At 30.5% G+C, this 72,089-nt stretch overlaps 3 long non-coding RNA genes across 4 annotated transcripts in view; 2 read left to right on the top strand and 1 right to left on the bottom strand.

Moving 5' to 3' along the window:
- Positions 1–9,635: 9,635 nt before the first annotated feature.
- LOC118193026 (uncharacterized) lies at positions 9,636–32,898 on the top strand. Of its 2 annotated transcripts, XR_015041791.1 has the most exons (4): positions 9,636–9,837; positions 29,549–29,888; positions 30,706–30,850; positions 32,454–32,898. It is a non-coding gene; the product is annotated as an uncharacterized LOC118193026 (long non-coding RNA). The 2 variants fall into 2 exon arrangements; XR_004758869.2 differs by lacking the exon at positions 9,636–9,837 and having other exon boundaries at positions 26,804–29,888.
- Positions 32,899–35,099: 2,201 nt separating this feature from the next.
- LOC146996922 (uncharacterized) lies at positions 35,100–41,764 on the bottom strand. Its single transcript, XR_015041792.1, has 2 exons — positions 41,243–41,764; positions 35,100–36,643 (listed from the first exon to the last, which is right to left on the bottom strand). It is a non-coding gene; the product is annotated as an uncharacterized LOC146996922 (long non-coding RNA).
- Positions 41,765–69,922: 28,158 nt separating this feature from the next.
- Positions 69,923–72,089, top strand: part of LOC118193025 (uncharacterized) — a 6,067-nt gene continuing 3,900 nt past the window's right edge. Inside the window, exons 1-2 of the long non-coding RNA XR_004758868.2 lie at positions 69,923–70,041; positions 71,423–71,532. This is a non-coding gene — a long non-coding RNA (uncharacterized LOC118193025). The remainder of the gene's footprint in view (positions 70,042–71,422; positions 71,533–72,089) is intronic.

Below are 72,089 nucleotides of genomic sequence, written 5' to 3' on the forward strand. Positions count from 1 at the left end.
ACAAGGTCGACCAAGATTGACACCGATGAATGAGCTATTATTTGGTGTTTTCAATTCGGCATCACATGATTGCTACAGCTTCACAGTTCTCATGTAAGCTATATGCTGCCACCGGAAGTTTCATGGTCTACAGTTGCCCGAAGGCTTTATGAGATAGGGTTGTATACCAGAAGACCCGCTATTTGCGTTTTTATCGCTGCAGCACGCAAGACAGCGTGTTTAGATCGGAGCAGACAACATGTGCCTTGGACCAAACTTCAGTGGAGAACCATGCCTTTTACAGATAATTCGAGATTCATCCTGGCCACTGATTCTCAAGATACCTATATATGAGGAGAGCCTGGAACACGATATCATCCGTCCATAATTAGGCAAAAGGATCATTACGGTGATGTGGGTGTAATGGTTTGAGCACACATTATGTGGGACTGCAGTACACCTTTGTATATGTTTGAAAGGTCTCCCTGACTGCTATAAGGTACAAAGAGGGGATCTTAGAGCCTTATTTTCGACTTCTCAGCGGCGCAGTTGGTACTGGAATCCTGTGTTAATAGACAACAATGCTCGTCTAAATAGGGCTGAGCTGGTTGATTATTGCCTGGATAGTGAGGATATTCACTGCATGCATTGGTCAATCAGATCGCCTGACCTTAACTTTATACAGCATGCCTGGGATGCTCTATGGAAGGAAATTCCACCTCGATATCCCTCTCCGAGAACCATCTAGAAGCTGAAAACTGCCTTGCTGCAGAAATGGGATAGACTGCCACAGAAACTTTTCGACTACCTCCTATGCTGTCACGCTGCGCCACCTATCTGACTATGAGAGGGGGATGACACCTCAGTTTAGACTCATTTTCAGTTCGATAGCTCAAGGTGGATTTTGGACATCCTTGCACTGTCAGCCTTTTTTTAATAATCTTGCGTATATAAACTCATTTTTGAATGGTACATCTCTTCCATTGCTATAAAATTATATTCATACAAAATTTCATTAAAATCTGTCCGTTAATTTTTCGTAAATTCGACATAATATGTAAATTCTCTTAATTTTTGCACACGAGTATATTTACATATACTATCATTATCATCATACACCCATACACGTATATATATATATATATATAGCCCGAATTGAGTGAAGATTTTAATCTTCTTCATCTAATTTTCCATACTTTAGCCAGTATTTAGTTAAGTTTTGATATACCAATTAAATCAAGTTCATTAAGCTTTTAATATTTTCTTTCATCAAATTTAAGTTTTATTTAACTTCCTAAAGGAATTTTTGAGAAATTTCTGGGAATTTTTAGAGGTATTTTAAGGACTTCATTTCAAAAAAATTTTGGGAAATTTTACTTTAAAACTTTAATATTAAAACATTTCAGTTTTTCTTTATTACTTTAATTTTTTTCTTTTTCTTTTTTTCTTTATTACTTTAATTTTTTGCAATTTTCACACAAAATATCTTTCACTTAATTTTTTTAACAATTTTCACAATTTTTCAACAGAACACACATTTCGAATTACAAACAGTTTACATTTTTTCACATACCACTTCACTTTAATTTCCTTCAAGCTAACATACATCTCTTGATTGGCTCAGTTACTTAACTCCCTAAATAATTGATATTACTACCTTTAGGATTTTTAATTTAATTTAATTTAATTAATATTAATATTTACAAAAAAATTTTTACTATAACAAAGATAGCAGCTTGACACTCAACTTTACCTACATAAGCGCCATCTATATATTTGAAGAACACACTTACTTCTCTTTCACAACACTTTTGCAGACCCCAACACTCATATAGTAGGTAAGTTAGAATTAAAACTTACTATTTACTTGTTTAAGTATTTTTTTAAAAAAATTTTTTTATGTAGTATCTAAGTATTTTCTAAATATGAAATTATATTTTTAAATATATATTTATTTTAAAAATTGTGAATTAGTTTTGTTTCTTTCTTTCTTTTTTTTTTTTTTTTTTTTTTTATTTCTTATTGGTTTATATGGATTATGTATAGTTCTTTTATAGTTTCTTTTTATTGATATGCATATTCGTGTAGGGGAAGTTTCTGTAGACAAGGATTTTTTAAATACATTGGTTTCTAGATTTTTTTATTATTTTATAAAAAATTAATTTTTAAAAAATTTAATTTTTTAAGAAAAAATTTATTTCTTGACTTTACTTGCTTGTTTCTCAAAAGACTTAATTAGTATTTTCCTTTTTGAACTTTAATTCTTAAATGTTAATACTTAAATGTTAATTTCTAAGGGTACCACTTTATTGGAATTACTTTTGGTTTTGACTTTTACCCTTGCCTGCATGAATGACGAAACACGAATTGAATGATTGGAGAGTTAGGTTTGGAGGCAACTTCCCCTTGATAAGTCTGTCTCCTGCCTACTCTACGATCATTCACATATGCATTTTTTAAAAAAATTGTTTAATTTAATTTTAATTTATTAAATTAGTAGATTTATTTTCATGGATAGATTTTGCACTTTATTTGCTTATGCTTCTGAATTTAAATGATATTGTAGATTAGTTCGAGAATTAAATCTTTTACATGTTTGCATATTTTAAAATTATTTTAAATTAGTTTGGCTTTTTTCCTTTCTTTAGAATTTAAATTTGCTTTTTTACTTTTTTACTTTTATAAGTATTTGTTAAGAATTTAAATTTGTTTAAATTTAAAATATATATATATATATATATGGACAAAATGGGTCATATTGTGCTGAATACGTAAATATGAAAAAAATTCAATTACTGTCCGCAGGCATTGTGGCGTAAGATGTCAATTTGGGATATGGTCACCATGGAGTTAAAATTTCATACGTTGTATCATAGAAGTATTTTTAACCTTATAATGACACAATATAACACATAATATATATCAAAATCAGAAGTCCTCCTTTTTCAAAGATTGTATTCTGCACTTAGGCACAGGCTGATAAATCAGAATGATGCTCTTTCCTGAACATTCATATATTTTACAATTCCAAAGTAAAAACACATTTTGTTAATTTAACCTACTTCGATTTAATTTAAAGTTAGAAACCTTCCTGTTAATTAAAAACTACCTGCTAATTTACCAAATTTTTTAAGATATGCCATTTTATTTGCTTAATTTTAGGAAATTTCTTATACTAAAAAAAGATAGAAAATTTTTTTTTAAATGCTCCTGTTTTGATTCAAGCATTACTTCTTTATTTTTAAAGTAACCAACTAAAATATAGTTACCTTCTATTACCCTGATATCTGCTAATGTTATTCTTAATTTTCATTACATATCATGTGAATGTATGAGGGAAGTTACGTTTCACTTTTATTACAGTATTTTACATCAATTTCATTCGCGTGAGCAAGATAAACGCTTATTCTCCCAAATATTCCAGAAACCTATCACAGTAACTAACAAGAACAATGGATGAAGTATTGAACGATCATGAACAATATGATACATGAGCGATCGAAAAGTGTAGAGTCATTAGAATTTTTCGATGTTCAGCAATGCCCTCGCTGAGATTCGAATTTCCAGAATACGTATCGAGCGTTACTCCAGTTACACCACGGAAAAATGCGGAAAAGAGAGAGAAAAAAACCTCATATGCTCCTCCTTTTAAAGGGTGTCTAAGAGTTAGGGAACCCAATCGCCAAATCCTAGTGGTGACGAATTATCGTACACCATAATTTAGTAGTTCGAGTGCCAGTGCTGAGTCATTAGAGTTTTTGGGTGTCATAAAACTGGAGAAATCCACAATGTATTTTTCCCGCCTTCTTAGCGTGCCTTTGTGGTGTAGCGGTCTGCACGCTGGGCGCGTATTCTAGAGGTCCTTGATTCGATTTTCGGCGAAGGCGAGTAGAGGAAAAGGACAGTTCTGGCTCGGGAGCACAGGGAGCGGGAGTTGAGGGAGCTCTCGAGAAGAAAAGGTCAGCCGTGGAAGGGACGCTTATCTGAAAATGGGGACAGGGAGCCTTATCAGGAAGTGGATGCGAGTAGAGTTGTTGCTACGTCACAGGAAAAGGACGTGTGCTTAGATTATTTTCTTTTTTAATTTGGTGATTTAGGCATTTAGTAGTTATATGATAATTTGTAAACTTGCTTATTTATATTGAGTTCTTAAAAACGTATATCAAGTAGGATAGTAATTTTAGATGTAATTTTTATACTTTTCTGGCACTGGGTTTCTTTCTAGTTTCCAACATACTCTAAATTTTAACTCTGTTTTATAATTTTTGATTGTAATTACACTTTTGATTTTACTATTTCAGCTAAGTTAACATGCTTAAATTTCTTAAACATAGAGATAGATTTCAATTAAGCATTTAATTTTACAACCTTTAACTGTTCTTCATATCCCCTTCGTTGAATAGCCCCTACTTAGTCCATAATTTATAGTACTATTTTAATTTATCAATTCTACAATTTATCATTCTGTAGTACGTTTACCATTACTTATCCTACTATTTTATTTCATTATTAACTTCATTCGCATTTTCAAACTTTAACATTTCCTACGTATTCTGGCATTTCCTTTTAATTCTTAATACACTTTATATCTGAATATATGTTTTTGAACTCTTCAATGTTACCAGTGTTCAGTTTTCAATCTTGATTCTCATTAAGCTAGTTTGATAGATTCCGAATTTTTAGAATAAAATCTCAACTTTCATCCATAATTTTAGAACCATATTCGTTCTTTCATGTACTCATACAAAATTCTTATTATTTTGAACGCTCAGTACCTTTTAATTCAGTAATTTGTACTAATTGAATGCATTCTACGTCCCTTTAAATGTCTTGACTATGCAATTTTTCACTTTATTACCTTTTCCTACACTAAGTACGGATATTTCTGCCTTCAGGAATGGCTTTCATGTGAAATTGACGAAATTTGACGTTACATGTATAAAAGAAATTTCTAAGATAAACATTTCCACTATCGAATAAGAGATGAATGACCATCGATTTTATCCATATGTTACAATTTCATCTCTTGGAAGTTTGTTTTATTGATAGGCATTTATTTCTAACACATAATATTAACACGTTTTTTTAACTTAGTCCAGTTTCAACTTAATTCACTAGACAATTTCATACATACTCTATTTTTTAATTTCTTAGACTAAAATATTCTTTTCGCAAATGTCAGTTTGCATTAATTTGTTTACCAATTTATTTTCTTATGAACGAAATCTTGTGAAGTATTTTACACAACATATATCATTACCAATATACCTATACTTACAGAAGGAACCAAAGAGTAAGAGACATTTTACCCAAATCTCCACTATAATTTCGAATATTTTAACCTTCTTCATCACAAATACAGAAATTTCTTCGCACAATACTCAGCATTTAAATATCCCTTACTAATTACACATTTAATAAGGAATAACTCATTTTCAATAAAAAATTACACCCAAATAAGTATTACGTTTTCTTATAATTGTACATATATTTTTGCATTACAGGAACTTTCTTTGCATTTTCGAGAACTGTAATTTGCTAAATATTACCTTTTTCCGAGAGAAAAACTAGAAAGACCATCTAAATCATTCATCTTTTCCTGCAGTATTTCCACAGTACAGAATAACTATCTTAGAACTATTTTCTTAATATTATTAGTATAATATTACACTATTAATATTAAGAACTAAGCATTTTCACTATAGAATAGTTAAGGTTTTACCCATATCAGGATATAATCTTTAGTGAATTTAAGTTATTTACCCAGAATTCCCTACAAATGTTTAGAAAATGTGCGATAGAAAGCAATATATTTACCTAAAAAGGAGTCTTAATACATTTTTATTGGTTCCAGATTTACTATCAGTGGGAAAAACCTGAAGTTCACTTTATCTACCCTTGTCAGTATACACAGAAAATTCATGAATCATTCTGTAGTACAATTAACACTTTACATGCATTTAACATTAATCCAAATAATTTTAATTAACTTTCAACTAGGATTTTTAAAAGAAAAGAATATTTATGCGATACATTATTAAATTACTCCCACGCGTTGTTAAGGAAAATGCAATTAAATATTCACGTACACACTAAGAAAATTCCACTCGTTAGGAACAGTAAAATCTTACCAATACTTAAACGAAATGTAAAATCGTGTAATGCATTAATATAAAACCTGAGTAACAAATCATTTCTTATAAGCAGTATACGGTTAAAAAGAATTTTCTTATAACTTATCAACTTTTAAGAAGTAACAGTAAGGTAATGAACCAACTTTTTAGAAATGCTCTTTTATTTTCTAAATCTACCCTTTTGTAGTAACAAGAAAATTCAGTGATACCCCTATTTTATTTTTATCTAGCATGCGCATTTCTCCTAACAGATGAAAATCCAGATATCTCACTTTTACAAAAATTTAGCTTTAGACTTACTTTCATAGGAAAAGGAAAAAAATTTTACTTAAAAAACAGGATATCTTCTACTAAAAGACCTTGAAAAAATCGCGATCACATCTGTATGTAGCACTCAGTGATTTAGTTTCAAACCAAATTTTGATATTGTTTAATCCTGCAAGCAACAATTTTCACCTTCGAGTTAAATTTTATACGACTGCAACAGATTTTTCAATGACTTTCATACTCACATTGTGTAAAAAGACTTCTAGTTTTGACTATTTTAATTTATAATATTGAGAAATACACTGATTATTTTCAGAAAACGCCATTTCAGAATCATATTTTACCACTCTGAAACTTTTGAATAACACTTTCCACCATAATGACAACCAGATACTTCATTATTTTTTACAAAAACAGGAAATTTTTTTCCTAATTCCTCTTCTAGAGATACTAATAAATTCTGCTATTGAAAGAAGATTCAATTCCTATTGTAACTCTATACACTATTTGCAAAGAGAAAATACACTCTAGATGATAACATAGCATCATATCACCCATATATTTTTAAACATTTAGAACAATTTCAGTAAGGCAAATTATCTACAGAGTTTTCAAAACGGATATATTTCTGAAAGAAACTACCTAACATATCGCTCATTTACTTCTAAACCATTGAAATAAAACCAAACAATTAATATAATATTTGAATTTTCGATAAAGTTTAGTACATCTATACAGTTATTTAATTCATGAAGTACCAAATTTTGAAAATAATAAGAGTAAAAACATCACTATTTTAGAATTTAGAAAGAGATCTTCAATAATGAGAGTGAACATATACCAAACTTCATGCAAGATTTTTATCGTTTCATACCAAACATTTCACTATTTCGTAGATTCTAAGAACATAGCCCAATCTTTTTCAAAGAATATATATCATTTCACATTAATTAGAGAATGCCATACGAGTTTAATTGCAGGTGCTTACTGAATGACGCTAAACCTTTCAAGGAAAAAATCAAATATTTTTCATCTTTCATGAAAATTTATGAATAACAATGACATTTCATAAGAGCTAGAAGACTTAGTGCAATGAAACTGTATCAAAAATAGAAAACTATTTTCCAAAATATGAATTCCCATTGGAAATTTTAGATATTCTTATGTAAAGTTACATCCGAAGTTATATCACTTCAGTCGAACTTGAAGGCCAACCAGATTTCTTACATGATTTGATACATTTCTCGTATTTTTTCCTAAAATAGAAGTTTATATTTTTCATACGCAAACTATTACAACGAATTACTGACATTTTATTCCCATATTACTTACCATTTTTTACTGCACAAAACTATTGTAAGTTCCATGTTCGAAGCTCATAATACTAAAGTTACACAGTGCAAATTATAAGAAAAGCTGGATAATCTATATTACATACAGAACATAGACTACAATACTCAAGGACCTAATTAAAGAATGCATTAAACCGTTAAAAAATGAATCACATTTTATATAATTCTACGCATATTTCATATATTAAGCACATTTCACGTTTTTAGACATGTAGCATTACGTTTTCCAAGCCAATGGCCAATACATCCAACCTTATGAAAATGAATCATCTAAAATAAGAAGGGGTAGTTTTATTATCTTAAATCGGTAAACAAGTGATTAGGAAAGTGACAGCCTGTTAAACTTACCACTACTAGGATATGTACATATCCTTGTTTGACAAGGCCTTACTTCCCTAATCGCTTGTTTACTAGTGGAAAGCTCAGCCCAGTGAGCCGGCAGCGAAAGCACCATCAAGTGCAACAATGATACAATACAAATTGATGACTATAGAAATACTGCCCTCTTAATGCAACCTACTTGAAATTTCATCCTCCCTGATAGGATGACTGCTATCAAAAGCTGCAAGATCTATTGGCAAATGTGTGACTTTCATAAATAAGCGAAATCGAAACTGATCAACCAGAGCATTTCATAATTTAAATAAATGCTTATTTTGGTTTTAAATAAACAGCATATTTATCTTTATTTCCATTCTTGTTTGCAACATATTACTTATTTCTTGATATAAAAATTCCCACCAGCGGCCGAGCGGTAACGTCGCTGAACACTGGTAGTTCGGTCCGAGGTTCGAATCCCGCGAACAGGCTGGCTGCATGGGTGTTTTCGTGGTTTTCCCCATGTGTAACGTGTATACGAGCCAGTTTCCCTTAGAAAGTCCTCCACGAAGGCATCCCTCCCCTTAGGCAGATAGCCCTAGTGAGCTTTGCCATAATTAAATACGCCAACACCAACACTTGATATAAAAATATAACGAACTTTTAAGAAATAAAGCTTACGCAACGCTTATCATGGAACACACTAAATAACAACTTTTTTGAACTCAACATGTTATTGCCGCACGGCGAATCTTAATAACTATGCAAAAACATTACATCATGTTGCCAATTAGGAAATCTTAATAATTATATAAAACATTAAATTATATTCCACTACAAATGTTTACGGAGATCCTTAAAACAATGGTTGTAATTGAATTCACAGCTAAGAAAAAAATCAAAAGACAACATGAAATTTTCTCGAAAGACTCTTGACTCTTTGATCCCAGCCAAAAGACCAAGAAGCGATCCTCTGACGCATATTACCGACATTACTGCTGAAATAAAACTAATAGCATCTGCAATCTAAGATCAGTAACAGCAATTAATTAATCTGAATTAAAGTTTTTTTTAAATGAAGTAAACGTTTAGTGAGAGAAAATTTCTTTTTCGGCCTCGTCTTCTATATGGCCATTAATTTCGTTTGTAGAAATAAGGATATAGGATAACTAGAATTTTCGCAGTTTCCAGTATCCAATTATCTTTTATTATCCATTCTTCGACATGTTGAACTGCGGTGCTTAACCACCAGGGTGCCTGGGCGCCATAGCCCTACCCCTCATTGAATAACATGATAAAAGTTTCGAATTATGAGAAATATAACTGAATGTGCTAAATAATTAAATGAGCAAGAGTTTAAATTCATAATTGCTAATAGTTAAATACATATTTTTTCCTTAAGTACCTAATTACTAATCCATACATAATTAACTATTTTTTTAACTATTTCACAGAAGAATACATGTACACACAAGAGAAACAAAATACGAAGTGCAGCAATACTGATGTTTCTGTCCTTCGGGCAGAATGTCTCTCTAGATTGAAGTGCACCTCATTACTTTTCCAAGGTGTTTTTTGTCAAAGTTGTTTGAAGAGTTATATATACATCTTTGGTTTTGTCAAAGAATATGTGTTCACATAGACGTTCTTTCGTTTTTCTGTCTTGTTTGTGTGTTGGACATGGAAATCTGGAAGGGGAGAATGCATGAGTGGAATAGATCGTCTATTATAGCTTTAGTATCACTGTTTTGAATGCATTGTTTTACTACATTAGAGTGCCCTTTGGTGTAATTCTCTATTTTATATTTTTCTGTGATGGTATATGCTCTTCAGTTATAATTTAGAAATGTGAGCATGGATGGAAACAAAGGGGTGTCAGTATGGAAAAGCTGTATTTTTGGGCAAAGGTGTTTCATCATAGTGTCGGCACAGCTTTAGTATTAGTCCTTTTTGGCGAGAAATTTGTTGGCGACATTTTGGAGCGATAAATGTAAAATTATGATAACCTTGGTAACCCTAAATACTGAGCTGAAAAAACATGCCGCCATTTTTGTCCACAAGCGTCTAGCCCCTCAGATGCTAGTTTCCTCCTGATTCCTCCTTGATCGTTTGCGCAGATTCACGCGCAGCGTGTTTACCCCAAGGAACTGGGCGTGGTCAAAGCCGATTTTTTTAAAACGCCACGCGTTTAAAACGTTACGAATTTGGTGCGCATTACTGAATGTAAATTAATTAATTTTATTAGTTTTTCTGAAATAGTTTTCATTAGAGATACAGATATCAAAACTTAGGAGCTTATTACTTTTGTATCGAAGATGTTATTTAAGAAGCGATTTTTTAAGATTTGGCCTGCAAAACATGTTTTTATGTTTTTTCATATAAGGAAGAAACAGATGTACATAAGATTCTTGCTTTAAAATGTATGCAATATGAATACATAAAAACCAATTTCAAACGTTTTCAAAATTCGGCAACGAAGGGGGGGGGAGAACGTGTTCTTCACATATTCCTTCATACCTCAGATATCCATAAGACACACTTATGAATTATTGCTGTAAAATGTAAGGAATACAAATAAATGCTGACATCAACATGTGTGAGGAGGGGGACTGATTGGCATAAAATACAAGTTTACATAATGTACAAGTAAGCCTTATTAAAGGTGCAAACCAGATATGTAAAGCTAGTTAGTATTAAAAAAAACTTAAGGTTTCTATTATTTAATGTTATTAATAATTAAAACCCCAAAATAAAAATGTAGCAGCATGTGGCAATTCACAAAACTGTTATGAGTTTGTTACCATGTTCAATTAGTTTTAAACAATATTACACATAATAAAATGGCCAGTGCACAACATGTGAATGTACATGGGATTGAATAATTAGAAAATAAAAAACTTGACAAATATTAAATAGCAAGTATTGAATAGTAGAAAATATTGCTTACCGTTCAAATTTGTGATTGAATCATTTTCACCAAAATATATTTATCTACATTAAAAATGTTTGGTAATAATCTATTGACTGAACACTTTAAAAGTCAATGAATGATTGATTGTATGGACAATATTTGGTATTGTTGCACTTGGCGGGGGGAAGAAAGACAGTAATACAAGGAGGATGAACAAAAATAGACTTACTCATTAATCACAGAATATATCAGCCTATCACGAGGACCTGAGATAAAGGTTCAAAACCCTGTTCTGACCTTCTACATCTGTTCCTGATCATTTTAAGGATTAGAGTTGGAATTATCTTATTATTAAAGAGCAGTTCTAAAGATAGTATTATATAAATAAGAAAAAAATATCATCTGACACGTATAAAACACTTACAGGCAGTTGAAAGATGTTTTAGATGATAAAAATGAACAAAAGGAATTGTGAATAGGTACTAATGACTATTGTTAAAATATATATTTTTCAATAGATGTATTAAGTTTCTTCAGTGGAATTATGTGCAAAATTTTTGTGATCCAAAATAATTTTTAGAATTGTATTATTGTCTTCATTCTGTGAAGTTATTGTAGAAGTTTTTGTCAGTTTCCTTTTCGTTTTGTATTTGAGAATCTTTTGGGTATTATATTTTTATTAGATGGAATATCTTTATTAGCAGTTGGGAAATGTATTTCGGGTAGAGTAGACTTTAAGGTACCCCTTGTATTTTGGCGAAGTTGTTGTTTGATTTATCGCCAAGTTGTTGTTTCATTTATGGTAGCCTGAATAGTTGAATGTTATGGAAACCCTATTGTGACGTAATCGGGTGCATGCATGATTCTGGGAAATTTTTAATCATGGGATGTTTTGTAAGCGTTTTTGTGGTGTGTGTTTAGACGGTAGAATGGCCAAATGTAGTAAGATTAATTTGAAGTTTCTGTACGATTTGGAGCAAAAGGGGAAAACAGCTTTAATTGACTGGTATGTAAATGAAGGTTTACTTAGTAGCCATTATAAGTGACCTGTATGTACAGGGTGATCAGCGAATAAGCCCTGATTTCAAAATTAAATATCTCTACAACAAAAATCGATAGAATTATGCAGTAAACTGTACATTTATTAGCAAAACTGTAAAAATAGTGTACAAAATTTTAGAAAATTTAGTTACGAAAATCGTTAACAGATGGCGCTCTGCATTGAAAATTATTTCTGAAAGGAGTCAAAAAAATAATTAAAAAAATTAAGCAGCCCTTGCAATCAAAGTACAATTTTTTCAAAATGTTCACCATTCGAAACAATGAGGTGGCGTAAATGAACAATGAAATTTGACATCACGTCTTGCAATGTCTCCACGGAAATGGAATAACATGCAACACTAATGAACGATTCAAGCTCATCTGGAGTAGCAGGATTGTTTCGATAGACAGCGTCTTTCAATGCGCCCCACAGAAAGAAGTCACATGGACTCAGATCGGGAGAATATGGAGGCCAAGCTATTCCTGTGTCAGTAAATTGAGGATAATCTAACGCAATTACTCTATTCTCAAAGTATTCATGAAGAAAGTGAAGAGCTTTATTTGTTCGATGTGGTCGAGCCCCATCTTGCAGGAACCAGTCGATACCTGGTCGACCCTCCAGCACTAGTTGAGTGCTGACAAATTGTTCTAAAATTGTAACGTAACGTTCAGTAGTTATCGTTTCTCATATGAAAAAGGGTCCGATAATGCCTCTGGTGCATACCACAGCCCATGTTATAACTTTAGGCGAATGCAGTGCTTTTTCTTCACACAATGAGGATTTTCAGTACACCAAAAGCTCCAGTTTTGTTTATTAACGATTCCATTCAAATGAAAATGTGCTTCATCTGTGAACCAGATGCAGCTCCCATCAAATCTGTCGTTGTTGATCATTGTTAGAATCTGATTCGCAAAGTCAACCCTTTGTTGCACGGCTTTCATGGGTATGGCCTGATGACTTTGGATTTTGTATGGAAACAGCCGTAGGCTATTTTTTTGTGTGCCCGTTCAAACCTGTCTCTGATGCTTTTCCTAGGATTTTGCTGAACAAATCCAGAAGCTTTGGTTGCATTTTCAGGAGTGACTATAGTTTGCTTAGGCCCAACGTTTCCCTTTCGATCATCAGCCATGCTGCCAGTCCATTTGAATTTCGTGAAGAGCATGAGAATGTTTTTCGCATCGGGTCCAACTGGAACATTGAATCGGTTTTGAAATCTGCAACGTGTTGCCATAGGACTGTGTTCTAATGGGCGAAATTCCAGAACCAAAATACACATTGTTCAATGAAATACATTATTTCACTTTCTACGCTAGCCTCTTTTCACTAGCCAACAGTTGTACTGATCACTTTCGACTTCGAAGCACATTTTAAAGGCTATTGTTAGGTCATTGCGATTACAGCGCCATCTGTTAGCGATTTTCATAACTAAATTTTATAAACTTTTGTACACCATTTTTACAGTTTTTCTAATAAACGTACAGTTTACCGCATAATTGTATCAATTTTTGTTGTAGAGTTATTTAATTTTGAAATCAGGGCTTATTCGCTGATCACCCTGTAGAAAGGATATGCGTCTAGTCGAACGTAAACACCACTTAGATGGATGTGAATGAGTTTGTAGGAAGAAAGGTTCAGATGGTCACTATGTGAAGCGTTCGATCAGAAAGAGTACTTGGTTTGAAAAAAGTCATTTGAGTATGATTGATATTTTGATTTTTACGTGGCTCTGGGTGTACGAAGCGAATTCGAAAATCATGGTAAGCGAATATTTGCTTTTGTTAGTGCTTAAATGTATAACATGTTTTTCCTTTTTTATGTTATTTTATTGTTTGGTTTAAAATGTATTTTATTGAGATTATGTCTTTTTTGTTTGCCTATATTGTAGAATTTGGTACTCCTTTGACTTATTAAGTGAAAATATATCGATGTGTACGTGGACAAAGTAAAGGGAGAGCGCAATGCGAGTTTGTGCAATTCTGGGATTTTTTAATCAAGTGAAAATAGGTCGATGTGTACATGGATAAAGTTAAAAGAGTGCGCAATGCCACTCTTTTAACTTTATCCATGTACTCAATTTTTGAGCAATTCGAGGAATTATTTTTAAGTGAAAATAGGTCGACGTGTATATGGATACCGAGTTTCTGCAATTGTTTGTCTTGTTATTTTCGGCAAAAATCGCCGCTTCGCAAGCCAAAATTAACGAGTCAAAGAATTGCACAAAATCGGTATCCATGTACCAGCAAAAATCACCGAGGGGCACCCTAAAATATACTTTTACCTGTATTTCTTGTGCATTTAACATATCATATATTATCTAGTTGTAGTGGTGCTGATTTTAGAATCCTGTCTAACACGTCACATTGTTTGTCAGATTTTAATGAATCTACTTATTCTAAACATGTTTGATTTAGTTCGTTCTTTGTGTTCCAGTGAGGGGGTCTGTGATTTTTTTTTTTTTTTTTTTTTTGGCTACTTAATTCAAAATTCATTTTTATCATCTATAATAAGTGGATAATTCATTATGTATTGTACTTGTAGTATAAGTAGCAGTATTTCTAGTGTGCTGATGTCAGTAATGTATTTAACAAGTAGCAGTATTTCTAGTGTGCTTGCACATACTCTACATAACTTATAAGGTATTTCTCCCGCCTTCTTGGAGTGGTGATCTGCACACTAGGTGCATATTCCAGAGGTCCGCAGTTCGATTCCCGGCGAAGGCATTGCTAATTTTTCATTCTCTTTTGCTTCCAATGTAAAATTCTAATGTCTGTACAGTGGCGCCCGAACTAAAAGGGTGTTAGATGATTGTTCTCCACACCCAGGATTTGGCGATTAAGTCCCCTAAAAACCTCAGTCGCCCTTTAAAAGGAGGAGTATATAAAGTATTTCTCCCACCTTCTCGGCATGTCTTCATGGTGTGATGTGTATCCAGAGGTCCGTGGTTTGATTCCTGGCAAAGGCATTGCATATTTTTCATCTTACCTGCTTCCAAAAAAATACCTAATGCCTCTACAAACTGATGAATCAATACAGCTGCATATATATCAATAAATGCATATCAGTGCACTGTATGTGACATGTACAAGTTTTGTTACTTTCATGTATAGTGTATATTTCTGTATTATGTGTTGATGAAACAGACCACCCATTCTCAACTACATATAAACAATGTTTCATTTGTTTTATGTTTGATTCTTAAATTCCAAATCTTACTTGTTAATTTACCTTTATTTGCTGTAATTAAGCGATGAATCATTTTATCTCTTGCAAATCTCATAATACCATGTATAGTGTTATCCAATCTCTTAACATTTTTTCCATGAAGGTAAATATATTTTAATGTTTGGTGCATTCGTTCGATGTGCATGTTTGTGTTAACACCACTGTGAAGTCTAAAACAGTATGCCCAGCTAGATCTATTTTGTAAATAATATGTTTCAAAGTAATTTGCAAATTCAATAATGTCCGGATCTTCTTCAAGTAATTTTATTGCTGCTTCTTTCAGTGTATGAAAAGTATGAATGTCTTGTTCTTCTAAGTGAGACCTACCGTATTTGACGGCATATAAAACGCACTTTTTTTCCTAAATTTGGTCTCTAAAAAGTTACCTGCGTCTTATACGTGAAGGTAATTGCATTCAATAATTGTTTATTTGGCTTTTATGAAACGTGAGAACTAAAAGAAACCATGCTATTGAAATTTTTATCCTTGTGTGTGGCCATGTAAATAAGGGTGCGTCTTATATGCCATCAAATACAGTAATAATTTTGTATGTTTTTGCCTGTTTTTCAACACCATTGATTTTTTTTTTAAAATTGTTTCTACGGGTTCTATCAATATGCCATGCACAAAAAAGATGTTTCTGTAGTAAACCCATTTCAGACTTCCAAGCATTAAAAAAAGATTCAGCCATATCAGACATAAATATTTGTGGTTGTATTTGCCCAACTTTTTCTTTAATGCATGAAAAAAAAAATTGATAGCACAGGTTGGTCACATCGATTAGAAATTAAAAATCCACACAGGAATCCTTGGTGCAAATCATTTATTGTAAGTTAAGTTATGAGTTCAAATCTGTATGCATTAACCCCATGTGTACCATCAATACATATACAAGTCAGAACTAAATTTTTTCACTATCTCTCTTTGTGCTTCTGTCATCATTATCAAAACAAAATCATTTCCTTTTAGAAATTAATATTGTGTACAATATTCATTCATGCTATGTTGATCCCTGGGTTTTATAAAATGAAATGCATTTATGTTCAGAATTTTGCATTTCAGGTACCCGCGTATCTACACAAACCCAATCATTTTCATGTTTAACAGAATTAGAAGACAAATTGAAAGATTTTTTGATGTTATGTAAATCTTGTTTTGTAAGAAAAGGAAACCTCTCAAGCCGGGCATCTCATAGAGAATTTCTAATTTCATCTAAAATTTTTGCTGCTATCTTTGATGCAATATTTTTTATTTCATCTGTTGTTAAAAATAAGTGACCTAAATCATTCCGATACCCAGTACGTATTTTCTGATATGACACTACACATTTGCCATCTGTATGTTCTGTTACTTTTAATGCAGCTGCACAATATGTATTTATTTTATTGCTACCAAGGGTTTTTAAGTGACACAAACCTTTACTTTCTGATATAAAATTTCCTGAACAGTGGCATTATTACACCATGTATATTAAATATGCTTACTCCATAAGAAATTTTGACTTTGTACTATTTTCAATTTCTGCCTTCCATGCCAAAAAATCATTAAATGAATTAAATTCTAGTTCAGTATGATTCAAATCAACATCATGAACATTATTGAAATGAAATATTATTTCTCGCTTTTAAAAATTAGCATAACATACAGGACACACATAATTAGCTGTTAGAAGTATGAATTTTATTTTGATGATATTTCCAATTTTTTAGGTCACTAAATTTCAGATGGCAGTCCTCACATTTGTAGTTTGGTGATTGACCACTTTTTAAAGAATCATTAATGTAGTATTATTAGAGTGTAATGTGTTGGTATGGCGTTTCAAACTGCATTTATTATGGTACGTTTTTAAGCAATCAGAACATACAAAATTACTCTCAGCCACACTAAAATTATTTGCACAATCAACCATACTATTAGAACTTAGTTTTCAGAGACTTCATTAATGTAGTATTATTGTACATATGCATGGCGTTTCAAATTGTATCTACAGTTGAAAGTTTTAAACAATCACGGCAAACAAAATCACTCTCAGCTATACTAAAATCATTTGCACAATGAACCTTATCACTCACAACACAATCAGAATTATCACACAGGATTACACCTTCCTGATTTTGATTCGATTCAGAATCAAAAATACCTTCTGGGGAAACAGAAGTACTTGGCCATGAAATGGGCAGTTTTTCTTGATTTTATGCGGAAGATATAATAATTGAAGCAAAATAAAAAAAGAGAACTGTATCATCAATCACACTTTACCACAGCAGTGCAAACAGTAAGAGTAAATAACAGTAAATACGACGCGCCTTCAGGGAAATGACGGCATGCGCAGTAATCTGCGCAGATGTTCAGGAAGGAACCGGGAGGAAACTAGCGTCTGAGGGGCTAGACGCTTGTTTTTTGTCCACGTAACTTTAACGAATTTGTTAGGTATCGGAGCTTTGATGGCAGGAGGGGAGTAGTAGGGGAGGGATAGATGCTGGCGCTGCGATCACGAAAGCTGGAGGCAGTGTCTAAACATAGCTCCGAAATTTTTTAAATAACTGTTTCAGTACATATTTTCAACTCTCTAAAAAAAGTTTAATGCACCTTTCCTATGCAATGTCTCATTCATCAAATTGAAAAAGGAAACTTCGCTTCATCGAAACTTCAGGTGTTTTGTTAGCTGTTTACTATCAACACGAGAAATCCAAAAGAGGCCCTGACACGGAACATTCAGATAAGTAACATTCTGTTCTCTATACAATATATGTTTCTCTATCACTAGAGTGCAATTAAATTTTTTTTATTTATTATTTTTCATAAGATTCTAGCATTATACAATAGTTAGTAATAGTAGCAAGTCATGTGGTTCTTTTCTTCGTAACTATTCCGTACAGACGCCACATTCCTTATCAGTAGTCCGTTCTTATCAGCAATTCACACCCTTCGGAGGCCCCCCTCTTCGTGCTTAGGAATTTCTTGAGAGGGAAAAAATGGGGATCTCTTGACCAACGATGAGTATAGATTGTGATTTTTGTAACTAAGATCCTCGACTTTTTTTTTTTTTTTTTAGGTCTCAAACTTAGAATTATGAGCAAATATAAATACAGTGTGACGGAATTTGTTAAAGTTGTACTATAATAAATTACAATGGTTAAATTAATAAATTAATTTTATATTTAACTAATATTTAAGAAAAATAAACTGTGTAATTTATTTTTGCTGAAATGCTCTCACACTGTGTATGGATTTATGATTTTGTCAATTACTGTTTTTATGAAATATACATGAATTTTTTGGGAACGGTAATATTTAATGTTACTTTAGTTAAAATATTATGTACATCTCTGTGATGATATGTGTCTTTTCTTGTTAGGTCTCAAGATAACGGCATACACATTACCATGTAGGAATTCATTCATTCATTCATATATTATTTTTTTTTAACTTAGCTAAAGTTTGCTTCTTAAAGACACGAATTTTTGCAGATGAACTCCTTAACTACACTCATGGACACAATCGTATTTTAGGGTATTTTCTACTTCTTTTCCTTTTCTTTCTATAGGCCCTTTTTTTTTTCCCCTCTATTATTTTTGGGCCATTTAATTTAAATTTTATTTTGTCCCATCTTTTCTTTCTGGCCTTTTGAACTCGTACAAAATGTACGAAGTTCCTTTTTACTCTCCTCAAATACGAAATTGCCCCTCTTTCTATATACCTTTCCTTCGCACCTATGCTTGATTTTTCGCCCATCGGTGCAGAAAGACTTAGCGGGTGCAAAACAAGACATCTGTCTACTTTGTCTGTCTGTCTGTCTGTCTGATGGCAGGAGGGATAAATTGCATGTTTTTCTTAAAGTTACGTTTGTGTTAGGAAAGCAAAACATTTAAAATGTTTTTAAAAAGGCTAAAATTTGATAGTTAAATCTGATGCTTTTAATATTACATCACATGAGTTTTGACATTTTTTCATATGTCGACTCTGCATATTATTATAAACTCCACTCCCCCTCCCAAGAAAAAAAAAAAAAAAAAAACATTTTCAGTAGCATGAGGTAAACTCTTTGTGTTTCCTTTGCTAAGGAGATCAAAATGACCATGGTCTAAAAATACTTTTCTGCCTCGTATTAGAACTATAGGGATGTGTAAATGCATGAATTTATAGGTTCAAATCAGGACCAAAAGTATTGCTTTCATAACATTTTTATAATTTGACTGACTATAAAAAATATAATGCTGCTTAGATTATGGAATATATTGCTTATAATTTACAGTTCTCAAATTTTGTAAATCTTACAACCTAATAGCTTGCTGTATATGAATAACCTTCACTGAGTATTATTACTTTTATTAATAGTATGTTGACATAACAGTTGACTTTTTATTTTAAATTTTATGCCAATTTTCTACATTACTTAAACATTTTATCTAACAGAAATCTGAATTTTTTGTAATAAAAACTCTATAATAAAAGTAAGAGTACAGTTTATATATAAAAATTTGACTACAGGGCAAGCAATTAGATACTGATTTCAATGTCTGTAAATGTTATTATTATAAAGTTTAGATATATTCTTATTAAGTTAAGATATACTTTATTCTCATATAAAGTTTAGATGTACAGAACAGAAGGCACACTTTGTGCTTACAACTCAGTCAACCACTTGTGGCAAGATCACTTATGATAACAAGTTCAAATGTAAAATTTAAATTCAAATAAATCAATTTAATTCAAAGTTGGTTAAAAACTCAACCAGCATGGAATTCAACTATCAGGAATTACAATGCAAGACTGGAGACTACAAATCTTATCTTATCTAGCAACCTAGTAACGTGACCTCGAAAGGCAAAACAGTTTGTTTTACAAACTAAAAACTTCATTTAGATTCTAGTGGGAAAATGGATGGAGGAAATTGATAGTAAAGATCCCAAGCATAAAATAACTCTGGTTACAAAATAAAGAATGTTATATTATACTTTGTGCCCTGATTAATTATTCACTACATGAAATAGTGTAATGCATTTTTGTTTGCATCATATACAAATTATTTATTTTATTTAAATGCTGTCCAAAACTGAACAGGATTTTGCAAACATATTGACCATATTTTACGACGTATAGATGCAACAATTCTTCACTTCAGAAGTAAGATTTAGAATTAAGAAACAAGAAAATAAGAGAGAATTATGAATAGAAAATAAATATATATGCTGGCTAGCAGAAGAAGAATGCCTTCATAAAGTACTTTTTAAGAGAAACTAGCGCAGATTCACATTACATGTACTAAAAACCACTAAAACTCCCATATAGCCAGCCTGAACTACTACTGTTCAGTGGCTTATCACTCCATCACTAGTAGATTTCAATGACTGTTCGAATTTTTCACAGAGAAATCATCATTTATGATGATTGTTGTATTATTACCATTGGTACAAAATTTACTCATTATGATAATTTAATTTTAGCTTTTAAATTATAAACATAAATTACGTGTAATAAATTTAGGAATTAAAAAATACACACTTCTTAATATTTTTAACATTTACAAAATTTAATCATAAAAAGTATTTCTAATGCTGCTACAAAACTTGCTCATTATAATTTAATTTTATTTCCTTCACTTTGAAATATTTTTTTTATTTTCTTTTAATAACAGAATCTAAGAAACTAAAGTAACATATACTACTAGTTTGAAATGCATTTATGAACCTCTTGTAAATTTCATAATTCATAACATAAAAATTAACCTTAAAATATTAGCTAAGTACTAATATAATATAAATATTAACTAAATACTTAAAATATTAATGTTTAATACATTAATATTATATTTTGTAATTTAAAATATTAACCTTTTGTAAATTTCATTACTCATAACATAATCACTGCCATAAATTCATTTACGGTAGTGTTTCAAGAATTTATCATAGCAATACTAGAAATGTTGAAAATCAGAGAAAGACTGTTTATTCTGATCAAGAGCTTATATTTTTGGATTGTTATCTAGTCTAGATCGGGTTTTGTTGACAATCCGCCATTTTTTTCCGATCTTCAAAGCCGGGTAGCATATAAGCAAAATGTACACTGCTAGGACAACGGCTTGAGTTTGGCCAATGGCAATCCAGATAAGGGTCACCATTAACTCCGCCCACATGAGTGACGTCACATTTCTGACGTTTGTTTACATTCTGCTGTTCGGCGTTACGAAGTGCGTTCTTTCAATGAAAAACATTTTTAATCTGCAATGTAAATTTATGCGTGCATGTGTATACACACACATACGTATATTTTCAATATATAATCATATATGAATTATATGTATCATTATATGTGTGTGTATGCATATAAATATGAGTGAGTGTGTGTATGCATGTAAATTTTTCAGGATGTCAGATTTCTAGCGAATAATCTTTTTCACATCTAGCTAGGGGAAGGAAAAGAAAAAAAAAAAAAAAAAAGCTTTTTTTCTCTTAATAAAAAGCCTTTTTTTTAATTAATTAAGAGAAAGCTTTTTTTCTCTTAATTTTTCATATCGGTAAAAGTTTACAATTGGGTGCCCCTTGTTTTTTGGAGATTCTTTTTGACACCAAGATTGGTGTCAGGAAGGCACAATTTCATGATGGCTGCGATACAAAACCAAAATAAAAAGTCAAAGAATTGCACAAACCCTGTGTTCATGTACACATCGACCCGTTTTCACTTAAAGAAACATCCCAGAATTGCACAAACTAGGCATCGCGCACTGCCTTAAATTTGCCCATGTACACATCAATCTATTTTCATTAAAAAAAAAAAAAAAAAGGGGGGGGGAAGTTAAAACTATCTTCGTAACCAGAAATGAGGTTTCATCGCCAATATTAAAATAAATAAATAAATAAATAAAAATATCGCTAATTGAAGGGCCACCCAATTCTACACTAGAGCCTTCACATCTTCACATTCAGTTTTTTTTAAATAATTAAGATGAATGTATTCATATTTAATATTTCTTCACAACTTGATTAATCGCTTAAAAATACATTTATTTAATTTTGGATAAGGTGGGATGTGAATTCCAGCAGTATTTTTAATTGTAGAATAATTTCTCTAAAGAAGCTTTTGTTTGTTTTTACTTTTTAATTCCTTTAAAAGAAAATTACTTAATAATATTAGAAATAATTAATCTATTACTTCTTACATACATCTTAAATATGTTAATGGATATTTTCATTCAATAGCTTTATAAATTTATTTTATGCAGTATTTTAATTTAATAAGAACTAGTATTGATAAATGAATTTCCATTGATTTCCTTACACATTTAGTTTAAAATTTAGTTTTCAGTGCATGTAATTATTCTACTTCATGGCCCTCCATGCACAGCCCAAAAGCGGCTGACTGGAACGCTGATAGTTCGATCTGAGTTTGATTCCAGGTGGATAGGCTGGCTGCACGAACACTTACACCTGGTTTTGCACATGTGTAAACATGGATATGAGTTTTTTTTTTTTTCTTAGAAAATCCTCCGCAAAGACAAAGACATCCCTCCCGCATAGACCCTGCATGCTTTCCATAATCAAATAAACCAAACCAAAACAAACCAACCCTTCAAGCAAAACAGCTCCTCAATAGAAATTCTTCATATCTGTCAAGCAAATGACATTCACTAATGTAATAAACTGTCATCATACACATTAAATCAAACTCGAAAGTTTTATTAATTATGCTTACAGAAACAAAGTACTTAATACCAGATTTTGTTGATTAATTTGCATTTTTAGAAATATTTGAATAAATTTCTTACCTTTAATAAATAGAGCGAACCCTCTCTAAAATGACCACTAGCAATTCTACATGGTTTTAATTTTGTGTAGAGCTTGTCACATACCTATTGAATAAGCGAAGACCTAAGACCTAAAAGAGATGATCAGTACCAGAATTTTTTGTATATTAAGGAGAATTGTCAGTTTCAGAGGTGATCACAAAGAAGAGGTTTGCCATGTTAAAATGTTAATCTGTTCCTAACTTTTTCGCAAGGTTTGGTTTATGTGATTATGGTGATGCCTTGAGGGCTATTTGCCTAAGGAGAGGGATGCCTTTGTGGAGGACTTTCTAAGGGAAACTTGTTTGTATACACGTTACACATGGGGAAAACCATGAAAACGTCCATGCAGCCAGCCTGTTCGCTGGATTCGAACCTCAGACCGAACTACCAGCGTTCAGCGACTTTACTGCTCGCCGCTGGTGGGCACCTTTTTTGCAGTGAAGGAAGTGTTTTCTAAGTGTAGGACATAACATATCAATCTAAATGGTCCACATTAAGATTTGATCTAAGAAATGAATAATGTTGAAGCTGAAATTAAAATTATATAAATTTGAATGATATATATATATATATATACACGTATATATATATTCATTTAAACATAGCATGAAGTTTTATATTTGAGTATAATACTGAAAAATGTTAGACATATGAGAAAATAAATGTATGTTTTCTTCACATATTATGGAATATTCATTCCTGACTTAAGGGAACATGAAGTTACACAATTTCAAATCCACTAGAAAAATGTATGATAGTCACAAGTTTGACAAAAGATTCTTTGCTCAAATGATAAAAGGCTTTGGGGCTTTGGAGAACATAGATGCTAATTAGAAATGTGTGCTAAATACGAGGCCATTGCCATCCAAATAATAAATGCACTGCATTAATTTTAATACTGTTTAGGTTCTTACGCATTATCCCTTTGACCGGCCAAGTAGCATGATTTAGTGCCAATTATGGATGACTGTGCCCTTTAGTAATTCCATAGAAATAATTGGCGCTTGGTTACCATAGCCCAAATTTCCACAAGCGATTGATGAGATAATTACATAAGTATCCTATTTTATATTGACATGAATGAAAACTAAATTTTTTATCATATACCTTTCTACTAAAAATTTTTTTTGGTGATTGGTTTGGTTTGGTTTATTTAATTATGCAAAACACTTGCGTGCTATCTGCTTAAAAGGATGGATGCTTTCGTGGAAGACTTTCAAAGGGAAACTGGCTTTTATACACATTACACTTGAATAAAACCATGAAAGCGCCCATGCAGCCAGCGTATTTTGCAGGATTTGAAACCCGGACTGAATTGCTAGTGTTTAGCGACTTTACCACTCGGGTGCTGGTGGTCTGGCCAGACCGAGTTTCTAATTAGCATTTCTATTAAACTAAAATTCATCTATATTTATGAAGGGCCCATCAGAAAAATGCACACACTTTAATTAATAAAAGAAAATTCTTGTGCTTTCGTATTGAACTGAATTATAAGTTAATTAAATCATACATATCAAAGGTTAGCCTAAGTTTCATATAATATTCCTGAATATGTACCTATACAGTTACTTAGATTGTTCAAAGTGTTACAGCGGTAGCCATTAACAGCTAAACACATAGCACAATACTGAGCTGTTATTTGAACAATGTTTAGTCGATGTGTCTGAAGGGACTTCATAATTTTGTGATGAAGGACCTGTAGCCTCACCGATTTACTATACTACACAACATCCTTCCAAATGCATTTTGGTTCACTGTCATGTGTCACATATATGTGAGTACTAACATGGTAAGGAAATATCATACTACATATTATAAAGATAATTCAACTTTGAAACCTATATATAGATATCATCTGTTAAAGTCTGTATGTATTTTTCTGGCATATCCTGTATGTGAAGTTGTACTTTTCATTAGTCCCACCTTTTAATTAACGTAGAGGTATTACTGTACAGAATATATATGAAAATGAACTGATAAATTTTCATATCTGTCTCTTTCATTTGTTAGCTTTTCATATATTTTTTAATAGTTTTATTTTTGATGTTGCTTAAATTCACACTGAAACTAAATTTAAAATTAGTCTGAAGATTACTGATGTAAAATAAATAGTGGCTAATTTATCAAAATTACATAAGAAGGCAAATGAATAATTAGCATATTCAGATTTTAATTACAAGTAAAAATTTTATATTCCTAACAGTAAAAATGCACATATTAGAATGTTATTCATTTATTACTCATAACCAACTCAGCAGAACTTGTCAAATTTTTAAAATGTACCAAACTCTGGCAACCATGCTCATAACAATCCTTTAATAGGGCAATGTTGCCGTTTTCGTATACATTATTTGTGTTGTATTCCAAGTTTCAACAATTTTTATGAACAAATTGTGATATTTTTTGCCTTAATTTTAAAATATGTGTTTTGGAATTTGCCAACAATGGAAAAAAAAAAGAAAATTCTACAGGAATACAAAATTTTGCCAACAAATTTCTAAAAGGAACAAAAAGGAAATACATTTGGTAGATATCCAATGCTGCTGAGGTTTGTGCGATGCCGAGTGTGTGAAATTCTTTAATGTTTTTTCAAACAAAAATAAATCGCTCATGGTAAAGGATAGCGCAAAAAAATTACAGAAAGATTTGGAGATGAACGTGTTTTTATTTTAATGTATTATGTAATCCTTATTTAATAATTAAAATTTATATTTCAAATTGCTAAAATATGTTTTCTTTTCATAATTTGATAATGTTAGCCAACTTATGATAAATGTCAATAATTTGGGTATCTGTTTAGGAAAAGTTGTGAAAACCATCAACTTGCACCCAATGAGTAACTTTTACCTTTTCATGTGTTAAATCCAAATTGAGCCAAGGTGGTTGTGTTACTATGTACCATTAATTGTACAGGCAGTACACTGTATTAGTTTATATACCGCAATATTTAGTTTGTACTGAAATTATGTAGTGACAATAATGTTACTTAAGATAGAAATTTTTCAATATTACAAGTTTACATTTTTTTTTATGTGATATACACACATGTACATGAATACATACATACATTTCTGAATCTGGTCCAAAAAATAGAATAGTACCTTTTAACCTTACAGTTTAATCTTATAGTGTTTTGATTAATTTTATGTACTGTCATCAATAATACATCTTATGAGATACATCAGCAATGCATCTTATTATCATTAATTTCTTACTAACAATTCAATTTCAATTGCCATGAGTTGATTCCTGACTCATACATATCTTATATATATATAAATAAGTTGTTTCAATACAAGGATTAAAGTTACATAGCATATTTACAATAATTATTTATTACTCATACATATAATGTATAAAATCAGGCAGTAAATTGTAAAAAATTACTTTTAATGAATTTGGAAATAAATGAAAATATAATAATCTGCATCTCATTAGATTTCTTAAATCACAAACTTCACAGTCAAAAATACATACTAATGTAAGAAAATCAATATTAAATACTTTTTCTCAAAAAAAAAATTGTCGGTACAAGACATATTTTATCGAGTCCAATCATCAGTGGAACTCCAGGTAATCAGTATTTAATATGTCAAAATGTAAAACTTGAAATGTTAAGCTAATTTTTTTTAATCCATTCAGTTTTGGCTTATGTAAGTTTTACAGTATTTAACTAGATGTAAAGAACTATAAACACATATTCCAACAATAGTGATTTTATTGTGTTAATATTAATAATGTATAATATATAATGTATAATATTGATATTATTTAATGTTAATAGTGATTTTATTGAATTGAATTTGATTAATTTGAATTGCTTGAATGTATGTTTATGGTAAAGAACTATAAGCACACATTCAAGCAATTCACTTAAAGGTGTTTTTCCTGGAAACAAAAGTATACTTATTGGATTCAATTCAGCATTACACCTTATTGTTAAGCATTTTCGATAGTCTTGAAATATCATTATCAGGACTTGTATTCCTCTTTACTTGCCTTGGAAACATGAACTGTCCTGACTCGGAACAGGGAGCTTACTCAAGCTATGTTCAATAAATTGTGAAGTAGACAATACACACAGGAAGGGTATACGAAACCCTTTATTTTTTTATCTTTACAGGTATTTCCGGAACTTCGGAATACAGAGACAAACCACTTGTGGTCTGAACGTAAGAATATAAAACTACTAACTAAAACTAACTTTGAACTAATATACAAGTGCCTAACTTTAAGATTGTCCGTTATTTAACAAAATCCGTATGTAGTACAGAGAGCTGCTAAAACTACGATACGTTTGAAATTATCAAGAGGACTAAACCTCTGGCCTTGAAGGCAACCAGCAACCGAGTAAAAACTACTGTGGCAAGCGGCCTGCTTCTAATAACTCCTTCCTCTCTCTTGCTTGGCAAAAAGCCACAACTTAAGTACTTGGCGTTAGCAAGACAAATTTGCATAAATAAGTTAAAGCTTTTAATTCTGGCCGGAAGTAGAAAATAAGAAGTGATAGTAAAGATTTAAAACAAAATAAACGTTAGTAAAACTTAGGATCCTTACATCATAACTGGTAACATATCTTACTAAATTCAATTCTTGCTATGTTCAGCATCATTTAGCATTTGCAGTTTAGATTTGAGTACGTCTATTACACTAAGCAATTACAGTTATTCAGTATTATTTTCTTTGCATTTCAGCAAAACAATGAACTTCCTTTCTAAGAATGCATACTGAGCAATGAAAATTCCAAATATGATATATGCTTTACGTGAACCATAAGCCCGTCAGTGAATAGTGATTTAATCTTCATAGATTAGCATATACAATAGTCTTGAAATATCAGAGCTGGTAGCATATCTTAAATATATTCAGTTCTTATTAAATAATGTGTTCTTCATTTAACTTCAGTAGTGTCTAAAAAAAAATAAAAATACTAAATTACACTTCAATATCTTCATTAGAGTGAACCCACTTTTTCATCTTTATACTCTTTACGTTCTAATAATAAAATGAAGTTTATTTCTAAGAAAGCATATTGAATCCAGTAAAGAAATCAAATCACAGTTAATAATGCTGTAAACATTCAGATAGATATATATATGAAATGTATTTTAAGGATTTCTTGACACACACTATGTTTATTCATTGCAATGGTAACTGGTGGCATTTTGATTCAAAATATTTACTGCATTAATTACTGACAGAAATTAGCACTTGGTTTCACTAACTTAACATTAACTTCCCTTGGTTTAATTCACGCAGGTACATTTTATATATTAGATGATTTAAGTCATTATCACTTAAAAGTTTCTGATTATCAATATGCAGAATAATTTGTAAATCACACTTTACATGCATCTTCCAGCCATCAATAACTTCCATCCGACTAGATCTAATTTTCTATTAGAGCAGTAGAGTAATCCTTAATATTCCGAAACAAACATTAAATCATTATATAAACATACATATAAACACTTTCATTACGAAAAACTAAACGTACATTCAAAGAACGCACCGCGTAACTCCGAAGAGCGGAATGTAAACAAACGTCAGAAATGTGACATCACTCATGTGGGCGGAGTTAATGGTGACCCTCATCTAGACTGTCATTGGCCAAATTCAAGCCGTTGTCCTAGCAGTGTACATTTTGCTTATATGCAGCCGGGTATACATTGGCGACCGAAGTTTGTCGCCAAATCAAAAAATCGCCAAAAGGACCAATACTAAAGCTGTTTCATTCTGGCATAGTGATTTTAATTTCTGTTTTATTTATAATTTCAGTAGATTTTCTAAAAGATTAGATTTTCCATAATTTATTTATTAATTGATTATTATTATAATTTTATTAAAGTTTATTATTCCGGTAAAAAATATGTAACTAAAAATTTAAATTAAAAAAAATTATGTTTACTAGTTGTATGAGCGGAGTGGAGTATCAATATGTATCTACTATATTGCTGATTGTTTGAGTACATATATTGCTAATGTTTATATTTTATTAAGTTGCTAATTTTAATATTTTACATGCATACAATCGATTTAACATCTTATTTTTAAGATTCATTTCCTCAAATATTTGAATTATAATTTTTGTTTCTAGGAAAGGGGACCCATTACCTAATGTGATAATGACTTTTAGACAACCAAAAAATGGAATCATGGGAAGTTATATTGTATTTTAAATTATCTGTGAAAAATATGTGTAATAAAAAATTCAGCTTCCCCCCCCATAGATCTTAAGGCATATAATCCTTTTACTTATGTGTAAAATTTTTTGGTTAGTCTATATTTTAGGGTGCCCCTTGGTGTATCACCAATTTGTTGTTTCATTTATGGTAACCTGAGTAGTTGAATGTTATGGAAACCGTATTATGACGTGATTGGTTGCATTGTTGTGGTGAATTTGACTGATGGAAAAATATTTGTAAGGGCTTATTTATGTGTTAGATGTTGGTTAGAAAGTATGTTGTTTATTTTGTGCTTTATGCCATAAAATGCCTGGTGGGGGTACAATTAACCTGAAGTTTCTGTACACTTTAGAAGATAAGGAGATAAAACATTGATTGACTGGTGTGTAAATGAAGATTTAAATGGCTTCGTTCACCTCTCGGTAAATTACGCAGTGATATTTAAGGATTTCGAAACCAGAGCTCATATCAACACTACGGAAGGTAAGTGGGATGTAATAAAAAGGGATGTTTGAAAGATATGCTACCGAGAGTCCAGCAGTATGGAGGATATTTCTCATTTTTACTTTTGTGCATTAATATAGCAATGGCAGTATACAGATTCTAGTTTAGATAATTTTAAACAATTTTTGGATGCTGTCAAGGAATTCTGTATGTCTCGCACACCGAAGAAACAGAAATTTTTAAATAAGGTAAGTCGATATTTTCTTCCTGTATTACATAGATTCCACAACATGTAATTCTATTCACATGTTATTTTCTTGTTTGCTTTAAAATGCAGTTCATTGAGATTACATATTTTTTGTTTTAATTATGTCTTATTGCATTATGTTTTGGACGCCATTTTACTGGGGAGGGCCGTAGAAGTAAACAGGAATGGCGGCAAAAAATTGCCAGTTTTTGCCAAGGGGCACAGTGACATATTTTTACCAATTTTTTATCAGGGCTAATCTTTGGAATGTGGTAACAGGTAGTTTGGCGACATTTTGGTTAGACGATAAAGGTTACTAGCTAGGACTTTAGCAGTGTACATGGATAAAGTGCATGGTGCGCAATGCCATTTTTGTGCAATTCTGGGATTTTTTTTTAAGTGAAAATAGGTCAACGTGTACATGGATGATACCGTGTATGTGCAATTCTTAAAAACGCGGCAAGCAGTGGGCGATTCTGAACTTTCTTCCAATTTCGCACCTAATCTTCGTCATGATTAAGCACTTTTGTTCTATAAAAGTTCTGACATAAGCGTAATTCGGCTAGCAGATTGTTGGAAAAAAATGTTGAGGGAAAAAAAAATGCCTTTACTTCGTGAAAACAAAATGGCGTCCAAACAAAAACTAGTAGGTTGTTGTAGCAGGGTTAATCGCCAAATTTTCGCCAAAAAATCGCCAAGTTACCATAATCTAAAGATTAAACTTTATCAATTTTAAAATTTTGTAATGCGATAATGAATTACTGTAATTTTAATTTTTTTTTTTTTTTTTTTTTTTTTTTTTTTTTTTTTTTCTGTAGGAAATTCTGAATTCTAAACTTCAAACACTGTGTTCTAGATGTGGTGTCATTGAATGTAAGAGACACCATCCAGAGTTACGTGTATATACATCTAAACCATGAGTGAACTAAAGTGCCAAAGGAAGTCGACCAAGCATTTGAAGAAGTTTGTATTATTTTCTTCATATGTGAATATTCAAGATATGAGTGCATATTATATGATTACAGTCAAAAGTCTTTAATTCGGACTCGTCGGGACTTCGACAATTCTGGATTATCGATTTTTCCGGATTATAGATCATCAGTTTAAATCTGTTAAGATGGCATGCAGAAATTATACAATTAAAAATATGAAATCGTAATTTATGAAATAAAGAGGAATTATGATTTAAAGAGTATAAAAAAAAAGCTTAATATTTATTTGTTTACTTTATTAAACATTTCTTTCAGCGTGCGCATGCGTAAAGCATACATTACGCATAGTCGAAATTAGGAAATTGCAACCAGAAAACTATTTGATGTGTATTCGTGATATTTATAATGACGAGGAATTTGATTTAAATCATATCAAAGATGGAGTACATCGAGATGAAATACTACATTTAGTAAGGAATTATAAGCCGAATAAAATAAAAACATCTGCCTTGAAGATAAGGATAGTGCTGACAGATCAACTTCCAGTTCATTGCGTGCCGCGTCGTCCCCCCCCCACAAAGCAGCGTGAAATTGATAAACATATTTCGGAATTTTTAGAGAATCAAAGGATATGCCTTTATCCATTTTTTGCAGCAATTTCACTTTTTGTATGATGGACATCGAAACATGCTTTCGCTTTGTAGATCCTTTGGTAGCTTCAGAATCGGAAATTCTTTTTGACATAATCGAAAGTTCAAGCTTACTTTTATAAAATTGCTCTAACAGTCTGCAAAAAATAATAAGCCAGATTCAATTAGAAGGTTAAGGAACAACGCAATCTGCAACATTAACTGAAATACATAATTAGATAATTTTAGCTTAGCTTATACCATCCGTTATACATTAAACGCACATGCATAAACGTATTATGCACGTGCGTAGACGCATATGCGCGTGAGTAAAGGTATGCGCATGTGTTAACGCGTGCGCAGAAAGTTTGCAGTTTTGAGGTCCGGATTAAAGACTTTTGACTGTATTAGTCTAACAAGTAATATTCAATAATATTTCAAGTCTTCCATCGTCATGAGAAGAGAAGCACTAATAAGATCATATATAAACAGATTTTTCTGGAGCATGGACATAAATATGGCAGTTACACCCCTGTATGTACAGATGGTTCCAAAACAACTGGCCGTGTTGGGGCAGGCTTATGTAACTGCTAATAATATGCCGGGCAAATGTTTGCACAACTATTGCTCTTATTGCTAAATTATATATAAATCAAATATTGCTAAATTATATTTAAAAAATAACATTAAAATAAAACATTTTTATTTTTTGCTGTCATATTATAAAATTCTGTTTTGGCAACTTATTATACAATATTTTGAATCTGAAAAATAAGCAAGGTATAATGCTATAAAGTGCAATATACAAAAGTTCTTAGCAAAAGCAAAATTAGCTATGTAATTAATTGAAAATGTCTTCTTTTTAATTTTTTTCATAGTAAGAGTTTTTCCCATATTATTGTCTCAATATTCAGAATTCTCAGAATATGTGTCAGTTTTCTCTAATAAATTAATTTTACACTTTTTCCTTCTTTTTCAAAATGTTTCTGTCTTTTTCTGTTACAGAATTGGGAGGAATAATTTTTTTTTTAGATCTTTAGACATTGGATCTGCTTAGAAAGTTTAGAAGGATTTGAAGGCAAGATTTATAGCCCACGATACTAGAAGATTCCAGAAATATGTGACAAAATGAAAAATGTCTCCACGGTATTAACACGTAATGGATGTATTTTACAGAAAGTTTGCAATGAATTTCTTACTTTTTGGAGAATGTCTGGAAGAACAATGGAAACATAATATTTGAATGTTTTACTTTTGATACTAGAATCTTTTTCTTAACATGTTTATGTTCCCTTTATTTTCTCTACTTTTCACTAGACAGAAGCATGGAAAATATCAAAAATGCTTCTAATCTTATCACATGGACAGGCATGGAATAAAAAATAAAAGGAGTAAAAAAATTTTTTTTTTATGGAAAGTAATTTTTTTGTTAATAAAGAAATGTAAAAGATTCATCTAATATGTTTTAATGCATCATACACAGAGCTAGGCATTTTTCCACCTGATGCAATCTCTATGGATCCTAAATTCTGCTGCCTAGTGCCTTTCCAAATTTTGCTTCCAATACTTGCTCTAAATTCTAAAAGTTTTGCCATTCTAGACCTTGTTGCTTGGTGTGTCACTGAATTCTACAAATTCTTTCACACCAGCTCTGTAACTGGCCCTTACCATATATATTTTACATTTCTTCTTAATGTTCATATTACTAAAGAAATAAAATTAGCAGCTTTTTCTATACATTCTAAATGCACTTATGTGTTTTAAAATAACAGAAATCCTTAATTAAATTTGAAAAGTCTAAAATGTAAAGCAAACGTGTTGAAGAAAGAAACTGAATACATAAAGAAACCTATTCTTCAAAGATATATACAGTTATTTTTATGTAAATTACCCAGTTGTTTATGATTTCAGCCTTTACTATAATTTCCCATTTCTGTTTCCTCATATAATAGATTTACTGAGCCAGCTTAAATTAAAATTAAATTGTATAGTATTTGACAACTAGTCCACATGCATCATGATGATTTCTTTCTATACATATTGAATGACCACTAGTCCATTATTTTAGTTTGAATTTGACTGTTCTTGTTTAATTATATCACCATGATATGTAATTGATTTTGTTAGCATCAGAACATGCCTTTAATTTTTTTTAAATAAGAGGCTTATTTAACCCTTTGTCTGGCATTGTAATTACTTTCAGACATAGAGATAATTTGCTTCATGTCTGTCAGGGACTATTTAACTTTTACCAGATCAAGTAAACCCTCATAGGTACATTGTGAAGAGGTTGACAAGTTAGGAGATAAAGCACACATAAACTAGTGAGAACATTGGTTTGCATATTGAGACAAATATCTGATTGTTAGAAAAAATGCTTAAAGAGAAGGAAATTGATATAAATTAGCCAAAATGTCTGAGAAGGCTTCAAATTAAAAAGATGCATAAATATTTTGTTTAGTGTTCTTGTTACAAAACATAAATGTTTTGTAGCTTTTAATCTGCAATTATCCTAATATCATTTAAGACTCAATGTCATAAATTACAGTCCCTGAAAAAAGTATTCGAACACCGATACCCATCTTAAAAACTGAAAAATCGGGAAATTACATCCACCACAATTCTGTATTTATATATCATTGTTGGCTCACTTTCTGAACACTTTTAATGTCCTTTAGAAATTAAAAAATCCGACATTGGAAAATTATGTCAAATTGTAACTCTACCATTATTCTCTAAATAAACAAGAAAATAGTATCAAGTCATAGCTATACTATTGTTGACCCCCCTTCTAAATACTCGTATATAAGAAAACTATGTCAAGTTGTAACCAACCATGAGGAAACGTTAATGTGAACACTTGCAAAGATTATGTTAATTTATCTAACAGTTAAATTTTGAGTTACTTTCCTATCGCTTCTTAATTTCAAGCTTATAACTTCCGGCCAGAACATAGTTTTAGAATCGCAGTTGAATACAAATGAGGAGAACTCTTAAGTTTTACTGACTTTGTTAGAGAGAACCAATGATTCTGTCTAGCACGCCTTTTTAGAGGCTACTCTCTTTTACGTTTGGCCATACTTTAGGCTGTTATTTAGAATCAAGGGACCAACTCTGTAAGAATCTTGATAACTTTGGCTATATCTTTTTATTTAAGTTTTAGTTTCCTAAGTTCAAGCCTGAGTGGAGGCTTTATTGTAACTCCAAGAAAGAGTCGTCTGTTAACTTTATTGTGAATAATAAAGGGTAATTAACCCTTCGTATGTTTACGTTTTTATCTCTCTGAACTCAAGCGATCATTCGATCACCAGTTCTTAAGATTCTTCAACTTTAACTGTAACTTAGAAGTACACAGGCTAGAATTTTACACACTCCACTCTTAATTATACAATAAACATGCTCACCTTTCCCATATATATAACTATTTTTTTAACTTATATGTCTTTTTTGCTTGACAGAAAATTACATTTCATTTATGTCTGAAAAAACAAGCCATTTATTTAAATACACAAGTTTATTAAATTCTATTTATATATTACACATCTTTTACAAAATTAAATTCAATCCTCTCACAGTTCATTTTTCAATTAACTAATATATTGATTCTGTAAATGATACAAATTCTTCCCACAGTTCATTTTCATTTTGGGGAATCTGCGTAAAGTTCATGTCAACATTATATTGATTTAGTAAATCTACTAAAAAGTCTTAAATCCTCAGTTTCCATTTGCTGTTCTGCCTCTGGAATGTCTGGTTGAACACTTGTAGTAGACATTCCATCTGCAATGTTTTGTGGTTTTGCAAAACACTGTACATTTGTAGAAGACATTATCTCTGAAAAGTCCAGTTGAACACTTGTAGAACACTGTACACTTGCAGAAGACATTATCTCTGAAAAGTCCAGTTGAACATTTGCAGAAGACATTATCTCTGAAAAGTTCAGTTGAACACTTGACGAGCACTGAACATTTGGAATGTCAATTGTAGAGTCTTTTGAATATCTGATTGGTTACTAATGCAATTATACATTGCATTAGTGATGATGGTTCTACTTGTCACATTATCATATCAGTTGGCTGTAATACAAAATGCGGTGTTGATGTAGGCTTGACAGCAGGGGAAGAAGAGGTACTTTAAATACCCCTTCATCGGCCAAAAAAATCGGCTTCAGATTTATTTAAAAGTTCAGAAATTTTGTTTTTTTGATTCTTTCCTTTTTTTTTTTTTTTTTTTTTTTTCTTTGGAGGAGGTGTCATGGAAGAAGCAGAACATCTTACCATTTCATCTAGGTAAGGTGTCGGAGGCAGCTTGCTATATGGATCATAATTGTCCTTGGATGGATTAAATTCTGTATATCTTTTAGGATTTTTAAATCTGATTTTCAGTTCATCTTTCAATATTTTCACAATGGTTGCTTGAAAACGATCTGCAGCAAATAAGGATTTTTGTGTTGTTAAAATAACATATGTTGTTTTCGACGGTATGAGGTAGACTCTATTCGGCTGCAGGATATACTTTTTAAATTTTACTTCATCTCCAGGTTGTAAAGTCCATTCCTTTAAAGATGGGCACGAAGCCTCATAGTACACTAAGGAAGCTTGAGTAGTTTGTTATAGATGGACCTCTCCAGGGATCTGTCATCCTTATACCAAAAGTAAAGTAACTTTTGGTAAGGAAAATATTTTTCCAACGGATGCTTATTCATTTATCTGCATTCTTTCGTTCGAATGAACTCGCAGTCAAATGGAGTTTTTGATGACTCCTTGTCCATTTGTAAGAATTACACTGACGTGCAGTTTTACAAACCTGAAGAGTTCTTTCAAGGTTTTTCATCAATAAATAAGTTATTTGAACTCGTTTATAATACAGTTTATTCCTATCACTTGGAATATGTGATGTAAAAGCACTACAGTTTTCTTTAAATAAACATCCAATTTTTCCTAACTGGAGATTTTTACAAACCTATTGACAGCTGTAATACGTCTAGAAGGGAAGACACCACACACCTCCTCCATGATTTCTCGGCTATGCAATGATTTTAACCCGAGTTTGTGGCTCTCGTAGCCTTTTTATACTATTCTAAATATTTTTGGTTTCCTGTTATGAAGGTCATTTATAATCTTTCTAGAAACATCTGTTTCCTATTATAAAATTTGTTTCCTGTCTTTAAGGAAAAGAACTGCTTCAAGATTGTCCTAAAAAAGAAAACACATTTTTTTGTTAAGATGTTCGTCAATATTTATCAACATCCTCTTCTCGATTTGTACCGTGTTGGATACTCGTTTGATCTATTAAATATTCCTTAAGATATCGATAATATAAAATGACATTTTGAAAAGCACAAAAATTGTTTTGTCCTAAATGCTTTAAACAAGGGAAAGGTGATGTGGGCAATGATAACCAGTCCATATCTATATCCATATCCACCAATGTAATTTCTGCCTTGACATCACTATTTATTATTTTTCGTAAAATATTAACCTTCCAGTACTGAGGGCAAAAATTTTATTATAACCTGTCATTAATGAAATGAGAAATGATTCCAATTTTTCATAGAAGATGACCCTCATTCCATGAAAACCCATGATTTGTTTCTGGTAAATGTAGACAAATAGAAACAAAAAAGCGTCTCATGGAAGGTGTTAAATCACTCCATGGTTTGGGCAGTTTAACATATATAACACCTCAAGCAGTATCTCTTGATACATATGCTAATTCTTTAATAACAAAATCTCCTACACTTTCATCGTACTTTTCATTATTGATAATTCAAAACCTTTAATGCTGAGGATGATAAAGGATAATTTAAAATAGAGAAATATTAAATTAAATTAAATATTTCTCTATTTTAAATTATCCTTTATCATAAAGTAAATAATAAATTATTACTTTATGATAATATTAAATATTTAACCTTCCATCTCAGTAGATTGTCATATTTATTATAATAATAATAAAAAAAACTGTTTTTTTTTAAAACTGTTTTTTTTTATTGAAAACTGTTTTTTTTTATTGAATTATAAATGATGTCTTCCTTGGATTTATTAAAAGAGAGGGCATCATTATTGAATACACAAAAAGGTGTGTAAGATTTTCTCCAACCTCTGAAAATTTTTTAAAATTGATCAATTTTAAGAAATAAATTCATTATCAAACTTGTATAAACATTCCCCCCCCCCTATTTTACTTTAAATGTGGTATTGAAAATGATGATCTTCATCTCTTGCTTAAACAACTTTTTTGAATACATCCAAGATTGAATAGAAAGAGTATATATATATGTATAGATAGTTTTCCTGGTTGAATATAAAAGCACATTTGTTCCTGTGATAAGGCCTAACCATTTTCATATAAAAGAAGGTGTATCACCATATCCTGACTGCGAGGTCTGACTCGAAGAATCAGCTGAAGTGCTTTTGGTAAGTAAATATTTATTCATTATGAAATTGTTTTTGCTTTCCTAATATTTAGAAATACTCGTTTATTCTAAAATAGTAATTCTATATACAAAGATTATTTGAAATAAAATGTCGTATTTGTATCGAAAATTATTAAGAGAATTTTCTATGTATTAAGAGAATAGAAGTTTTAAAATGGTAATGTAACATTTTTCTATATATTAAAGCACAAGAGAATAAAAGTTTTATGTATTTAACCCCTTAACTGCCGCGGGCGTATACATACGCCTTGCTCAGCCGATGCATTAACTGCCCCAGGCGTATATATACGTCCTTCCAAACTGCTATCATTTGCTTTGCGCTGCTACACCTAAAATTATTCGCAAAGTTAACGCATTGGCTGCGCATCTGGGGCAGTTAACGCATCGGCTAAGCAAGGCGTATATATACGCCCGCGGCAGTTAAGGGGTTAAAGTAAAGTTATTAAGATTTGTACTGTAACATTTTCTATATATTGTGAGAACTAGGTTATACCCTTTTATGTATTAAGAAAGGCTAGGTTGTTACTGTAACATTTATTATGAGAGCCTGAGTCTTTTGAATGAACCTTCTTTACTTTCTAAGTAAATTTTTCTAAGCTAGCAAAATCACCCCTTTTTATCTATTTCAGAACGTCATTTAAAAGGTTCTCATGGATTCTCCTGCTATGATGGACTCCCATTCAAATCTAACGTATTATATGAAAGCTTCTGATTTTGCTAAATGTGTGGGATACCAGTCTACATGCAATGTTTCAGAAATTTTTGATGGGACAAGATGCTTTGACATTTCAGAATGTTCCTCAAACTGATCAATGCACTGTGATGGAAAAAAATAAAACTTCACCCCTCAACAGCTTTTTTAACTTATCCACAAATTGCGTGGATTATTGAAATTTTCACATTAAATAAAAAAATTCAAATTCCATTTTGGGATTGGTTGAAAAAAGTTCAAAGACCTCTGCTGATGGTTCAGAATTCATCAAACAAAGATGATATATATATTATTTGTACATAGAAAACTTTGCTAAATGTACCAATTTGCAGTTAATTTTAGAAGAGGAAGAAATCAAATGGTTAAACATGTATGGCCCTCCTCTAATGGAGACTAACAATCTCCCATTTAAAAAACGATTTTATATTGAACCCGCTGAGGATGACCTGTGTTCCACCATAGAGTTAAAGAAACCTGAGGAGACTAAGACTTTTGAAGAAAAGGCTATACAAATGGAACCTTTAAGATATTTAGTTGTTATTGGATAAGTTGTTACATAACAAATTATAAAAATATAATCTTATTGTAATATCTTATGGGAATGTTTAATAAATTATGAAAATAAATATATTTAATTTATGGTGCTGTTATAATTTATTTCACTAATTATAAAAACAAATACATTTAATCATAACCCACAGTGTTAAAAGATAAATAGCAAAATGTAAATGGATGAGAGCAAGATAATTTTCGGTATGTTTGGAGAAATACATTATTATGTAATAAAAAAAATTTTGAATGGTTTCAGAATTGTGTCCAAAGGGGCAATTTGTTTTTGAAAAGTGACATAGATATTTATAGTGCTTCAATTCAAAATACTAAAATGAAATTCAATATTCTATTGGTAAAAATGATTTGTTAGGATGAGAGAGAAAGCAGGGAATGGAAACATAACACAAAAAACGAATACAAGGCGAACACAACATAAAAGACAAACACATGACGAACACACATTATTTTCAAAGGGGATACATTTATAGTGAACCAACACAAAATGGCAAACCAAAATTAACAATTCTTCTACCCAAAAAGCCCCTTTGGACTAAAAAATGAAGAAGAGTAACACAACTTTCAATATGTTTAGAGAAAGTCTTTTCTTTTTTTATCTTTAAAAAGAGAGAAGTTCCGATCTAATTCAGTGGCTTAAGAAAAGGAAGTAAGACATCATTATTAATTAAATAAAACGTCAGAGAAGTTCTCTTCTGTCTTCTCTGACTTTTCATTTAATTAATAATGATATCTCACTTGCCTTTATTGTACTATTGAATTAGATTAGGATAACTTTGTACGTTTTGAGACTTTATATGTAATGAATTTGTTTTAGCATTGTATCAATAAAAAATTTCTCAATGTTATTTATATTTTTGTTATTAACAAAACATTCTCAACAGGTATGTAAAATTAATATACCAAAAGATTTTGTAATCACTAAGGCAATGTCTTCATAATCCTATAAATAGTCATGAAAAAGTACTTGTATACTTTCAGTGTTAAATTTTCAAGTAAAGATACCTTAATTCCAATAGGTAATATATGACTGACAATAAAATTCTTAATTTTTACATGTGGGAAGAAATGTGACAAAGTTTGTGTGTACAGATTGAAGAAATTTTTCTTGTCAATTTATATTTTCCTTGAAGATATTTTTCATCAAAAGTCTTTTAAAAGTTCATGTTTCATTGTAAAAGGAAAATGCATTTTTCTTCTAACATAACCAATGAAAGTGCCTTAAAATTAGTTGTCTATTTGAAATAATTGACATATATGTTAACTATTGATTCGCAAATTTAACCACTTTCCTAGCATGAAAACATGTTTATTATCAAATATAGTTTTCGTACTCATAAATGACATGAAAAGTAGACTTGTGCATACTAATTGAAGAAGTTTTTCTTGTCATGAAGCTTAAAAAAAAAAAAAAAAAAAAAAAAAAAAAAAAAATTCTCAGTTGATTCATAATTTGAAAAAAAAAAAAAAATCATTAATAGTCTTTTAAGAGTCATAAGAAATCATGTTTCATTGTGGAAGGTGAACTTGTGAAATTACCTTAAAAGTAGCAGTCTCTTTTTAGATAATTGACATGTGTGCTAGCTATCGATTCTCAAATTTAATCACTTTTCATTCATTCTAGCATTAAAACACGTTATTATAACACATAGGTTTCACACTCATAAATGACATGAAAAGCAGTCTTGTGTATATTGATTGTTTTTCTTGTCATGAAGCTTAAAAGAAAAAAAAAAAAAAAACACTAAGTCGATATGTGTATAGAATTGCTTCTAATACAAATAACATTTTTTAAAAATTAATTTCATAAAAAGCATCATTCATTGTGGAAGGATTTTTTTAATATAATTTGTGGAAATACTTTTAAAAAACAACAGTTATTTTTAAACCTCATAATAGATTTAAAAAACAAAAAATGAGGATTATTCACTTGATAGTTCTCTGAGACATGCTATGAGTTTGTTAAAAGAAACCTATATTTACTTTTGTCGACAGAGTATATTATAACAGCATCTTTATAGAATTGCTTTGATACCTCATAATAGGTTTAAAAATTGAAAAATGAGGATTACTAACCTGGTGGTTCTTTGAGACATGTTATGAATTTGTTCAAAAGAACCTGTATTTACTTTTCTCGACAGAGTATATTATAACAGCATCTGTATAGAAGAAAATGAGGATGTAACCAATCCTTTAACATATAAAACTGTTGGACTAACTGTGACAATAAGGCTGCCCTCTGGTGAGTAGCCAGAGAAGTACTTCAGTAAAACCAAGGCTCCCACTTGATATGTTGTACCAGACTGTTGCTCTGTGATTTTTCTGAAAAGTTAAATGTAATGTCCGTGTGTAACTTAAACCTGTTAATAAATATCCGTGTGTAACTTAAACCTGTTAATAAATATCCATGTGTAACTTAAACCTGTTAATAAATATTTGTTACACTATACCGGACTCTTCTATGACCCTATCTAAAACGACCCCTTTACAAGAATTATTTATTTGGTAGTTCTTTGAAGAAATGCTATGAATTTGTTCAAAAAAATACCTATATTTACTTTTGTCGTGTCGACAGAGTATATTATAACAACATCTGTTTAGAATTAACTTTGATACCTCATAATAGGTTTAAAAATGAAAATGAGGATTATTAATTTGGTAGTTAGTTCTTTGAAGAAATGCTATGAGTTTGTACAAAATCCTATATTTACTTTTGTCAACAGAGTATATTATAACAACATGTGTAAAGAATTGTTCTTGATATCTGCTTATGTGTTTAAAAAATGAAAATGAGAATTATTAATTTGGTATTTCTTTGAGATATGCTATGAATTTCTTCAAAAGAACCTGTATTTACTTTTGTCAACAGAGTATATTATAACAACATGTGTATAGAATTGTTCTTGATTTCTGCTTATGTATTTAAAAAATGAAAATGAGGATTTTTAATTTGGTAGTTCTTTGAAGAAATGCTATAAATTTGTTAAAAAAAAAAAAAAAAAAAAAAAAAACCCTATATTTAATTTTGTCAACAGAGTATATTATAAAAACATCTGTATAGAATTGTTCTTGATATATGCTGTGTTTAAAAAATTAAAATGAGGATTATTAATATGGTAGTTCTTTGAGATATGCTATGAATTTGTTAAAAAAAACCTATATTTACTTTTGTTGACAGAGTATATTATAACAACATCTATATAGAATTGCTTTTAAAAATGACCAGTTTACTTTATAAGGAGTGTAATTTATTATGGTAATTTATTTTTTTAAATAGTATAAGAAGTTTATCTATATGAAATGAATAAGAAAATAATTTTATATTAATAAGAAAATAATATTATATTGTAAGAAATATGATTTTTTTTTCACTGTCACTGAAATTAAAACTATTTTACTTGAAAATTTTTCATTCACGGTATTAAATACAAACACATAAATTGTTGATTTATAGAATTCATGAAAAAGGCTTCATTGATATGATATGAAATTTATAACATAATATGGATTCACTATATCTAGCCTTGTAGATACAAAAAGGTTACACTTTATGTAAGATATATGACTTTTTTACTATTACTGAAATTAAAAACTTGAATTTTCAAGATATGGCTAAATACATATATTTAAAGCAATAAAATAACATCAAGGAAAAAAAAGGGGGGAATTCATTATTAATTATATTACCCAGATGCCTAAACAAATCTATTTATGATGAAATGTTTATTTTAACTTTCACCAAAAAATAAATCTGATTGGGGAAAATGATTTTATTTTCCAGAGAGGTTATAAATTCACTTCAGTGAAATAAATACAAGCTTAAAATCATTCTATTTTCCAGAGAGGTTTACATATACAGTACAAAGTCCGTAATTCGGACTCGTCGAGGCTTCGACAATTCCGGATTAGGGTTTTTTTCCGGATTATAGATCATCAATTTAAATCTGGTTAGATGGCATGCAGAAGTTATACAATTAAAAATATGAAATCATAATTTATGAGATAAAGAACAATTATGATCTTAAAGGGTATCAAAATTTGCAAAAAAAAAAAAAAAAAAAAAAAAAAAAAAGCTTAATATTTATTTGCTTACTTTATTAACCATTTCTTTTAATGTAAGTTGTTTAAGATGCTTCCACAAAAATTCAGAATGTTCCTTTTTCTTGTGTCATTATCTAGTGCACTTTCCAGTGCCATACTTGCATAATTTTGAGACGGATAGGCCTTTATCCATTTTTTACAGCATTTCCACTTTTTGTTTAATAGACATCAAAACATACTTTCTCTTTGTAGCTCCTTTGGCAGCTCCAGAATTGGAAACTCTTTTTGACATAATCGAAAGTTCAAGCTTAATTTTTATAAAATTGTTCTAACAGTCTTCAAAAAATAATAAGCCGGATCCAATTAGAAGATTAAGGAGCAGCGCAATCTGCAACATTAACTGAAATGCCTTAGATAATTTTCGCCTAGCTTATAACGTCCGTTGTACATTAAACGCGCATGCAATGCGTTTACGCATGCGCATAAAGTTCGTAGCTTTGAGGTCCGGATTGTAGATCATTCCGTATTATGGACGTCCATATTAAAGACTTTGTACTGTATTTTCTTCACTTATCTTGCTTAAAATCACATGTTTAAATCACATGCATACATGCTTAAAATCATCCCTTAATAATATTGAAGTCTTGTTCATATACGTCTTCATCACTGTGTCCCAGATAATATATGGGTGCACCTTCTACATGTGGGACGTGTTCTTTCTTAATTATAAAGTTTCCATTTAAGATGCTTCCTTTGTAAAACAATGCTTTTTCTTTTGAACAGTACATTGATGATTGCAGTTTTTTTGTGATGTTCACACCTTGCTTTTCTCTATCCTTGATCTTTAGCAGTTATATATTCACTTTTTTAACTGGCCTTTCACAAATTTTTGCAAAATATTTTGATTTTTCATAGCCCGTACACAATATATCTAAATCTGTTCTTAAACATTTGATTATTGAATGTAAATAGTTGTATGCGATATTCTCTTCCCATGTCTTTAAACCATGTATATTTTTAATTAATCATAGATTCATACGTTTATTTTTTTACTAAATTTTTCAAATTGAAAAGGTGGACCAAACATTAAAGATTGAGTGTTTCATATTTGAAAAACAAAATCCTAGCTCTTTAATTAAAAATGTGTATTTTTTGTTTTGAAGAGATTGAAATCCTTCACAATCCAGGAAAATAAAACTCATTTTAGAAACCTATACAGTCAAAAGTCGTTAATTCGGACACCCGTAATCCAGAATGATCTATAATCCGGACCTCAAAGCTAAAATCTTTCTGCGCATGCGCCGCATTGACGCATGCGCATAGGCGTTTTACTCGTGCGCGCAAGACATTTACGACTGCGCATATGCATCTGTGCAAGTGCAGAATACGTTTTCGCGTGCGCGTTTAATGTATAACGGACGGTAAAAGATAAAATTATCTAATTATCTATTTCAGTTAATGTTGATAATTGCGTTGTTCCTTAATCTTCAAATTGGCTCCGGCTTATTATTTTTTGCAGACTGTAAGAGCAATTTTCTAAAAGTAAGCTTGAACTTTCGATTATGTCAAATAGAATTTCCGATGCTGGAGCTCCAAAGGATCTAGAAAACGAAAGTATGTTTCGATGTCCATCAAACAAAAAACGAATTGCTACAAAAAATGGATAAAAGTATATCCTTTGTTTATCTAACCGTTCCGAAATCTGTTTATCAATTTCACGCTGCTCTGCGCGGGGTGGGGGCACGTCGCGGCGCGCAATGAACTGGAAGTTGATCTGTCAACACTATCGTTATCTTCAGGGCAGATGTTTTTATTTTAGTCGGCTTATAATTCCTTACTAAATGTAGTATTTAATTTCGATGTACTCCGTCTTTGATATGATTTAAATCAAATTCCTCGTCATTATAAATATCACGAATACAAATCACATAGTTTTCTGGTTGCAATTTTCTAATTTCGGGTATGAGTAAGGTATGCTTTACGCATCCGCGCGTTAAAAGATATGTTTAATAAAGTAAACAAATAAATATTGGGCTTCTTTTTTGGTAAATTTGGATACCCTTTAGATCATAATTGCTCATTATTTTATAAATTACGGTTTCATATTTTTAATTTTATAATTTCTGCATGCCATCTTACCAGATTTAAACTGATAATCTATAATCCGGAAAAATCGATAATCCGGAATCGCCGAAGTCCCGACGAGTCCGGATTAAAGACTTTTGACTGTATTAAAAAAAGGATAAAAATAGTATTTTCTTGTAAATATAAGTTTATATTAAAGCTTAAATTCAAATTTTACTATTTTTTGAATATTTTATAGTTTCCTTATTTACTTTTCTAAATTAATATTTATATTTTTAATAAATATATTTATATTAAAATTTTATCTTTTGTAAAAGACATAAAATATGATTTTACTGCGATTAAGCTAAAATTTTTATACAAAAACAATTTAAAAGCAATGAACAATAGGTATAATTTCTTTCAATATACAATAATAAAATATATACCAAATTTTAGATTACTAGTCATAATTTTAGAGAAAATATAAAATTTATTGTAACATTTATTTAGAAGAGTAATTTTAAAATTTCATTATGAATAAAATGTTAAATTTAATATATAATAAATACTTATTAGTTACGACTTAAATTTTTTTAATGCTAAAATCAATGCACTTTTGATCACCTGTATGAAAATGTGCAAGCCTTTTACATCATTTTAAAGTTCTAGACATTTCTGATGTGTCAATACAAGCAGTTTTAAATATGCATTTGAAAATTTCTGACATTGCATCAATTCTGTATTGTTTATGGTTTACACTTCAATAGTATTGTAATTCTGTGTTGCTAAGACTTTTCTGAAGGTGTTATACAAGCAGTTTTAAATATGTGTTTGGAAATTTCTAAGATTGCTTAACATCCTAGAAACCATAATTATGTTTTTAGCATTTCATTTCTAGTAGCAATCTTATTGTTTTCAAACAAGGTCTTGTATTAAAACATAAAAAATGAGAAATCCAGTAACTTTAAAACATATTAAATTACAAATTATGAAAATTTAAATGGATCAGACCAGATAGAGTAAGCCCATATTTTATTAAAAAATTAATAACTCATAAGTAGAATAATTGCATTATTTTTAAAGAAGCATTTTTTAGAAATAGACTCATTTTGTAACAGAAAATTAAATTTCACATTTTCTATTCATTCACTGAATAAAAATTTCTTAAGCAAAATGATTTTAATGAATAATTTAGAAATCTATAGTATCTTGAACTTGTTGCATAATTTAACACAAATTCATGTTTTCATATTAGCAATCCAGAAATAATGTGTTGATTCATGATATAAATAAAACTGTTATCTAAAGTATCTCATATAATTAAAATTTTTATATTCAGATTTAAAACTTTAAAGGTTCATTTCATATGAATAATCCCATTGTTTCTTCAGGTATTTTGAAAATAATTACTATGATGTATTACCCACCTTATGAAGTAAACTTGCCAATGTGGTATCAAACATGAATTTATCATTAACTATATCAATTATACAAAACAAACCCATAATTATTTTTAAAAACATAACTGTTACTTAAATGAAATGAGGTTGTTCTCAATATGTACACTGCTAAAAAAAAAAAAAAAAAAAAAAAAAATGGGACAGTGCTATATCTCCCGTTCTACTGGGTCGATTGACAAAATTCAAATTGCGTTCTTCATGTCTCGAAAGCGCGACTTAGGATATATATTAGATTTATATATAGCACTATTCTAACATAGTATTTTGACACAAAATCGGACTTTTTCTGAAATAAGATACCAATTTTTTTACATATTTCGATTCTACGACTCAAATTACGCCTAAATATGAAATTTTGTAAAATTTGGAGCGAAATTTACGGAGAAATTCACAAATTTATGTTGGCAGTTTTTGTTCAGTTTGCGCCAAGAATAGTTCACTTGGCGAACGTCTTAATATATGGCAACCTTGTTTCCTTTCCCGTGAGAGGAAAAAAAGTCACCATCATTCGTTTTTCCAAATAATATTCTTTATATATTTTTTATTATAACTGTTATTATTTTAAGTAATTTTTTCTTTTTCGAATTTCATATTAATTGTTTAAGTTGCACTTTTTTTTTTTCGAATAACTGTTTTAAAAATTTCTATTTACCTATTCAAACTGCGTCAATAAAGGTACAGCGTTTATTTTTTTTTTCAAATAGTTTTCTTTATATATATTTATTTGTCATAGTTATTATTTTAGAAAATTTTTTAATTTTTATACTTTTTTATTAATTGTTTGTGTTGCATTGTCTCTTCAGATAATTGTTTTAAAATTTTCTATTTATTCCTTCGAACTGAGCATTTTAAATATATTTATTAATATAAATTTTCCAGAATTTGATTTTATTTATTTGAATTGCGTTTCTTTCCGAAGAATATTTTGTAACCCAGACTATGATGCATTTGAAAACTGCATATATTAAAAGAGAAATTACAGTAAAGCACAGTTAACACGCCTTTCAATGTTCCGTTCAGAAAAGAAATATATAAATAAGAGAGATGTATAACAGACATTTTAACATAGGATGACTTGCATACACTGCTTTAAACAGTTTAATCATTGTGCCCATTGCTTTGCACAGTTTTATCCTACATTTGGTTTCTTAAAATGTTATTCATATTTTAGTCAAATATTTTATTTTTGAAATCGCAAGAATCAAATATCATAAGATTAAAAGGTTTTAAATTAAAAAATAAAAATTACAAATACTAAATTTTACACAAAAATTTATTTTTTCTTCTCTTTTTCTTCAGGCATTCTACTTTATTCTTGCTCTTTTTCTTTAGGCATTCTGCAAGTATATTAACGATGTGATGTTCTATAACGTAATTTAAATTTATACAACCATATAGTCTACAACCAGTCGCTCTTCACTTTAATCTGTAATGATATCGTTTTTGTCTTTTCTGTTAACACAAGCTCAATTGATGGTATTTGGTGGTGGTGGTGGTGTACACGTCCAAGTGTTTTCTCTTTGAACACCTAAATTCTTTGAAGTATCCTGAAGGTATATTCAAAAGCGTCCAACTTTTTGAAACATTTTGGTATGTCTGACAGCCAAATTTCCGTGCAAATTTTTGCTTACTTTTCTCCCTAGTTTTCTTCTTTCCTTCTACAGTTATTTTCAGTGCTCACACAAAAAAATTAAGATTTTTCGATTCCTAGACTTCTATAAATTTTGCATTCTTGTCAATTTTTTTAAAATATCAATTGCATCAGCTGCGTTTCAGCTGAAGACAGTTCATTTTCTAGGCATTTTAACTATAAACAAAGTATAGAGCAAAGTCCAAAGCATAAATATTTTAATTAAAAGATTTTTGCTCAATGACAAAGAAATAAAACAGACCAGCAGGGTTTATTCTGTACCACCGAGTGACCCGATTCTTATATCGGCTGAAACAATCTAAATCATATTAAAGATCATGTTTTTTTATACAATCTATAACGCGAGAGAAAAATTAGCTTCTTAAAACATTCTTTCTAAGAGGATTAATATAAAATATTATATTTAAATATATATATATTTTAAAGCTGGGACTTGAACCAAACTGTCAGACTTTTAAACTTTAATTTACATGGTGGTTATAATTAAAGTTCCAATTTGAAATAGTCATAAAAGGAAAACTACTGGACCAAATGTTATCAAACTTGGGAATCGTGTAAAGGAGGTTACGGGAATTTATTTTCCGCGGGAAAAAAAAAAAGAGTTCAAAAACTCACCACCAGTGGAAAAATGGCGCTGTATACAATATTGGTAAATGAAATAAGACATGAAAACATCTGTTTAAAATGTGTTTAATAGTTTCCGAAACGTGTTACAAAGCATGTTCAATGTAGCCTCCAGCATTTCCCGAGAGCAAATTAAATCTTGTTACTGCATTCTTAACAGCAGTTCTTAGCATATCAGGAGGAATGTTACGGACATTTTTCATTTCTGCCAAATTGTTTAGAATATCACCGTAAACAGTGCTTTTGAGATAACCCCATAGCCAAAAGTCACAGAGATTGAGGTCTGGTGGGAAGAGGGGAATTGTCGGCCTATAAGACGTTCATTCGTGAAATGTTTCCTAAGTAACTGTGCGACACACGTGAGGTGGGGCCCAGTCCTGCATAAAATTCGTAGTATCTAAAATGCCATGTTACTGTAGTTCATGTATCACGAAACATTTTAACATTGACTCTAAGTGAGCTGCAATCACAGTCGTCCAGCTGTCGCCTGCTCTTCAGAGAAAAATGATTCAGTTATAAAACTAGCTGTCATTCAACACTAAACGGTGCGGAATGACTGCTATGCAGTCGAATGCAGTAGGAGAATGCAATGGAACTAGGTAGATAACATGACGGATTTCTTTGGCCCAAATCGATTAAAAGCGTTTTGAATCAGTATCTTCATGTTTTAGTGCCGAATTCAGGCTTCAAAAATTACAAATTAGCGATCTGTAAGAAAACGATTTTCAGATTGGACGCACTTGTGCGAGTGATTTGCGATCTCACATTTTCTAATCGCTAATTCGTGGTTTTCACGGACGAATTTCACACTTACACGGATGGCGCACTCGACTTTTATCGAATTCAACGCTTTTAAATGGTAATTTGCCTACTTCAAAGTTTCTTAAGGGTATGCAACATGTTAAACCCGTGTAACAAAAGGTTAAGTTAGATTCCGACCCATATTTCGTTTAACAATATTGCATACAGCGCGATTTTCCCCCTGGTGGTGAGGTTTCCAATTTTCGTTTTTTTCGCGGAAAATAAATTCCCATGACCTCCTTTACACGATTACCAAGTTTGATAACAGTTGATCCAGTAGTTTTCCTTTTATGACCGTTTCAAAGTGGAACTTTAATTATAACCACCTTGTATATTATTAAATTTTAATCTGAAGCTATGCGTTATATGTATGTATATCATGCGTAATATTTTCGCTTTTATGGAAAAAATAAAGAATCGAAGCAAATATACTACTTAGGATAATGGACCACAACTGAAAAAAATTTCCCCTCCCTCCGAAAATAAAATATTGAAACTTCGACCTTGAATTTATTGGATTATCGAAATATTTAATTTCACTTATCTTCTAAGTCCTAGATCCGACAACAATTCCGTCAAAACTTCCGAATTACTTAAGCTAAAGTAAAAGATTTAGTATATATTCACTGTATGTTAATAAAGTAATCAGAGTGGAATAAAAATAGATTATAAAATTTACGCTGATGCAACTTTTTGTCTGACTGCACAACATGTAATGGAAGAGAAGGCTTGTAGAGATCTGTTTTTGACATGCCTCTAAAAGTAAATGTCATACTCCTTTTGTCTCTTCAATATCAAAAAACTTTCCTTTGAGAGGCAACTTTAGTTTTTGGGAAAGAAAAAAAATCACAAGAAGACAAATTTGAAAAACATGCAGGACGATTGAGTACACATATTATTTTCGGAACACAAGCGGTTCTCCGACTGGTTATTGAATAATGAAAAGATACATTGTCATGCAATACAAAAACATTTGGAATAGGTTTTCTGACTGAAAACGTAAGATTAAAAGTCATGTGCTTAATTCACAGTCCTTTACAAGTCAACTACTCGGGCAATTGCAGAATCGTTTTGATCCTGAGCTTGTAAGACAAACCTAATATCACTGGATTTAAACACTTCTTTAATCTTCCGAGAACGTTCCTTCTTTAGCTCATATTCCAAAAATATTAAGTGAATACAATTATTGCAAAAGCAATTGAATATTCATTTGCACTACGGCTTGGTAGTTTACTAACGAGTTAACAAAACTTAAATTCTGCCTTTTGTGTCTAAGAATACAACAATATTTTTAATATTTACAAGTAAAATATTAAATTGGAGATTTAATTGGAGCCTCACCAGTTGCCTAGCATTTGAAGATTGTTAAATACTAATTGTTTGTTGCGAAGTCTAACCCAGGCTTGCATGGTTGGTTTTCGTAGTTTTCTAGGTTCTCTTTACAAAGGTTCTCTATGAAAGCATCTTAATCAAATATCTCCCATGTTCTTTCTATGTTCAAATAACCAACTAACCTAGTTTAAGCGCGATTTCTAAGTGAAGTTACTAGCAAAACCCGAATACTCATTAAAAATCATGTAGCTTGCCAATCGGGAGTAACATGAAAGATACGGCGCCAATAATTGAATTGCTGCTACCGTACGCTGTTTTTAAACTTAGATGGTCGTTCCTTAATTAAATAGCCCACCAGCGGCCGAGCGGTAAAGACGCTGAACACTGGTAGTTCGGTCCGAGGTTCGAATCTGTCTGTATGGACGTTTTCGTGGTTTTCCCCATGTGTAACGTGTATACGAGCCAGTTTCCCTTAGAAAGTCCTCCACGAAGGCATCCCTCCCCTTAGGCAGATAGCCCTCGAGGCTTTGCCGTAATTAAATAACCTAACAACATCCCTTAGTTAAGTCCTCCACGAAGTTAGGTTTAGTTAAGTTTAGTTAAGTCCTCCACGAAGGAATCCCTCCCTTTAGGCAGATAACGCTCGTGTGCTTTGCGATAATTAAATAATCTAATCCAATCCAATCCTTAATTAAATATAATTGATTTATAACTTCTACTAGAGCTGACGGTAAGAATTGAAGTGTAAATAAATAATATCGTGTGCAATCTTGATTAATATAAAATTAGAAATGTTTGCAATTTATAAGAAGGATTTATTATATTACTAATGATTAGGATTCAGTTCTTGACAATTACATTCTAAATTAGAATTTTAAGAATATAATAATAATGAAAATACGCTACGCACAAAAATACATTTTAAGATAAAAAAGAGTTGATTTTTTATGTTTTAAAACTTCTTGAATTCATTTAATAAACATCGTATCCTCGTTGTTAATTGAATCCAGAATGTTGGGTGTCGTTTAATAATTATTCTTACTTGTCCACAGAATCTGCTGACTTATCCAGCCATTACGTAGCTGCAGATCATTTCTACACAACCACCGAACTTCCATTAATTCAGTCTCTAGAGGGTTGTATGTTTATATCATAATTTGACTTTTATAAAAATGATTATTCTAAATCTTATGTTTGTATAAAATATACTGTGCTTTAAATATATGTATCAGCCGCTCTTTCAGCCACTTCAAAAGCAATAGTTTGTTTAGAAATAAATTATGCAGTTACTGTCATAAAATTCAAATAAACATCAAACGAAAATTCTCAGTTTTAGATAATTCGATTTAAACGAAGTAAAGCAGCAGACGATAAAACGCCGAAGGTAAAAATTTACTCATACAAAAATTTACTCTTATTTTTTTTTTTAAAGATATAGAGAAATTAAAAAAAAAATAGTTAAAAATTTGAATAATATCATCTGTAATTTAAAAAAATAGCTTTAAATATAGTATTAATAAATATTTATTACGCGTTATTGAGGGAAAAAATGTCATATAATTAATTCTCCGTAAAATTTTACTTGAAATTTAAGGTTAAAAATAGCTGTGGCAATTCAGTGTAACAAAAATCCATAGACCACATTTAGCGTTATTATCGCTCAAAAAAAGATGCCAAATTTCAAAACGCGAAAATATGTAAATTCGTGTATATCTTAGAAAATTCTGAATAGAAAAGCCTAATTTTTTGCAGATATGCTTAAAAATACACCTACTTTAAGATGATGGTAAAAATTTTATAGGTTATAATACAAAATTTTTTTCGAAAAATTTATAAAAAATATTTTAAAATAGAAATTAAAAAAATAAAACACAAAAAATGGGTAAATTTTATTTGAAATGAACCTAAATTTCGAAATGTGAGAGAAAAAATCAAAAAAGTTTAATAAAAAAAGAGATATTAATAAATATTTGCCAAATTCAATTAACATTGAATAGCTAAAATTTTGAGAGCTAATATTTTAAAAACTACTTGTACGATTTTTACAAAACTTGGTATTCTGGCATAATTTGAGTCGTAGAATCGAAATATGGAAAAAAAATGGTATGTTATTTTAGAAAAAGTCCGATTTTGTGTCAAAATACCTATGTTAGAATAGTGCTATATATAAATCTAATATATATCCTAAGTTGCGCTTTCGAGACATGAAAAACGCAGGATGAATTTTGTCAATTGGCCCAGTAGAACGGGAGATATAGCACTGTCCCTTTTTTATTTTTTATTTTTATTTTTATTTTTATTTATTTTTTTTTTTGACCAGTGTACATAAAGTTGACTTACATATATATACTCTTGTGTTTAAATATGAAAAATTCAAAACAATAATAAATCTTTATCCCAAATTCATTTCACACAGATAAACCTATTGTTTCTTCTATTTTGATAAAAAATAATTACCATGCAAACCCATTTATGATGAAATACTTAGTTTAATTTTTACTCAAAAATAAATCTAATTGGGTAAAATTTTTTCACCAAAATCATTAAAACAAACCTTGATCTATTTACTTTTTATAGACAAAAATCGAACACTTATTATCTGTATCAAGACCTTCAAGAACTTTCTAAAAAATCACACCCAAAAATAACAAAGTAACCCTGTTATTTTTAAGAGTCTACTATCCTCTCCCTTTTAAATCTTATTTAAGAAATTAATTGGTATAACACACTGCTTAAATTTAAGAACTAAAAAGTAATTTATATAATATATCATGTTTATTAATGAATTAGTTTTTTATTGAAATATTTAATGCAATAATATTATAACATAACTATTATATGCTTAAATAAATATTATTAAACATAATACTTATTCAGTTATTAAGATCTCCTTTTTCATAACATATGGGGGGTGAATTTATATGTTTTAGAGCATTCTTTAAAACAAATATTGATTAAAAATTCTAAAAATGTAACTATTTAACTTTTAATTATATCATTATAATTATACTTTAAGTTTTAATTGTATAAAAATTTATCATACTAGATAGTTGACATAAACAACATAAGAGCAGTTAAAATTGCTAAAAATCAAATTCATTTATTGGAGAAGTATAATTTCACTAAAAATAATAATTCGGCTGTATATATTTAGAAAACTTAAAATTATTTGAATATATAAACGATTTCAAATGCATTCAAGAAAATATGTTTCTTCGATAAATGTGGTTTTTCGAAGAAACAAATAGAATAATTATTATTTTACTCAATGCATACTTACCTGAATTAATATTACATTTATTTATTATTTGAATAGAAGTATTTTCACAGTATACTTGACTCAATATCATTGAAGATATAATGCCAGAAAAATATGACTTAATATCACTGAAGAATAACAATACAAGAATATTTTAACATTTTGCTTATGTGCTCAAGACAGATTAGAGAAGTAATTACTTTCTAATTTCACACAAAAAAAAAAAAAAAAAAAAAAAAAAAAAAAAAAAATTAAATTAAAAAAAAATAAATAAATAAAATAAATTAAATTAAAAAAAATTTTTTAAAAATCTAATTTGGCTGTATTTGTTTAAAAAACTTAATTGTAACAGAACACACAGCAATTCACATAAAAATGGAGTAAGCATGTTTGTATACATATTCCAATTATTAAGCCTTTTTTCATAACATATGAGAGGCAGAACACTAACTTTTAAGTATATTCTTTTCCCTAACACAAATTCATTTGAAGTAATTAATTTATAACTTCACCAAAATGGTCTGATTTGGCCGTACAAAATCGTAGTAAAAATATCACAGCGGATTCATAATGTTCATACTTGGTTTAGCCAATTTGACAGAGCTTTCTTAACTTTCTTTTCTTTTTTAGTATTCACTAACTAATCCGATTAACTAGGACAAAATTAACACAATACTTTCATTTTGTCATAGTTCTAAGTTTTGAAAATGGGTCATTGAAATTTCAAAACTCTTGTCCGAGATGTATAAAATGCCGGCCTACTGACAGGTTCAGTTAAGAAACTCATTGTTTGGGAAGGTAAGCAAATTTTTAAATTTCTTCTCTTCCAATACAGTGTTTATAATTATTAATAAATTATTGTGAATCAGTACATATATATATTTTTACAATATACATGTCTTGAAGTAAAATTGATATTTTATTCATTATTTGTATTATAATTAACACAAAATTTTAATTCTATTTAAGTCAACAAATTATGTATAGGTTTAGCTTTTATAAGTTGTATTATCATACATGCCTAAATTATTTTCTACGATGTAGCATATATTCTAACATAGTATATAAAATTTCTTTTGTTAAAACAATTATAATCGAGAAGTAGCCAGTGAATAATGTAATGATATACCAGTTATATGTAACTTGGAGAAATTTTTATATTTAATTTTCATACATTAAAAATTTTGTGTATTTATCATAGCACTTAAATTTTTACCAAATTGTCTTCATATTAAATTTATAAGATTTTGTTACCATTCACAAAAGCATTGCAAGTGTATTTTAGTACTGATAAACTTTGAGAGAAATTGTTAGGTCATTTATAAAAAAACTGCAATAGCAAGTGACATTTCATGCATTATGTTAGTTCACACAGCATAACATATAAAATTAATTTTACTAAAACCAGCTGAAGAAACATGAGATTGAATTATTATAATACAAAAAATATTTATTTTTCAAGTCTGTAAGTAAAAGCACATCTTTATAGTTAGATTTCAGGTGTTTAAAATGTCCCCTATATTTAAATTTTTTAAAATTGTTTTCATATTAAATGTATATAATCTTAATAATATTCTTAAGATAACTGTGTATGTATTTTATTATTGATAAACTTTTGCAGAAATTATTGAGTAAAGGAATGTTTGAATATAACTATAAAAATATCCCCTTTAAAATGTTTATATCATTCATAAAAATGTATTTGGCTGTACGCACATCTTGTCCTTTTAGATATTTGGGACTATACACTATGATGTCTTATCCTATTAAACACATCATAGTGTGTACATTCCAGTTAGTTTACATCCTGTTTAGATAGTTGAGAGGTTTTTAATGATGTGAGTAATTATCTGTACCACGTTTTATATATTTTTAAAGTTGAGAAAAAGTAGTTCTAAAAATATTCTCTTGAATAATATTTTTTATATAATAAAAAGCTTTGATCTAATAACCACTTTTATATTTTTACCTAAATGTTTTAAACTGAAACATATTATTATTTAATTTATATTTTTTACCATGACCAACTTCTGAGGAATATTCCCATTTCAGTTATTCTGCCTCTACTACTGCTGCTACTTTGAAGAATTTTCTATTTTATATCACCATGGAATCCACTAAAAATTCAACAATTGTCATTCCATTTAGATTTCAGACCATCCCTGTGGTATTCTACTTACTACTGTGGCATTCTACATTTACTAGATGGACTTATGTGCTTCAAAGTTGCAGACATTTTAAAATCTCTAGGAAAACAATTAATAAAAAAAAAAAAATTAAAAAAAAAAAAAAAACACCTCATCAGTAAATAATTTGATACACAATTCATTTGAGTTGAGAGCTTTAGGAAATATACCAAAATTCAACTTAGACGAAACTATGGTACTTAAACATTCAAAATTTATTCAACTGCAGCACTTTGTAAATGACTTTAAGGAAATTCCTTCCTCTAAATTTAATAATGATGTGTTTAAAGGACCTATTTCTATCCAAAAAGATCCAATCACTGGACAGGTGTATTATTCAACTATTAAACAACAATCAGACTTTTAATTTCAAAGATATTTGTGAACTTTATGAAACTGTTTATTTATTCTATAGGTTGATATATACAATATATTTCTTCATGTAAAGATCTAGTCACTGCACAGGTGTATTTTTATACAATTAAAAATTGAATTTAAATTCAAAGATATATATGTGAACTTTATGAAACTGTTTGCTTATTCTACAATTGATATGTACACTGCTCAAAAAAAAAAAAAAAAAAAAAGGGGGGGGGACAGTGCTATATCTCCTGTTCTACTGGGCCGATTGACAAAATTCAAATTGCGTTCTTCATGTCTCGAAAGCGCGACTTAGGATATATATTAGATTTATATATAGCACTATTCTAACATAGGTATTCTGACACAAAATCGGACTTTTTCTGAAATAACATACCAATTTTTTTACATATTTCGATTCTACAACTCAAATTACGCCTAGATATGAAATTTTGTAAAATTTGGAGCGAAATTTACGGAGAAATTCACAAACTTATGTTGGCACGTTTTTTTCAGTTTGCGCCAAGAATAAGTTCACTTGGCGAACTTCTTAATATATGGCAACCTACTTTCCTTTCCCGTGAGAGGGAAAAAAGTCACCATCGTTCCTTTTTTCCAAATAATATTCTTTATATTATATTTTTAATTATACCTGTTTTTATTTTAAGTATTTTTTAGTCCAAAGGGATTTGAATCCTGAAGGACTATTAGTTTCGTTTTGGCATTTTGCGTCGGACGGATAAATGTCGGTTCACTTTTCAAACTGTTGCCATAAAATGTTAGAGTCCTGCATTATATTTGAAGAAATTAAATAATGAAAATCTGCGTAAATGTATGTATATTTCTCACATTGTCATAAAATAACGGTACATAGAGTCATCGAATTTTGAATAACGTAATCCTCCAACGAATATGAGCATGTGGAAGACCAAATTTGAAATTTGAAATTTGTTTTATGATCGATTTCCTATTTTTTAAAACTTTGACGAATTTTTGATTAACAAACTCAAGGATTTCAAAGCGAGCAATGGCAACGTTGTGCAGAAAAAACATTTTTATCTCCAGCGCGTGAGTCTCTGTATCGGAAATTCTAAAGATATGCTCGTTTTAAAACTATTTTGCGATATTGCTGTTGCACTGGATCTTATGGTTTAAGTGCGAGGAACATGATATTTAATAAAGAAAGGTAACACACAAAATGTTAAAAACCGCCCCTTTGGACATAATTTAAAATCTGAAACATTTCAGATTTTTTTTTAATTAATTTATTTATTTATTTTTTTCTTTTTCGAATTTCATTTTAATTGTTTAAGTTGCATGGTTTTTTCGAATAACTGTTTTAAAAATATTTATTTACCTATTCGAACTGCGTGAATAAAGGTGCAGCGTTTATTTATTTATTTATTTTTTTCAAATAGTTTTCTTTATATATATATTTTTGCCATAGTTATTATTTTAGGTAATTTTTAAAATTTTATACTTTTATTTTAATTGTTTGTGTTGCATTGTCTCTTCAGATAATTGTTTTAAAATTTTCTATTTATTCCTTCGAACTGAGCATTTTAAATCTATTTATGATTATAAATTTTCCAGAATTTGATTTTATTTATTTGAATTGCGTTTCTTTCGCAAGAATACTTTGCAACCCAGACTACGATGCGTTTAAAATCTGCATATATTAAAAGAGAAAATACAGTAAAGCACAGTTAACACGCCTTTCAAAATTCCGTTCAGAAAAGATATATATAAATAAGAGAGATGTATAACCGACATTTTAACTTAGCGTAACTTGCATACACTGCTTTAAACAGTTTTATCATTGTGCCCATTGCTTTACACAATTCTATCCTACATTTGGTTTCTTGAAATGTTATTCTATTTCAGTCAAATATTTTATTTTTGAAATCGCAAGAATCAAATATCATAAGATTAAAAGGTTTTAAATTAAAAAATAAAAATTACAAATACTAAATTTTACACAAAAATTTATTTTTTCTTCTCTTTTTCTTCAGGCATTCTACTTTATTCTTGCTCTTTTTCTTTAGGCATTCTGCAAGTATATTAAAAAGCATCCAACTTTTCGAAATATCTTGGAATTTCTGACAATCATTTTAAAGAAATTTATCGCCTTCCATTTCATAAAGGCCACAAACTGCAAGTTGCTGAACACTGGTAGTTCACTCCGGGGTTCAAATCCCAGTAAACGGGCTGGTTGCATGGGCATTTTCGTGGATTTTCTCATGTGTACCGTGTATGCCAGCTGGTTTCCCTTAGAAAGTTCTTCACGAAGTATTTGGTCAGAGCTTTTATCAGTCGTTAGAGGCTAAACATTTTGAAGGTATGAGATGAAAGGAAAGCCTGGGTTCCTCAAGAGGTTTTGGTTTATTTAATTATGACAAAGCACACTAGGGCTATCTGCCTAAGGGAAGGGATGCCTTCGTGGAGGACTTTCTAAGGGAACTGGCTGGCATACACGTTACACATGGGGAAAACCAGGAAAACGCCCATGCAGCCAGCCCGTTCGCGGGATTCGAACCTCGGACCAAACTACCAGTGTTCTGCGACTTTACCGCTCAGCCGCTGTCTCATCAGGAGGGAAAAAAAAAAAAAAAAAAAAAAAAAAAAAAAAAAAAAAAAAACATCTTTAGGTGACATCCACATACATCACTGGATAAACTCCTGAATCTTCAAATAATTCGACTGAGAAAATCATGGGATTCTCCATTTATGATACGATATGATGTTCTATAACGTAATTTAAATTTATACAACCATATAGTCTAAAACCAGTCGCTCTTCACTTTAATCTGCAATGATATCGTTTTTGTCTTTTCTGTTAACACAAGCTTAATTGATGGTATTTGCTGGTGTACACGTCCAAGTGTTTTCTCTTTGAACACCTAATGTCTTTGAAGTATCTTGAAAATATATTCAAAAGCGTCCAACTTTTTTAAACATCTTGATATGTCTGACAGCCAAATTTCCCTGAAAATTTTTGCCTACTTTTCTCCCTAATTTTCTTCTTTCCTTCTACAGTTATTTTCAGTGCTCACACAAGAAAATTAAGATTTTTCGATTGCTAGACTTCCATAAATTTTGCATTCTTGTCAATTTTTTAAAATATCAATTACATGAATTGCGTTTCAGCTGAAGACAGCTTTTCTAGTCATTTTAACTATAAATAAAGTTTAAAGCGAAGTCCAAAGGATAAATATTTTAATTAAAAATTTTTTGCTAAATTACAAAAAAATAAAACTGTCCAGTGTTTCTTCTGTACCCCCGAGTGACCCAATTCTTATATCGACTGAAACAATCTAAATTATATTAAAGCTCATGCTTTTTTTATACAATCTATACCGCGAGAGAAAAATTAGCTTCTTAAAACATTCTTTCTAAGAGAATTAATATAAAAATTTATATTTATATATATATTTTTTTAAGCTGGAACTTAACCCAAACTGTCAAACTTTTAAAGTTTAATTTACATGGTGGTTATAATTAAAGTTCCACTTTGAAATAGTCGTAAAAGGAAAACTACCGGACCAAATGTTATCAAACTTGGGAATCGTGTAAAGGAGGTTATGGGAATTTATTTTCCTCGGGGGAAAAAAAAAAGAGCTTAAAAGCTCACCACCAGGGAAAGAATAGCGCTGTATACAATATTGTTAAATGAAATCAGACATGAAAAACATCTGTTTAAAATGTGTTTAATAGTTTCCGAAACGTGTTACAAAGCATGTTCAGGGTAGCGTCCAGCATTTTTCGAAAGCAAGTAAGTCCTGTTACCGCATTCTCAACAGTAGCTCTTAGCATATCAGGAGGAATGTTACGGACATGTCAGTGTATCACATTTTCATTTCTGCTAAATTGTTTAGATTATCACCATAATGGCCGAACTCAGGCTTCAAAAATTACAAATTAGCGATCTGTAAGAAAACGATTTCCAGATTGTACGCACTTATGCGAGTAATTTGCGATCTCACATTTTCTAATTGCTAATTCGTGGTTTTCACGGACGAATTTCTCACTTACACGGATGGCGCACTCGACTTTTATCGAATTTAACGCCTTTAAATGGTAATTTGCTTAAGGGTATACAACATATTAAACCCGTGTAACAAAAGGTTAAGTTAGATTCCGACCCATATTTCGTTTAAAAATATTGCATACAGCGCAATTTCCCCCCTGGTGGTAAGGTTTCGAACTTCTTTTTTCCCGGAAAATAAATTCCTATGACCTCCTTTACACGATTACCAAGCTTGATAACATTTGATCCAGTAGTTTTCCTTTTATGACCCTTTCAATGTGGAAATTTAATTATAACCACTCTGTATATTATTAAATTTTAATTTGAAGCTATGCGTTATATGTATACCATGCGTAAATTTTCCGCTTTTATGGAAAAATAAAGAATCGAAGCAAATATACTTAGGATAATGGACCATAACTGAAAAAATTTCCCCTCTCTCCGAAAATCAAATATTGAAACTTCGACCTTGAATTTATTGGGTTACCGAAATATTTAATTTGACTTATCTTCTAAGTCCTAGTTCCGACAACAATTCCGAATTACTTAAGCTGAAGTAAAAGATTTAATATATATTCACTGTATGTTAATAAAGTAATCAGAGTGTAATAAAAATAGATTATAGAATTTACGCTGATGCAACTTTTTGTCTGACTGCACAACATGTAATGGAAGAGAAGGCTTGTAGAGATCTGTTTTTGACATGCCTCTAAAAGTAAATGTCATACTCCTTTTGTCTCTTCAATATCAAAAAACTTTCCTTTGAGAGGCAACTTTAGTTTTTGGGAAAGAAAAAAAAATCACAAGAAGACGAATTTGAAGAACGTGCAGGACGATTGAATATACATACTTATTTTCGGAACACAAGCGGTTCTCCGACTGGTTATTGAATAATGAAAAGATGCATTGTCATGCAATACAAAACATTTGGAATAAGTTTTCTGACTGAAAACGTAAGATTAAAAGTCATCTGTTTAATTCACAGCCATTTACAAGTCAACTGCTCGGGCAATTGCAGAATCGTTTTGATTCTGAGCTTGTAAGACAAACCTAATATCACTGGATTTAAACATTTCTTTAATCTTCCTAGAACGTTTCTTCTTTAGCTCATATTCCAAGAATATTAAGTGAATACAATTATTACAAAAGAAATTGAATATTCATTTGCACTACGGTTTGGTAGTTTACTAACGAGTTAACAAAACTTAAATTCTGCTTTTTGTGTCTAAGAATACAACAATATTTTAAATATTTACAAATAAAATATTAAATTGGAGATTTAATTGGAGCCTCACCAGTTGCCTAGCATTTGAAAGATTGTTAAATACTAATTGTTTGTTGCGAAGTCTAACCCAGGCTGCATGGTTGGTCTTCGTAGTTTTCTAGGTTCTCTTTACAGAGGTTCTCTATGAAAGCATCTTAATCAAATAGTTCCCGTGTTCTTTCTGTGTTCAAATAACCAACTAACCTAGTTTAAGCGCGATTTCCAAGTGAAGTTACTAGCAAAACCCGAATACTCATTAAAAATCATGTAGCTTGCCAATCGGGAGTAACATGAAAGATACGGCGCCAATAATTGAATTGCTGTTACGGTACGCTGTTTCTAAATTTAGATGGTCATTCCTTAATTAAATAGCCCACCAGCGGCCGAGCGGTAAAGACGCTGAGCACTAGTAGTTCGGTCTGAGGTTGGAATCCCGCGAACGGGCTGGCCGCATGGGTGTTTTCGTGGTTTTCCCCATGTGTAACGTGTATACGAGCCAGTTTCCCTTAGAAAGTCCTCTACGAAGGCATCCCTCCCTTTAGGAATAAAAATATTCCTACGGCTGCTGCCTTAGTTTCAACAGAAAATTCTCAAATTAAAGAAAGCGTTTGCATTTTTTGTGATAGAAAATGTCATAATTCGCAAGACTGTGCTACAGCTGCTGATTCTTCAATTGATGAACGTAATAAAATAATGAAGAAGAAAGGTGTTTGTTTTAAATATTTAAGAACGAGTAAGTTCAAAATGTAGAGTTTTTGTGAGATGTGCGTTATGTAAAGTTCAGCATTATTCTATAATGTTTTCCAAAATTAGAAACTATGAAAATGATAAAACGTCTCAGAATGAAGATGAATCAGGAGTAGTTAAAACTTTATCTATTTCATCTAAGTATTCCGTTTCATATTTACAAACTCTGATTGCAGATATTGTTGTTGATAATAAAACATATCCAGTGAGAATATTACGTCATTCAGGCTCTCAGAAAAGTTATATTAAGAATTCGATTGCAAAAGAATTTAATTTGATACCACAAGGCAAGGTAACTTTATCGCAAGTATTGTTCGGTGGTAAGAGGAGTCCCTTCTCGACACATGATATGTACAAAACTAAGTTTTGAAGACTTGATTCTAAAATTGTTTTTGAATTTGATGTTATTGGATCTGATCAGATTTGTACTAATGTACCAAGATTTAAAAATGAGAAGGTTTATCAAATCCTCTAAAGTAAAGGAATTGAGATAAGTGATTATTTAAAAGATAATCATTATTCGGAAGACATCCAGGTATTATTAAGTGCAGACGCTTGGGCGAAAATTGTAACACATGATGTGGTTTCTGTTGAAAAGAATTTAGTTGCTGTCAGAACCATTTTAGGTTGGGCACTCTTAGGTAGTAGTTACGACCCAACGTCTATTTTTTCCTGTTTACTTATTTCAATAAAATGCTCTATTGAAACATCGAAATTTTGGAAGCTAGAAACACTGGGCATTTCAGATCCTGTTGAAAGAATTACACAGGAGGAAAAAGATAAAGATGTCATGAAATTTTTTTAGAATACTACCAAACGAAATGAAGCTACAGGTCATTATGTAGTACGTCTTCCATGGATTGATGGTTGCCCTTTCTTACAATCTAATCTGCTGAAAAAAAAACTCCAGACTACATCGAAGAAATTGAAGAAACTAAACAAGTTTCAAGAATATGACGATGTAATTAAAGACTGGTGGAAATGGGAATAATTGAAATTGTACTGGAAACAAATGCAAATGAAAGGACCCATTATTTACCACACAGAGCTGTTTTTAAAGAATGTAGTACTACGAAAATTAGGCCAGTATTTGATGCATCAAACAAAGATGAAAATGGATCTTCTCTGAACGACTGTCTTGAAGTTGGACCAAATGTAGTAGATTTAATTCCGATAGTATTAATTATTTTTAGAATTTATGCAATCGCTTTATCTTCTGATATAGAAAAGGCATTTCTACAAATTGAAATTAATCCAGAAGATAGAGATTTCCTACGCTTCTTGTGGTGGGAAAAAGGAAATATTGTGGAATTTAGGTACTGCAGAGTAGTTTTTGGTGTTTACTGTTCTCCATTTCTTCTTTCAGCATGTCTAAATAATTTGTTAGAAAACCCACCTGAACATTTAAGCAAGATCGCAAAAAAGTTAAAAGGCACATTCTATATGGATAATTCTCTTACTGGTGTCTCTAAAGAAGAAGAAATCGAATCACACATTAATAAAGCCACACTACTGATGTCTACAGCTGGGTTCAACCTTAGAGGTTGGAAAAGTAGTAGATTTGAATGAGAGTCCAGAAAATGTCCTCGGTTTTCAGTGGTACCGTCCATCGCCCATCAATTTTTGGCGATTGATATCTTGGTATCTTGGTCTGAAGCTCCCACAAGACGAATCCTCCTTTCATGCATTCAGAAATTATAATTATTTTTTATGTTTGACTAAATCTTATTTCCTTAATCTAGTGTTGCAAATGGTTTTAAGAAAATATAAACTACAGATTTTCTTACCTTCGAAATTGGAAAATGTAAGTTCATCACATTCAAGTACAATATCGAGCATATCCCAATATGCTGTCTTAATTGTTGATACGTTAATGAATTTCTGCCGCAAGATGGACCATTTAAACTACCTTCTACTGATTCAGGACGTACATCATGCACATTATGTAAATGGCGAAATAAATTAGAACGAAATTGAAAATATCTTCTACAAACGTATCTTCTGTACGCAAAAAGTGCATTTTGCGTATAGAATTTCTTAAGAATAATCCATCCAGAATGAAATAACTTTGTACACAATGCTGGAATATTATGCAAGAGAGACGATTGGCATACAATTCTGTCAAAAAACTAAAATGGCGGTGGTAAAATTTTGCTATACAAATTCGCCAAGAAGTTTTCGCCAATTCCTACGAGAACCCGAGAGGATTTCACTTAGAATTGAGACCTTCCTGTTAGGTAGAGTTTCAGTCCCCGATAAGAGGAAACTGCGAACCTTCCCTCCCATTCCAACCTGTTTCGGAAAAACTAGTCAAGGCCTCTCCTCTTATTTCCTACCTCCATGGTTTCGGGTAATACGTAAAGCTGCCTAATTGTTAATACTAAGTAATTCGCTTTACCACTAGACCAGCTGCCTTAGTACGCTAAAACTGTCTGTTACCATAAATTTAAACAAAATAATAATAATAATAATAATAATAATAATTGTTGAGTCTTATTTTATTTTCCTAACGGTTAATTTTTAGTTTGGAAAAAGCCTTTTCTTTACATCCTCATTTTCCTACCTATGTTTTCTCTCAGAGACAGTTTTCAGCTTCACGCCCTATGCAAAGTAGGGTAGAAACTACTATTTAAGCTGAAGTCTGAGCTACTTCAGACAGAGCGTGTACTGCGTTATGAGCTACGTTGCACGTTACGAGTTAAAGCTTGCTGTTTTACGCCATACATATTAGTTGCCTCTTAATCTACGTCGGCTATTTCTGTCCTTCTGCAGCTGTCCCAGACACGGCTTGCTGATCTTCGAAGCTCAGGGCTTCACTTTTGTTTTTCTTTTACAAACTTATCTCAACTGGCGAAGCTTCATTTTTGGACTTTTACATGCGTCAGGACCCTAATGGGACTCATTCAGAAATCTAGAAAGAGCAGGAGTCTCCCGCTGCATGCCAGAATAACCAACAAAGTATCAAAGTAGGTTATTAAGCCAAGAGCCAACTACACGCTAAATATCTTCGTGCAGCTTCGGCTGATTATTCATTTTAGAATTAGTTTAGTTTTACGTATTCTACTTGTAATTTAAAGCCATAAGTGCTGCTTATTCGTACGCCCAAGTAGGGCCATCTGTGGATATGTTTTGAGTTGAAATAAAAGGGTATTTTAACCCTTCCTCTGGGTTGCTACTAACGTAACAGAGCTTGCGAATAGTCACTTCACATTTTCTACTAAGTTCTAGTAGTCAAATAAGTTTAATTTAGATAGAACACTAGCTGTATAATAAATAAAAATTGTTTCGAAAGGCATTTAAAATTTTCGAAAATATTTTTTGTAAAGTGTAATAGTAAGTTTTATTATTAAAAACCTGTGTTACATGCATATTAAGTAAACTAAAACTAGTCAAGCAACAGTTAAGATCATACCACAGTTAAAATATCCAACTGAACTGCCAGTATCATACCTCAAAAAGATTACACTGAGTAAACTTATTAATCTCTGGCGAACAAGATAGGATGCTTCCACAACAGGACGAGGGACAAGAAAATTTAGATTGCAAAATACATTCAAGTTCCATCAAAATAAGTATTCTAATTATAGAGCCTAAAATGATCGCTTGTGGTTTTTATACAACTGCTGTAGAGTTATAAAAATTTCTCCATTTTATTCGGACTTAGGTCTTTTTAAAAATCTACGGAATAAGTTGGAGAAGAATAGGAAAATATGAAATTTCTTCGAAAGCTCAAAGCAAATCTTACGGAGGAACAGAACAAAATAAAATATTCTTATACACAGCCCCCCGCCCCCCCCCAAAAAAAAACGTTGAATCCATGCCAAAGTGCATGAAAAGTTAATTTTGACTAACAGTTATCCAACAAAATATTAAGTAACAGTATAATTAATCAGTAACATATGGGAAAAGAAATGAAGTTATTTTGCTAACGCAAAGTAACTGATATTTGACATTAAAGCAGAACAACATATGTATTCGTTAAATAAATGTGAGCTACTGAATTTTGCTAAACAAGTAATAATTTCCAAATGCAGAAAATAATTTTTTAATCAGCCACTTCAGAGAAATCATGCACGCAAGCCAGAAAATTATAATTTTAATTAAATCTTTAGTTGAAAAAGAAATTACCGTGGAAACTCATAAGCACATAGCTTCCTTAAAATTAAAATATATTTATGTAGATATGCTAGTAAGTTAATTTTACTATCATTCTAATTTTATATTTCTATAACGTTTCATACAGAATGCGAGGAAATTGCTGCAATGCAAATATAAGCAAACTATTTGTTCCTTTTACATGATAGAAGCTTGCAAATACTTTTACTTCCTTGTACGAAGTAAAGAAAATATTGTAATCGCGAAAAATTTCGGGTATCATATTTCAACGAAAATAGTCATTTTGATCGCTCTCAAATCCATTTGAATGTTTATTTTTCATAATATCTAAACTCATGAACAGAATAAAAGACCCATTTTTCCAAAATGGATTCAGAAGAAACTTTTTCTTGACGTCTGTAAGTATCAAGCATCAAAAACAAGTAGGCGCAGAACGCTGAAATTTTGTATATGGGAATGTCATAGCATGCAGTTGTGCACTTTCCTTTTTCGTTGGAATCGGCAGTGCTAAACGTGTATATGCATATATTCGCACCCTGTTACTCGGCTTCGTGAGCTCAGTATTTATCTTCTTAAATGTTGGTAAATCGTGCATTTTTTTGCTTTAAAAGTGTGCAGTAGGGCTCCTTACCCTTTTTGACTAAAGTCAATGTTGAGGAACCTAGTGAACTGTTAAGCGACTTATCGCTGAGTTCAAATAACTAAAGACGTAGACTCAAGAAGGGTTAACTACCGTTTATTTCGCTCAAAATAAGATAAACAGTTGGTCCCTTTCTCGGGCTTACAACAAAGACTCCACTTGGTCTTTAACTCAGAATAAGAAATAAAAACTAAAGTAGAACTAACTAAGAGACTTAGCTAAGCTAACAGAATTATCTAAAGTAATTGGCCCTTAATTTAATCTGTCCGGCGAATATCAAAAGGCAAGTAATAAACGGCCGAGCATAACAGCTTCAAGAGAGATTTAATCCGAAGGCAAACCCGCTCTACTCAGTATTCCTATCTCTCTCTCACGAAGTAAATTGGACGTTCCTTAAATACTGCTTAAAACTTATTTGCATTCAACGCAATTCTAAAAACTCATTCTGGTAGGAAGTTGTAAGTGGAAACAAGAATTGATAGGAAAGTGACTTTAAAATTAAAATAACTGTTATAAAATTAATATATACCTTACAAGTGGTTGAATTATGTTGTTCTTATGTTTCCGGTTAAGGTTTTTATGCCTTTGGTTAATCTGCATGCAATAGTTGTACAATTATCAACAGTTTAAAATTTGCTTAAGTGACCATTTGGTTACATTTGGAGCTATTAGCAGCATAGTGAATTCAGTTGCTGCATCAACTTGTCTTTTTTTTTTGCGGAGTGGGGCCGTCCCAGGCAGCACGTCTCCAAAAATATACGTATAATTTTGGTGAAATAAGGGTATGGTATTTTTTGCACGTTACTTTTACGAAATTTATACGAATGAAAAAGGCTGAAGTTACTGTTGACTCTTGATCGTTATTTTCCGCACGTTATTTTTACGAAAATTATACGAATCCGAATGTACTGATAAAACTACCGCCATGATGGTATATTTTATTCGTCACTTTTACGCATATTATACGAATCCGAATGTTCTGAAAGAAACTACTGCCTTTATGGTATATTTTATTCGTAACTTTTACGGATATTATACGAAGTCTAAAAAGATTGAAAATGAAGTTTATTAATTCAAAATATTTAGTGTATTTCTGGCATTTTACTTTGTTTTCCTTGTCCACGAACATGAAAAAAAGGGCATTCATATATGAGGCTAAAATTTTTCTATAAATTTTAACATGTGAGCTAAATCTTTACGTGCATTTTTGCAAAAAATTATATTTTCTTAATTCAAACAGCTTCAAAATAACTTATTTATTTTCTTATATCAAATTTGTTATTTTTATTCATATCAACACTTACATTAATTTACACAATTTAATTTCTTTTATGAAAATCCTATTACCCATTTAACTGGAATAAGCTGTATATTAAATTTGTGTACTTACTGAGTTTGGTACAATACTCTCCTTATTTTATTTAGCAAATGTGGGCAATTAAATTGGAATAAGACTAGCAAATCTTTCATGTCGAGGAATAGAATAATAAATACAGCAGAAGATGCTAGAAAAAGTTTAACTTCTTGAACAATAGTTTAATGTAGACCAAAGGATCATTAATTATAATCAAAGATATACTAATATTTTTATTTAATAATAATAATAATAACTCTACGAAATTGCAAGCTGAATCCTGATATTTTACATATATTTCAGTTCCTTTAATCTTTGTTATAAAAATCATATGAGGCTAATTTTTTAAAATTTTGTTTAATGTACGGAAAAAATGATATAGCGATTTTAATAATTTTTATATGAGGAAAAAATTAATAAATAATGTAAATAAATAATTATATTATATTTTATATTTTTCCTGAAACAGTTAAAGACATTCTTAATATGGAGATCTACAGAATAAGTACAAGGGTCCAGTTAAATGAACTCAAAATTTGCATAGTTAATTTTACGCTAACTTATAAAAATTAAGCGTATTTACGATTATACACTGAGCATGCGCATACACAGACATTTCTATTTTTCGTAGAAAAGTTTAATTATTACCTTAATACAGAGATGCTGTGAATATAAATTTATATAATGTAAAAGTAAGTTTATTTCATATGCTAATTTAGAGGCTTTCTTAATATGTTTAATTATAAAGAAAAAAAAAAGTTGCAATTCTTGTTCACTGACCAATGGCAAAGCAGACACTTTCTACTTCCGGTTGTGGCGGGATATTTGTGAAGTCAGCACTCAGCAATGGCGGTCGAAAAGAATGGTAAAGTCGCAAAGAATACTGTTTGTTCGTGAATTGGCGTTTGTGACTGAATCCATCGAAGTTACTAATTATTTGAAGAAAGTAAGTGAATATTTTATATTTTCAGTGTTTAATACTCGTACTTTCTTCACCTATATAAAATTTTATAAATAGCGTCTGTGTAGGAAATGTGATTTTCCATGTGTTGTTCTTTTGTGTACGTGCCTAATGATTCATTTTCAGGATTTGGTACTGTTAAATTTTGCACTAGTCTGTTTCTTACTGTTTGTGTCACTCCTTTTTGTATGTGTCTCACCTTTTTATAGTTATATTATTTTTACTCAAACGTTTTAATATTTATCTTAAAGCATACTGTAATTAAGCAGGAAATAGCTTTTAATGGAAAAAGAAAGGTAATATTAACATGACTAATTGTTCAGAAATCTCTTATGGAAATGTTATCTACCTTATGCCAAAAAATAAAGCATGTAACTTTCATTTATTTATGAAATTCAAAATTTTTTATTTGCTTAGTGTTTTCCCTAAAAATAATTTAATTTCTTATTTTTGAATTTAGTTTTATAAATTTGCTTTAATATATAATCTTTAACTCAAAGATATTGTGCTATTAAAAAAGGAAATTTTATGCCATAGAAACACAGGTGCTTTGTTCCAAATCTGTGTTAATTTTTTTTTATATATATACTGAATTTTTATGCACTTGTAATTACTGAAATATATCCTTTCATGAATAATAAGTAAGTCCTTTCATGAATGCATTTCTTTTTTGTTTGTTCTAAATTTTCTGATTTAGAAAATGTATGTTTAATGTAGCATTAGTTTTCCATGGAATAGAAAAGGTTTTCAAAATGTTCAGTTGTTAAAGGGAAATAATATAAATGAGATTGTCCTGATACAGTTTCAGCTGGAAATGAAACTGAATTTTCGGATAGTGAAGATTTCATTTAAGAATTCTAATAAAACTGATTAATGTAAATCCTCTGCATTTAAGAATTCTAATAAAACTGATTAATGTAAATCCTATGATTCATGTAGGTATTCTTCTGTTATCAGGACCAGATTCAGAAGTGTGTGTTTATATGCATGCATTTTTAAATTGTTGATTTTGTTGTTTTAAAAGATCTGCCATAGTTAAAGAAAGAAAATAAAGTAAGAATGCTTTACTTTCAGTTTTGAATAAATTTATTACTATTTACTGCAGCTTCAAGTTTCTCTAAACATAATTTTCAAAGTCAAAACTTGATAGTTATGTTGATTATTAAACTTGCATGAAAAAATTTATTGAAAAATTAGCATTTGATCTAAAATACCTTAAATTTTACTAAATCATGTATTTTGATATAACTAGATAGTTAAAAAAATTAAAATTGTAAATGTGCAGAAATGCTTATATAAAACCAAGAAATTGTTTATATTTTTGTTGCTTTTTCCCTTGTAAATTAATTATATATATATATTACAGTCTGGGGAGTCAGCACCCTGCTGAACTGTAGTAAACAAGACATCCAATCTACTAGATCATCAAAGATGCAGATTTGGATTTTCTATTTCATAGTTATTGAAATCATAATGGTATGTTTGTTTAAATTAGTACTGTTTATGAATGTGATAAAAATAAATTCTGATAAGCTAAGAAATGATTTATTTTCTATTAATTATGAACTGTAAATAATGTAACCAATTTTCTTCATAGTATTTACTAAACATTTTTTTTTTTTTTTTTAAAGGGAGGTAGTCTTATTTATACAATTCTTGCAGAGATACCAAGAAATAAAACATTTCAGGAATTTTCACTCAGTATATCTTGATGTGTAAAATCGTGTTGTTCAATGCCATATTACTTTTTCACAGGAAAGTAATTTTATTGATCTAACATCTGCATAAATCAAACTTTTTTAAGAATGATTACAGTTTCTAAGCTAACTTAAAATTTTCAGATTTAGAAAATGTGTGTTTAATGTAGCATTAGTTTTCCATGGAATAGAAAAGGTTTTCAAAATGTTCAGTTGTTAGAGGGAAATAATATAAATGAGATTGTCCTGATACAGTTTCAGCTGGAAATGAAACTGAATTTTCGGATAGTGAAGATTTCATTTAAGAATTCTAATAAAACTGATTAATGTAAATCC

The sequence above is a fragment of the Stegodyphus dumicola genome, chromosome 6, assembly GCF_044657685.1.
Source record: "Stegodyphus dumicola isolate Sdum_Otavi_A_Nest chromosome 6, ASM4465768v1".
In the NCBI taxonomy this organism is placed as follows: domain Eukaryota; kingdom Metazoa; phylum Arthropoda; class Arachnida; order Araneae; family Eresidae; genus Stegodyphus; species Stegodyphus dumicola.